Raw genomic sequence first — 61,107 nt, 5'->3', positions numbered from 1 at the left:
AAGTATACAAGTCCGCCATTTTGAAATGTTCTATCATCATGCGCAAACAAAGTTATACGCAGTACGAGAATATGTAAAGTACGTATTGTAATTACATTATCAGACGGCGCAGTGCACGTTGGAGCGTACGACGAGTTACACTAAAAATAATTATAAATCCAATCCATTATCAGCGAGTATCGCTCGCGCCGTATCACAATTCAAACATAAATCCAGCGATAGTAACATTTTGTGAGATGTCATATCAACTTGTCTCCAAAGTGTATTTATTTCTGATTGTGTTATCAAACAGAGATAATTTTTATGGTCACAATATCTAAATTTATGTCCACCATTGCGATTGTACACAGTTTGACAAGCCTAATCATAAAATCTAGAGATGTCCACCACCACTTCACGCCTGTCTTCTATGATCCGCACTGAAGACAGGCAAGTAAAGTTAATTCTGCGTATCGTCTGATGAGTGTGGTGTGGTAGTCTTCTTTTTCTTCCCACCGTTTTTTATGAGGAAAGGATCTGAAGGAAGTAGATTTGACAGAAGAGAATATTTCCCCTTCCTTTGCGTCCCCTCCTCCGTTGTTTAATGTTAGGCATCTACAATTCCATATGTATATAGGTAGCGGTCACTTCGCTATTTTAACGAATCCAGGTGTCCGCTTGCTCGTTTGCCATCTACTAATATAAAATAATGTCGCTGCTAAGTAACCGAGGATACCTAATTTTTTTGTCATACATTCATACTTTCGTAAGTGTACCCAATCTATTTAACTTCAGTCTTAACTATTATTTTGAGTATGGATATTTTTTTTTTTCATAAAATTTATATAAGAAATTTTTAAGCATCTAATAAAAACCAACGTTACCAGATCAATAAAGACGGTATTTTTTTCAAAAATAAGTTCAAAATAAACAATCATTTGCACTGTATTTAGGATAATATTTGTTCATATGTATAGGAAGACAATATTGACTCGTATTTGAAATGTTTTTTGAAGTTGTTACAATGATAAAATAAATAAATTATTAATCTCTGAGGAAATTAATCAGGCGTTTTGGATAAAAACAACCAGATATGAGTAACGCTTATATTAATATGTAATTCATAAAATCTATCATTATTATTATCGCCATTCAAAATTATGATAATTTTTCATTCATTACAATATGATTTACGTGTTTCGAAGTCTTTTTAGTGATGTTTCACTCACCATGGGGTAAGTTCAAAGTATACCTGTTGTATAGAACATCCCCTAGAGAAGTCGTAAATTTCATTAGTGTTGCAATTTAATTACTTTGGTATAGGTGTATTTTTATTCGTAACACATTTTATATTCAAGTACTGAGAACATGCAATGTCATTAATTTTATTTTAAACGTACATATACGTCCATGTGGAATTGTAAGTAATTGTTTAATCAAAGATCCCGATCAATTATGTTGATGTTTGATACCACGTAAATGAACAAAAAGACAATTAATACTAATTATATATGTAGATATTGTGATACAATTTAATCCTAATATGTAAGTGTGAAATGGAAAATAGCGGATAAGTTAGATCTATCCATCGAAACATTCGTATTTATAATATTAGTAAGATAAACAAGTATAACATTAATGAAATGCGCAGCATATTAATACTATGAAGTTTCGCTATCACGCTACTAATACTTAATAATACAGTTTATTAAAACAATTAGTCTTGTGTTTTGTTCAAAAGTAATGTTTGAAGACGTTAATTTGTAAATTTCCATTTTTTATTAGTTTCGACGAGTGACTAAATAAAAACTGGCTTAATTTCGCTAAGATGTTTTTAAAGTTATGTCTCTTATAAGTCATTGTAATTTCGTATGGATAGTAGAAAATCTTCTATCTTTTGTTACCCAGCATTCAAATTAATGAAATATAAATCTTTTGACCTTCTATTTAAGATTCGGATCATGTCATGCAAATATTATGACAGTGATAAGATAAATGGTATCAAATTGCTTTGTCTTTTTACTTTTTTTTAATATCTTAATATGTAGTGTTTTGATGTTTTAAATTAATTTGAACAGATCATCTTAATGGTGAATAAATTACTTATGAAATTTAATAACTAGTTTCTTTATTGTATTGGAATTAAGGTGCGAGTAAAGAATAATAATAATTTATAAAAATGGGTACCTACGTTAACGTCAACATGTAATGGAATGATGGAAATTCTTCTAAGAATTTTTTTCATTTATCAGAATAAGTAGGCAGAATAAGTCTGGTATGTTTTTGTGATTATTTTTTACACATCCTTTAAATTAGGGATGCGGTAGAGTTCATTAAATATTTTAATTTGGTTAACGATATCAGCATCTATTGTATATACATAGACTTACCGTGTCTTTGATTGTTGACGTTGCGTTAATTTTATCTCCAACTCTTGTTATGGTTTAAGGTCATTATTTTGATTCGTTTTTTTATTACCTATTCGTGTAACGAGCTGCTTGAATATTTATAGTAAATTATCAAAATTTTGGCTGAGTACGCGCCATTGTTCCATATCGTTCAGCTCTTTCTGATGCATGGTGCGTATATGGTGTTATCTTGTTCTGGTGGCGTGCTAGCGAGGTCGTGGCAGACGCGTAATGCTGGTCGCGCCGCTGATTCGACATTCCGACGAAGTGCGCGCCGCGGAACACTCGCGTCACCATTCTAGAGTATCACGTGTCGCGCAAATACTCTTAACTTTCGTACTAACTCATAAAGTACCCCTTTCGTTGTCAATTGGATTATTAACAAGAGTGATCAGTTTGCAGCATGTGATTTAAAATAGTATTTAATTGTTTGTCGCTTTATTTGTTTTAAAAATAACGCATTTATCGCATATGGTTTTATGCGAAATGAGTCAGTGTTCAAAAGATTTAAATTGTTTACAACAACAGCCGAGATTGTGGAATGTCTGTTATTGAGGATCGTGAAATCGGATAGAAAAGTTTTAAAATAGAATGCGACATTGAAGTTGTTTGTTATGGAATAGGAGCTTTATAGCGTCATATTGTGTTTGAAAACATCTATTTATGTTATGTAAATAGAGCATACAGTTGTAACCAACATGATTAGCAGCTGGAGTCGGCGACTATTATCAGTGGTGAGCGGATTCGTTGTAATATGCGCGACCGCAACTGCGTATACCACTGCCGCTACAGAAACTCAAACAGGTTTGACTGATTTAATCTATTACGCTATTATTCAAATGATTTCTTTTAATACAAACGTTACCTACTCAGCTAAAATTAACAATCTACCTAAAATTTCTTTAAATTTGTATCTAGCAACACTATTCAAATAACACGATCAGTAAAAACTTGCACCGTGTTCTTGTATCAGTTAAAATTTCAAAGCCATTTCCAAAATAGTTAATAAACCTTTTATGAAAAATTGGCGTGATTATATTCATTATATTATTTACACATTATGTCTGTCGTATGTCCAGAAAAAAGCAAATTTTATGCAAACTTTGTTTCGCATAATTAATGTAAAAAGAAGCAATGAACTATTAACAGACAGATTGATACGCAAGTTTGAGACTAAATTACTTTACGATGTAAAACTTATTATTTAAGTTGTATATATGTAGAATTTCCTTAAATTTTTCCTTTCAATTACTTGGGTAATGCCCGTGATTATGCTTGTTGAATGCGGAAAAAAATATTGGGGTGGCTTTGAAATTATACTGATTTAAGTAGAAAGCCAAAATAAACATAAGAATGAAGTAACTAAAAAGCTTACCTTCATATCTCTCTTTTTGCGGATGAACTGACCATTTCAAACAATTGAATATCCCAACTAATTTGTTAATGCTTGCATTTGGATTTGCTATGAGAAAATTGGTAGTAACTTGTTGGAAATTTAGGTAATGACTATGTAGCTTGGGTTTAAAGTTCAGGGCTTTGTTCGTGCTATACTGAACATTGTGTTAACAGTTTGCGCGCACTTTAATAATAGAAAATTGTAAATTAATATTGAAATGACTAATCAAAGTGTATTGTTATTAATTGAAACCATTCACCCTGTTGATCTGTCTCGTTGTTCTTGGAAAACATTGTCCATTAATAGTTTTGAATATGAGTTTCCTCAGTACCATGAGTATTATATATGTAGGTACCTACTTATTACATTTCAGACTGAAAAATTATAAATGTATAAAATCATTCTTGTTTCCCCTCTAAGATTTTTGTAGAATAAATAATATTTTAGGTCTTCTTTTTTAATGTGACGTCGTCTGTCTATCTGCAGAATCACAGTCGTAATAAGTGAATCCTTTATCTGATTAATTGTTTCAAGCCAACAGAATTAAGATCATAATAACAACAACATAATTCATGGTATCTATTTTGGAGAAGAAAATTTATTGATAATCGGCAATTCGTATAATTTTCTGTGTACTCATATTCCGCACTAAATAATAAGACCCACTTGTTTACATTACAGAAAATTCATCCGGTTACCTTTAATATACGCAATTGTTTATTTTTCTTTTCCTCTTCAATTTGGAAGCCGTCCAAAAATACATTAATAATTCATTCATAATAAATGTATGGCTTTCATAGAAAAGTGTTGATTATAGTACGTTCAAACTCACATCTGTTTTAATGCGTAGAGTAGATTTATTATTTACCATTTATTCCGAAATCAATAACTAATACAAATACGTAATATGCAGTCAATTGACTTCATTCTCTATGAAAAAAAAATGATATTACAATGTATTTTATACCAATGTTTTAGCAATGGAAACTCTGATCTACACAAAAATAAACTGCAACAATAAATTCACACTCACAATACAGAAGAAGTACTAAAATTTATATAGGAATAGTCATAACAGTAGATAAAGTATCTTGTATTAGCGATTAAATGCTTAACGCGTCGAACAATTCCTTGAAACACCTGTCAAGGTAAATAGAAAGTTAATTTTGAAAGATTGCTGAAACATTTTAATTATTCAATAGTAAAAAGAACGGACTTAGAAGGAATATAAAAGACTATTCAAAGAGATCTTTTAAGAAATAACTGACCAGATTATAGCGGGAATAATTTGCAAATGATTTTTTTTACCAGTTAAAAGCGTAAGCTCTGCTAAAAGTTTCAGTTGCAAAAAAAAGCTTTACTTGTGATATTTTCTACCGTTATTCTAACGTCTTTCCAACTCCAGGACTTAGCAACAATAACGAAATGTGATTAGTTAAACTGCTCGACAGTAGATATTTTTGCATCATATATCATTACTAATTTGATAACAATAGCACGGGACTCTCGTTTTGTGCGATCATGAACTAAAATCTTATATCGTTATGTTTTAACAGTGAACTGTTTTAAATTGTATATAAGCATGTGTACATTTTTATTTGAGAAAACTATGGTTTTAATATTAGAAATAGGAAAGATTTGATTACTTAGGCTCCAAAACTACTAAAACGATAAGAAAAATTCTTTCAATTTTGGGAAACTACACTGTTTCCGGTGCTATAGACTATGTTTATTACTACATTTCTTTAAAATTCCGGGCGGATTAAGTCGCTGGCAACAGCTAGTGTACTTATATATCTGGGAATTGTATTTGAAAAGTGAGTTTGTAAGAACGATGAACTTATAAAACCTACAGATTTCATTGTGTAAAATTTATATGAGAGATATATTTATCTTATAGGTACATATAGGTACGTCAGTTACGGTCCGTCTGGTGTAAAAGTGAATGGCGTTCCGATTCAATGAAGGTGAATCAGTGTGGACGAAATTTCCGAGTCCAATGCAATCGTTTGCCGGCAGCTTCCGAGTTGGCGCCTCGGTAGTTGACTCACCGATCGTCTCGGATGAACTAACAATACTTTAGCAAGAACAGTTGTGACTCACTTTACATTACAGAATATGTTTGTTTTAGAAGAAAAACTAGTCTAATTGTGTATCAAAAGTACATTTGAATGAGTTAATATCTTATCAGTTATATTTTAAAATCACGTGTCACGTAATAGACTAATAAAAAATGAACAATTAGATTTTTATAACGTTTTGATTCGATTTTTAGTTTATCTTGTATTTGTTTCATACTACCACGTGCCTATTAAAGTTAGACATGCTTATGTGGCTTGCTGGAGAGACGTTGTTTTTGTGTTTAGTTTTGACAGAATATAGGTATAACTAAATAAGTTTGTCGCACTATATTTCGCAACTTTTCTAAATACGACATTTTATCGATTACAAAATAGTAATTGCCAGTTGCCGCCCGATGTCAACGTACATATTTAGTTGGAGGTCACGCAACGCTTGTAGTTTTAATGATGATATAAATTTTAGAATAGTTATTTTTGCTGTGCGACAGTTTTATGCTTGTACGTTGGATTAAGAAGTTTTTTACGTAAACGTATACTAAGTGACATAACATAAATAATTCTGCCACGTAACTTTCATATCAAGTCTACACATATCAAATAAGTTTGTGTTCAGTTGGAGAATTTGAGATATTTTATGGTTGCGATAAAGTCTCATATATAAAGGTTTAAATATCTCTTGTACAAATTTAGGAATAAAAAAATATTATTTGTATTTTTTAACATTATAAAGTTGGCCAATCGAATAGGAAATGTATGCAGAGAAAAATTATAATTTGTTCATATTGACTTATTAAAACAAATAATTACAACAAAAATAGTTTTACTGTGAATAATGTCAATAATAATAGTGAGTCTGTGTTAAATTCTTTATATCTACATAAAAATTAATTAACTTAAAAACATTAACACTTGGATAAAAATTTGCAGATTTTAATTTTTTATCACTTAAAAAACATCAAATAACTATAAACTCCTACGTTTTAAAACTACGGTGTATGGGATCTGAATAGTCTTATGAGAATTCCATTGTACATTCTTCTATTTATGTGACGTTTAATTCTTTAATAGAAAAAAAGAGGTGTCAATACGTCGATTGTATAAATAAAAAGCATTAAATGAAATTATAGAATAGAGATGTATAATAGTACTAATTCTCTCTAGTCTTATGTTTTGATCACAATCGAGGTTTTCAAGAAAATACTAGACTAGTTTTTTTCAGAAATAGATACAAAACCTTTAATTCTTGTCCGTAAAACCTGTCAATTCTTTTAACTGCTACACTGTGCGTTTTTTATAGTAAATTAAATCAAACTCAAAGCGGTTTCGAATAACGAACTTTGAAAACATAGTATTGTGTAATGCCCGTCTATCTTTGTCATCGTAACTACGCACTGCTATGCCCGAAATTGTATAGATTTGATAAATGGTACGGCGTTGACAGATGGAGAAGATTACTTGATTTAGCGTCCATCACTTTCATTGAAATGTGATAGAAAAGCGACTTCATAGTTTAATTTTTCTGAAATGGTTTTAATTTTTTATTTAAAACGAACTCTTTTCGAACTTATTTAGCTTTCGGCCTCGACATTATCCGCGCTGACTTAAAAATAATATTAAGTAGCCTATGTATTTTTCCAGACTATGGTTTACGTCTATGGTAAGGTTCACCGAGATCCGTTTAGCTGTTCTAAAGATACATAGTAACAACATACGTAAAAATGCATATTAATTTTCAAATCTTATAAAAGAAAGTCGTGTTAGTTACACTATTCATAACTCAAGATCGGTCGAACTGATTTAGATGAAAATTGATGGGGAGGTAGCTTAGAACTGGGAGACGGACATAGGAACTTTTTTGTCTTGTGTGCATTTTTTTTTATTCCGCGCGGACGGAGTCGCGGGTAAAAGCTAGTTTATAATAACAGTAAGAAGTAAGATTATTCATTTCCTTAAACGTAATTATTTACCTAGTTTCTATTTAAATAACTTATGTACTCGTATCATACGCCCGAAAGGTACATAACGTGTTGAGATTTATGAGAGAATTGTTATGGACAAGTTCTTACTACTACCATTACGGAAAACCACAAAAATGTTGATAAGGAAAGCAAGTTTATTAATAAAATAAAATAAATAATAATAACCGTACAATATTAACGTTTGCATTCCATAAGTGAATTAAATATTATATGGGATCATTTTTTTTTTTCATTTTAATATCCAAACCAGATATAGATCTAGATATATATTTTAAGGTTGCAACTGCCTAACTGACATTAAACTGGTTATTAGTTGGAGTGACATCATCAGGATCATAAACAGATGTGCTTGCGCTGGCATCTGTCTGTACGCTACGCATTTCGAGTGAACCTCATGTGTACGGACTAGTCATGAGGTTCACTTGAAACATAATATAAAAAAACATTCGATCATGACGTAAATTGAGTTTAACCGTGTGGCCAATGCAAATACAGATGTACTTATTTGTACTATAAGGAAATCCTCGATAGTCCTATATGTTTTAGTATTTTATTTGCAGTCTTACATTATCCTTATGATAGTACGAGTAAGACTGACAATTTTTCTTGACACATTTTGTAAATAGAGTAGATTTTTTTACGCATGCAGTTTGAATTGAAGTTTTTTTTGATGCATTGGTAAACGTAAAATGATATTTGTAAGGTCACCGATTTAAGGTTTAAATTTTATAATTTATAAAAATGGCTTCGGTCCGAATATGACAGTTATGGTATTTTAAAGTTTAAAAACGAATGCCTTTAAAACTGCGTTGTGCCTGTTATTACTGCGTAATAAATTGATCCGGTATTAGTTATTTATTAATCGTGCAATCATTTAGAAAAGTCAACTGAGCGATGAATCAGTGGTGGTGACGTCATTAACTTCATCTTTACTTTATCGCACCTACTGCAATTTGATCTATTGGTATTTAGAGCCAACAGTTTACCTGTAATACTTCGAATGTAAATCATCAAGCTTTAGATTTATTTGTAGATTGTACCAATCAAAGGATTCATTTTTAAACTTTTATCATTGCAAAATCGTATCAACCCAATTATTCTTTGTATGACGTGAGGAGTTAGGCGTATTGTAGAATATAAAAATGTATTTTTTTACGCCACCTGGACTTAGTTGTAACTAATTAACGTGAAATAATGTTTGAAAATGTTTTTCCTGGAGTAAATCGATGAATAAAAATTAGTGAAGTTAAACGAGACAGAAATAGGTTTTCTTCTATCTTGTTTATCGTTTTATAAATATTTGTTAGAACATCTGCTTTGAAGCATTTCTGGTATCTCGAGTTTGTATTGTAGAAACTGCTTTGCTTCGAACACACACGAGAAGTACGTAACATTGTATTCTTACCCTAAAGATTATAAATGATTTGTTTGTTTTATATTAACCACAGAGACAAAAATGTGGCAATTTATTTTATTCGTTATACATGTTTGTTGTTACTTTCAATATAAAGATAACACGAGACATTGAAACGCCGATTAATGTTTTACAACCATCTTGTAGCTCCTAATCATTTAACGACGCTTGTTTGACATTGACATTGACATTGACAGAACGAACTCGCATTTAGTTTCAATTGAATTACATTTACTTTTGGCTATTTTTTACAAATCAATTATGTAGTTTTTGTCGTAATTAACTAATGTAATGAAAAAACGTGTGTTTGCGTCAGTCAGTTAATTTGCGTTACAATGTTTAAAATCTTAGAACTAAACAGCGTTTGTAAACATACATATTATATATGTAGATGTTATCCTCTGATTAAACAATTAGAGTTGTACTGTAATCACGTTTTGCGATGTATTATTTGCAAGTAAAACAGAACATTAATTAAAAAGTAACATTTAGTGCCTGTCTATATTTTACTTATGTCTGTGATATAACTATGTCAATCATAAATGTTTATAAATATAGGATGCTCATTATTATTATCAAGACTTATTAAACATTTTATCCTTTTAAGATCGTAAAATTGAATGCTTACTTGAATTAGATTATTTTCCCTTGAAGCATCCGATCAGAACTCAGCGTCATAATGTTGTCATATAAATTTATACTACCGTCTCGTCTATCTAAAGTCTAGATTCCAAATCTAAATTTACCGTTTAGTTCTAAGACCGTATGGCAACGAAGTATATGTCATGTATAGAATACTTAAGCCCGCTAGGTTATCATCTTGTCATTGATAGGTTCGTCTGACCAAATGACCTACTGGGCTCCTTTTGCGCAGCGCTTTCTACTCTGTATTGTCGACCGTCATCGAACTAGTTGTGAGTGAAACCAATGATGTAATAAAAACTATTCTAACTTAATTAATATCTTAATTAAAATTTTGCTTACCCACACTTACATAGAAATAGTGGCAGTTGATTCAAAGTAGGAATAGTCTTATCGCAGTCATGGGTTCGAACCCGCCATTTGACTTTGGACGTGAAACATGTTTAAAAGTGGCTGGCATTGTTAAAAAATACTACGGCTGGGATAATGTACGTTAAAATAGTTACAAACTTTATGAATATGCATAGAAAGTTATCGGTATTGTTCAGCTAAATACAGCACCAGTATAATTTATCGAATAAATATTTACGGCCATTCGCTTTATATCTGAGTTTAAAATTCTATTGCTTAGAAACAAGGCTTACGACTATGAATGTGAGCATGGAACATAAATTCTGTTATTGAATTAACAGCGTCATTAAACTTCTACTCAACAATACCTATACCAATCGTTCACGTAATTTTAGCTTTAACAATATGGAGAACAATGTTCACAGATTGCTTAGTTTAAAATTCACAATGCTTTTAAAATAATTTGGAAATGCATGTTTTTAGGATAACATTTTGGAAGAAAATTAATAATAGGTTTCCATGTAGTTTTACTGTTTATTTTATTACCATGTTTATAGGGAAGTATGAGCGTTACGTCATTGTTAATATGCCATAGAATTGCCTCGGAGCTGTTATGATATTACTCCATTAGAGTTAATGACAATAAGTGTTCTGTTAATATATCCAGCATTTATTATTACTACTTAATTTGGCCACCATAATGTTATTTAACGACTTCTTTCTTTATGTCCTTTATTACTTATTAGAAAAGATTATTCTGATTGTAACTTGTTTAGTTGATTTAAAATTGTTACAGTTGTAATTACAGTTCGTATATGTAGAATTATTGTCAAGACTGACTGATTTAAAGGTCTTACACATAACACCTTAAATATTACCAGTTCAATTGGCCACAGATGAATGAGTGATTTTTTTACGGATTTTCGATTTTGGGTAATATTTAATACTATAAATGAGCTCATTACAAGACAGATAGCGAAGTTTATATTTGAAGATTTAGTTAGTTAACAGATCTGCCAGTCCATTTGATAATGGTAAAACAGTGGGTAGTAAAGCAGGTTGAACAAAAGCTTTTGTTTTGTCCTATCTGGTAGCGGTTGACGGATGCTGCTATCGGTCCCAGTGGGGCTTCTGTGAACTCAGATAAACTTCGTTCAGAAAATAATGTACTATAGTTATTCCACACTGTTTGGTGGAAAATCCGGGTCAGATAAGAATAAAATTGTAAAACAAACGTCAGGATTTTAAAGTAAATAATAAAGTAAATAAGTAGCTCATATCCCCTGTGGTAAAAGCAGAAATTACTGATCTCCATTTGTTGTAGTACGTGAATTCAGTTTAGATGCTAACTTAGATTAAACAATAAAAAATGATTCCCGTTGGACCAATCGCCCTATCGATCAATCGGCACAATGGGTTTTTTCCCATTAGGCCGATAGAGAATAGATTAGGAATGGGAACGGGAAACGGGAATTAATAAATTACTGTTGAACTTATAGTTCAAAAACAGCTAATGTCCAAAGTATAAGTTGTGATTCAAAAAATAACCTCCACGCTATCGAAAACAAATTGGTTAGCGATTAAGAATGCATTTGTTTTTGTTGCATATATTCAGTTTACAATCATAAAACCATTTATCGATTTGTTTTTTAAGCGTAACCGTTCTTGGTAAATATATATATATACTATTTTTCAATTTTTATTTTCAGTGTACAGCTTTTTTTTAACAGTTTATAGATAAAAAAATTACGAGAACTTGCAAAAAAGTCAGCGTTATAGTAACGGTAGTTAGTATCGCTAATAAGGTATCTTTTAATAATGCAAGTATGGTGTTCCATTTTAATTCAGAAAAGTGTATCATGAAGGATAAAAATGCAACGGATTACTTTATTTAAAATATTTTTTTTCCTGTTAAAAAAAAAACAGATACTGTAAAATACGCTCTTGATACAATGTTCCAGATGGCCGATACGGACTGGCAAAACTGACGAATATTATCTTAATTGCCTACATTAATGTATGGCATACTAAAAACGTAATAGACCAGGCTCCAAAAGTTGAGTATGCAAAATATAGGATCCGTAGTTATCCTGTAACCGAATTTGAATGTTGAAATCGTAAAATTGTATAAAAACGAAAAGAACATATTTTTTTGGCTAGTAAATCCTCTTTGTTCTAGTTTTAAAACTTCATCGTGAGCGATTAGTGGACGTCACGTCTACAAGGGAAGCGTCTCATTCTATATAATTTTATCAACCGGATGGGTATTCTGATACTTTAACAGGGACATCCTGTACAGCCAACACGAACCGCTCTCATTTATAGTCTGCTTTTGAATAAAGAATTTATCAATGTTATCAAGTAATTTTAAATTAATTATTTTAGAAATTACACGGCTAATTAGTTTTATAATGGAAATATATATTAAAAGTAGGAAAAAAAAATAATTCTAATTAATATTAGTTCATTTTCATTAATAGTAATGCGAAAATTTGGATTGGAAGGTGCAGCGATGTTTCTTATCATGTTACTCCAGAACGGCTGTATGAATTCGTCTGAAATCTCGGCTTATAAATTTAGTTTTTTTTAATCCTACGCAGACTCAGTCGCGAGCAACAGCTAGTTTAATACTAAATATCGTTTTAGATGCATTCATTCATACTACATTACTTATCGTAATTGTATTATCTTTTAACTTGATGGTGGTGTTTAACTTTGTTCCCTTATCGTTTCGCCACCTTTCTAGGAAAAAATATTCAATTAGCTACTGTTGGGGAATTGACATTGTTATTATCTTTCTAACATTATAAATGCGAAAGTTTAGATGGGTGGATGGATGTTTCTTTGAAGGTATCTCCGGAACGCCTAAACGGATGTTGATAAAATTTTGCACAGATGTAGAACATAGTGTGGAATAACACATATGCTACTTGTTAAGTTTTATTTATGTCACGCGGACGGAGTCGCGGGCGACAGGTAGTTGTATATAAATAGAAATTTAAATAATCTTCATAACTTCTAATTTACTAGTTTACTAGCTGTCGCCCGCCACTCCTTCCGCGCGGAATTAAAAAAAAAACTTAATTACCTAAACCTATGTAAAACCTATCTGTTCTTCCAGATTATGCTCAACATCTATACCAAAATTCATTGAGATCCGTTGTGTCGTTCCGTATATACCTTCTAACAAACATCCATCCATCCATCCATCCATCCATCCATCTAAACATTCGCATTTATAATATTAGTAAAACATTTTGTATATAATGTAAAGCATGTGCATACTGTTTCGGCTGGCTTGAACCAATTAATCAGAATTTTTTCGATGTTATGTTCGATTAGTATCAGATTCGTTATTATGTAAGAATGTAATAATCACTGCATCTTATTTTCACTGTCGTCATCTTATTTTAACCTATTATGTTCGTTAGTATTCTAAAGATCCTGGCAGCCTTATTCAGTCCGAGCTCTTAATGTTGGTCAGAATGGCGATCGCAAGTAACAAATACGAGTACATATACATATGTAGTGTTAGTGTCCCTTAAACGATAGACAGACAGATACGTCATCATAGGTTTTCTCTTGATGGATATTAATGTGCTGATAAGTGTAACGACGGGATCCTAATCACTTAATTGGTGACCGTCTCTAGAGTTCGATTCTATCAATCGCTATCAGCGCGTAGGGGTCGCGTTGTCCTCACGGTAGGATTAATTTTCCGAATGTTGGCCACGCCCTGTCACGCCCTAACCGGCCTAATTAATAGAGCCTTCGATAGACTTGCCACGGCTTATGTTACAACTACCATTAACATGATAACCTGATGTTGTCGAAGCCTTTGTCACTTTTCCGCAAAGCCATACTTTCTCCTTTCATAATTATTGATACTTGATACCCAACTCTTGACAAGGACGTAAACATGACAAAAAGCCTCGTGTAAGTCATTTACGTTGATAAATTGGCAATAAGTAATTTTCCATATTGGTATCATGTTGATCATGGATGACTTAATGTAGACACCGAGGTGGTACGCGTGAGCATATGTACATATTTGTTTGCAGTTTCATCTTAATGAATTAACCTATCGATTGAAATTCCTTGACCACTACAAGGAGTTTATTTTTCTGAGGGTAGGGTTATAACTTATGACTACGAAAACCTTTTACATAATAAAACAACGAATAAATAATGAAGCACTGGACAACTCTCATTTTCAGATGCTTACGAAACGGAAGGTCCAATCATCGATCCATCTCTAAAAGAAATAGTTTTAGAAAAAGGTCAAAATTTTACAATAAAATGCAAAGGATTCTCCGAATTGGACTTTAAACAACAAGACATACCCGAAGAAATTGTTGGATCGCTTTTTAACAAAAGTATAACCACGGTAACAAATTCAGACGATAAATATAAATACAAAACTGAACTCAACCTGTACAACGTCGATCAATTCGCAATTGGTTACTATGCTTGTTTCGATAGCACTCTTAAGGCAGACGATTTATTAAACAATTTAATGGAGGAACCAAAAGATACAGAACACGTCACATACATTTATGTCTACGTTAATGGTGAGATTGAACCGTTCCATAACATTCCAGACCAAAGTAATATGCATGATTGGTTTATGTATTGTAATGAGTTCTATATATTTTAGGCACAAATAGCGTGTTCGCACCTATGAGGGAAGTCGTAAAAACGGGAAACGGGTCAAAGGTCGTAATAGAATGTAGACCTACGACACCGGATATAAAAATAACACTAACGGGGGTATGTATGCAAGATTTAGAAACATAGTATATGTGAATCAAGCCAATTAATTTTTCTATTTATAAGTAGTACAGATCAATAAAAATAAAACCTATAAAACAAATTGCTTCGTAAGTAACCATGTGAAATTTTAGCATTTAGTCAGGCCTATAGACTTCTAGAAAATGCATGATTATTTCACCAAACTCTTTACAGTTATTATCCAAGTGAGGTGGAACTATTTTATTAAAATCTTTTGCGTTTAGTTAATAATCGAATGATGCAGCAAGGTTAATTTTGTCTTGTTTATGGCTTGCAGTTAAAAATCTGACTAATGCTTATTGCAAATGAATAATTTTACACTAAAGCATGGACACCAATGTTTTAATGCTTCGATTGGTTCTTAACAACGTTCTTAATATTCAGGACTTTGCAGACTATGAGCATTACGATCCCAAAATTGGTTTCACGGTCGATAGCGATTATATATTAGATCTCCCAATAGTTCTTGTGACCTGTGACGCTAAGAAAGGAGATCTCGAAGACTCAAAAGACGTATTTGTACATAAACGTAGGTGATTAGAAGATGTGTGACTTTTAATAATAGTGTACCCACCACATGCACGAAACATCGGCCTTTTGAAACTCCTTATTGGATCACTAAATCATATCATGGCCATGCATTTATATGGTTCTGTCGTGAATGTGGTTTGCTACATCTACTTCTTTTTCAATTTGTTATAAAATTTGTTCTTGTATTTTAACAATATACCAAAAATTTTATACAATTGTAAAAGGATGGATGTAAATTGGTACATATCCATTTACTCCTACTAACCACTCATTATTTATCTGGTAATACGGCTGCAGAGTAACAAGACACCAGAATTTATAAAGTATTCTCCAAAGATTGGATATGTAGTCAAAGCGAATAGGGTCGCTTCTTACAAATGCGAGGGACTCCGCGGAACGAAATTGTATCAGAAAACTACACGTATGTGTAAGTAGATAGTACTGCTATCTTGATGTCACGTAACGAGGTAGCGTGGTGTGATGGTTTCATTTAGTTTTGGAATTTTTAATCGAATACATGTTTTTTTGACCGCTTTTAGCTTGTGACTTATTTTCCTTCTTTTCTTCTTCTTTGGTGTGTTGATCTTTGTGTGCACTTTTATGTATTTGTTTACTAACTAACTCACTAACACTCGTAATAATGTGTATCGAATGTTGGGTTACGTGTATACAGATATAAATTTACATATATATTTTAAAACTAAACTAAAATATATCAAGTTAGTTTGTCCAAAAATATCAAATCAAAATTTTTAAATTCCACAATGTAATAATTTTAATTTGAAAGAATCTATTTTTCCTTGGACAAAGTTTCTTTTAGTTTTATTCAACATATATATGTTTAGTTTTGGTGTAATGTTGAAATGGGCGATTAATTTTTTTTAAGACAATTACTTTTCATTGATGATTACTCCATATTGTTTTAGTATTAATATTATTGCACGTAAAATTAATATTATTTTTTTTACATATTCAATTATAAACGTGCAATATTTGTTTGCTTTATTTGTTTTTTATACATTGACATCATATGACAGTTCTAATGTTTAATTAAATGTTTTAATTTTCATTTTAATAGATAAGAAATTATATTTTCTTTTGTCTTTTATTTTAAAAGAAATTATTTCTTATAGTGACAAATATTCCACCGCCCCAACCACGTATAATTGGCGGTTTACAACACTTTCTGAGTGGCGAAACTTTTTCTCTAAATTGTACAGTCGAGTATCAAAGTAACTCGGCTTTGGCGTTAAGTTGGAGGACACCAAATGTCGCATCAAAGGTACAAATGAAATATTTTGTTAAATTTGTACATGAGTATTCAAAATATTAAATAAATTTCAATACAAATGTTGTCCATTTTTTGTTTTTAGATTCAACATAAAACGAATGAAAATGAAACTACAGGTGGAATATTGTATAACAATATAACGATATTCAACGCTAATGTTGAAGACGCGGGAAATTACACCTGCATATCAAAAAATAGCTACGGACAGAACATTGCTACGTTCAGAAAGTTATATTTAGGTAAAACATCTTGGTACACATTTTGATCGACCGATATTTTGTAAGAACATGCGTTCTATATTGTCTGTGAATAACCCGTGCTATAAGACAGCATTATTAACTTGCTTTAAAATTATTAATATGTCCCTTTTATTAATTGTTAAATGATTAGTTCACATAAAACATTAGTTAGTATTGACTTGGCTCCTTAACTAGTATACCTGTATTTAAGGTGCCAAGGACTTCCCTCACATGATATGACATTCAATATTTGTGTAAAACTTTAGATTTAATTAAATTTAGAAGAAAAAATCAAAAATATTTTCTCAGTTGTGTCTGTTTTAGTGAAATTTATGTTTTTATATATCATAAGGGTGGCGAACGAGCCAGCGGACACCTGAATCCGCCTAAATAGCGAAGCGACCGCTGCCAATAGACATCCGCAATTGCAGATGCGTTGCCTACCTTTAATCGACAGAGAAGGGGATGCACAAAAAGAGGATATATCTTCTTACTATGCCGGACGATCAAATCCACTTCCCCTTCCCATCCTTTCTTCATAAGAAAAGGGTGGGAAGGGAACGTGAACTAAAATTAGGCCTCCGGCACCACACTCATCAGACGAAACGCGGAATTGCTCCTACTTCACGCCTGTTTTCTGTGTGGTCGTAGTATATCACCGGTCGACCCGGCCCATTCGTGCACCCAACAAATATTGTTGTTGCGGGATCTACCACTGTAAAATTCTGTTCTTCTAGTTTTAAACCGTGGTTACATTGTCTATTTCTATCTTAATATAAAATGGAATAAAGTGTTATTTCTCAAATTTTAGAAACCGGTTTTATTAAATTTGAACTGGGTGGTAGAAAGATTAACCCCACTGTAACGACTCAAAGGTCTATGGCGTTTTTGTTTTTCTTAGAAGATTATCCAGTAGCTCGTATTACTTGGTAAGTATATATTAATCCCGATCATTGGCCTTTTTGTGGATATTTTTCTACTATCAAGATATATAGTGCTCACAGTTTATCTATGTTTCATTAGAAAGGAACATTTTTTTGTATATCATAAAGTAGCAAACGAGCGGTTACCTGAGTCCGCCTAAACAGCGAAGAGACCGCTGCCCATAGACATCCGCAATTGCAGATGCGTTACCTACCTGTAATCGACAGATCGACTTGCCCTTCCTATCCATCCCTTATAAGAAAAGAGTGGGAAGGGAACGTGGACTAAAATTAGGCCTCCCGCACCTCACTCATCAGACGAAACACGGAATTGCTTCCACCTCACGCCTCGTTCTATGTGGTCGTGGTATTGCACCGACCCGGCCCATTCGTGCACCCAACAAATATTGTTGTTGCGGGATCTACCACTATAAGTGTTTTATAAGTTTCTTTTTAATTATCTATGCAAATATTCTGTAATAATTATACCAAAATATCAAAGACAAAAATACATCAGATGTTGATAAACGTCGCCTTCCATGTTTTTCAATGAAACTCCATCTCACTAGTCACTCTATTTTTATGACATTATTATTGTTTCTACATAAAAAATATTGTTATATTTGTTCACTGTTCAACTGCTATTTCGGCAGTATGTACCTTAAGTCATTTTAAAACTGTATCTGATAATCGTAAAAGATAGCAGTGCCTTTATGTTACTTATATAACACCTCTTTGAAGGAAGGGCACTTTCCATCTGTCTGGAAGGAGGCGAAAGTGGTTCCTGTTTTCAAAAAGGGGGATAAAACTGACATTACTAAGTATAGGCCTGTCTCATTACTATCCATATTTTCTAAACTATTCGAAACAGTTGTTTGCCCTTTTATCAATTGGCATTTAAAATCTTTTTTAATGGATAAGCAACACGGTTTTCTGAAGGGAAAGTCGACTGTATCGAACCTTTGTGAGTTTATTGATAAAATAAGCGTATCTATAGACAACAGAGAGCAAGTAGACGCGATCTATACAGACTTTTCCAGGGCGTTTGATATTGTGGACCCATCCATTTTAATTAAAAAACTAGAGCGATATGGTTTCCACGGTAACTTATTAAATTGGCTAACTTCTTACCTAAACAACAGAAAGTTCAGAGTAGTTATAAATGGATTCCAATCTGATGAAGTTAATATTCATTCCGGCGTACCGCAGGGATCGCATTTAGGACCTATTTTATTTAATATATATATATCAATGACATAGTAGATTGTTTTCAAAATAGTGACGTACTTCTTTACGCGGATGATTTAAAAAAATTCAAAGAAATAAAAACCGCTGCTGACGGAGATTTACTTCAAGAGGATATAAATAGATTAGTAGATTGGTGCAACCTTAACAAAATGACTCTAAATAAAGATAAATGCTATCAAATTTCATTTAACAAAAAAATTCATCCCCTTGAGTTAGATTATAAAATTAACCAAAATATTATACAAAAGACAACTTTAATTCGTGATTTAGGCATTTTAATTGACAGTAAATTAAGCTTTGGTACTCATATTGATCATATTATTAAGAAGGGTCTAAAATTTCTTGGGCTTATCAAGCGAGTAACCAAAGATTTTAAAAACACACAAACCAATATAATCCTTTTCAACGCGTTCATTCTTAGTACTATGGAATACTGTTCTGTAGTCTGGAATCCGCATTATAAGACGTACATAAACAGAATAGAGAGGGTTCAGAAAAAATTCATTAGACACATAACTTTTAAAGATAAACTATTAAATAAACTACCTACGTACAAGGAAAGACTGAGTCACTACAAAATGTTGTCTTTAGAGAACCGTAGAACACTACTAGATATAAAATTATTGCATAGCATTGTCAACAATAAAATACGCTCTTCTAATCTTGTTAGTAAAATCTCTTATATAGTTCCGAAACCATATTCTAGACTAAAAAATTATAAATTGTTCAATACTAGACTATCCAAAAGCAATACCGGAGTATCAGCACCACTTAATCGTATATCACACAATCATAACAAAATTTATAAGCAATCCAACATTGACATATTTAAAGATTCAAGTGTAATTATAAAAAATAAAATTAAAGATTATTTTCTCAATTTAGATCAATCACCTTAAGAGTTTTTTTAGGTTATTTATCTTATTTACTCATTTACTATGTTAAAGTTTTCTGTTTTTCTGTCTGTTTTTGTATTATAATTTTGTTAAAATGTTGTGTTAGCCTTTAAGTGTATTACATGACAAAATGTACTTTGATATAAACATTTTTTATTAGATTGTCATCTTTCATGTAATATGTTGGCTTCCTAAAATAAATAAATAAATAAAAAGAACTTACACTACAAATAATTGACTGAGCGTGCAACTGATACCATTCTTATAATGCTCTGTGGCTCTATCAAGAGGCATAGTCTAGGGTTTTTAAATACAAAAGCAGGCGGCAAACAGTTTATCTGATAAATAAATTATGTTAATAATTATTATGAATAGTTATGTAAACGATTTTAGCCTTTTGTTTTAAAAAATAACAGTGGAATAGAAAGGATGAAGCGATGATTTCATGGTATATCACATTTTGCAGCTACTGTAACGACAAAGAAATACATCCGAATACTGTTAAATACGATATAACAAGACCTATTCTGGGCCAGGTCAGACTGTATATACGAAATTTAACAGTAACGGACACAGCAAACTATACCTGTGTGGCAACCAACGAATACGATTCGAAGAATATTACTGTTGATTTAAGAGTCAAAGGTAAATAAATGTACACATTTTATGACTTTCATTAATATGACCTAGTAGAGCATCAATAGTTACTATAACGCCTATTGATGTGGTGCTTCTTTCAGATAAATTAAATAATATAAAAACTGCATTTGAAAATTTTTTGTATTAGCTACTTGAAAATTGTGTTATAATTTATTTTGAATGGAACTCCAAATACATAGCGATCCTATTAAAAGAATAGTTATGATAATTAAGATGCGTTCAGGTGCACAAAACTGAACACAGGGTATACGAACTTCGAGGTCTATATTTTAATGGCAAATTGATTCTTACTTAATCATTAATTTATTTTAATATCTCCAGCTGCTCCTGTAGTAGACTTTGGGACATACGATGATATCAAGTCCGTAGAGGGCACTATTGCCAACTTAAAATGCAAGGCAACAGGTTATCCCACGCCAAACATTGAGTGGATATTTATCAGTGAATCAGGCGATCAACAAATTTTATCGGTATGTACTTTATTCTATTTCCTTGCGATCTTTTCGTTTATCAAAAGTTTGAAATTGATAAAAGCAATTACCCAACACTTATATTATGCAAGATTATTGTACGTAAAACTTATTAATGCAACATTATGATGACACAAATTTGTTTTTAATAACATGTAAACATATTTTTACAGCCAAGTGATACTGTATCAACGTTGATTTCAACCACTTCATATGTTCAAATACCGGTCCGTGTGTCTGGAAACATCACGTGTAAGGCAAAAAATGCTATAAATTCGGCTGCAAAATCGAGAAAATTTTTAGTACAAGAGCTTGTCGGTGGTTTCGGTATCAAAGACATCGATCGAAATTGGTTCTATGAAAGTCAGAATGTTGTTTTGACTTGTGTCGCATCGATATACGATTTTGCTAATTTAACATGGATAGGTATTGACGATATGGAAATTTTAGATTCCGGTAAGTTTGATATTTGGACACATGATCTTTAATACATGGCCTTCTATTTGTATAGAAAACTGTTTAGATATCTGGGTGACGTTTGGATGATTTACGAAAAAGCTCGTTTTAAGGAAAAAAAAAAAACAAAACATTTGACATACTTGCCGTATATATCGATATAGTCGATTCCAAACAGGCAGAACTTTTATAGATCTCCGAGGTCATTGGAAAAATTAATATTCATAAATCACCGTGGTAACTGTAAACTCTTTTTTCCAGTGGAATTTTCAAACAATTCGTTTTCTTACGTTGCAAAGTTAAAATTAAATAACATAGCGCCGCAAAATGCTGGCAACTACACATGTAATGCGGTGAGAAATGATAATACTGAAGAAAGTCAATCGATATATATTACAGTAGCAGGTATGATTTTCTTACATTCATATTCTTTTTATTATCTATAAAAATGGGTAAATTAAGAAGACAAGAAGAATCACATGTGATAAAAATAGTTGTATATAGAGAGGCACGAAGGAGTAGACCTAAAAAAGTTAGATAACTTATTTAATTGCATCAAAACTGTCATTGTTACATGGGAAGTGAAGACTAAAACGACGATTGATGATGTGAAAGGCGAAACCTATTATATCACCCTTGCGTCTAATGATAAAACTATTTTTATCATATTTTTTTAGCGAAACAACCGCCAATTATTACGGAACCTTTAAAGGAGATGAATGAAGAGGTGTACCCATATCAACCTCTGCAACTGACTTGCCAGGCCGAAGCCGTGCCACCACCACGCATCGAATGGTTTAAGGTTAGAACAAAACAACATTTATTTATCAGTATTATTTATATATACCCGTATATACAGAACAACAGAGTGAATGATTTTTTTTCCAGGATGGAAACCCCTTATCGAACGCAACGAATACTGATATAATCACAGAGATGTTGGACCACAGTAAAATAAATTCAAGTGTTGTAATCAAACAAATGCTCGAAGAGAACAAGGGAAAATATGAGTGCGTTGCTATCAGCAAAGACGAAACTACCAGAGAATATTTTAATATTGCTATTAAAGGTTTTTAGTTAGCATTTTTATTTTAACCGTAAATTTCCATTGCTGAATTGTCAATTACATATATCTCAGTTTTACAAAAAGAAGGGATGGATCACATAAGAATCAAAATTCGGCAGTGAAACCACCACGGCAATACTAATGCATGTGATGCTTCGTTTAGTCAACGTTTTTATATTATGTTCTAGAAAAATCTACCAACAAAGCGGCTTACTTGAGCGTAATTGGAGGAATAGTTTTCGTGTTGTTACTCTTGATCGTTTATCTCGTTTGGAAGATACGCAAAGAGAAACAATTCAGGAAGGAACTGGCGGCGGCTGGACTGTTGTACTTCAAAGAAGGAGTAACAAAGTCCTTAAACCCTGATATAGGCATCGACGAGCAAGCTGAGCTTCTTCCCTATGACGACAGATTCGAATTCCCAGCTGAGAAACTCCTTTTAGGTATAAGAATTTCTTTTAAACACTAACATTACATTTTTAGATTAAATTCAGAATTTGATCAATACAACCTTTACTTTACTTTTGTAGAAATTAGAGTTTTAGTTTAGTTTGTCATTTCATAACTAAACTGTTGAAAAAGACCTTGTAATGTACTTGTTACGTTTCTGTCCTCATTTATACCATTTACTAACCTTGTCCTCTTATCACATTTTTTAAATGGTGTATACTTTTTAAGTAAAGATTAACTTTAATTATCAGGTAAGCAGCTAGGTGCGGGCGCTTTCGGCGTCGTGTACAAGGCAGAGGCGCGTGGGATAATAAATGCTGAAGAGACCACAGAAGTAGCGGTGAAAATGGTTAAGAAGACCGCAGACAATATGTACATTAAGGCTCTAGCAACTGAGCTGAAGATAATGGTACATCTAGGAAAACATGTCAATATTGTTAACCTCCTCGGAGCGTGTACCAAGAATGTAGGAAAACGTGAGTGGTTTTCTAATTCATATTATAATTGAGTTCTGTTTAGTACCCATTTTCGTCTCATCGGCGTGTCAATATGCAACTTTAGTATGGTTGCTATCTAATAAGGACTGCTAGGTTTTTGTCTCTGTAATATAATCGTAAATTTTTTAATTAATTATAAATTCTTAAACTTCTTCACCGCAGACACGATGCGTTCGACAAAAATAATTATTGATAATAATTATTTATCAGTTCGCTAATTCAATGAAATTATTATTTACACCTCATCGCTTTATGTATTTTCCTCGAAACGATGCCGTATACGTTTAAATTAGTAGTCATAAGTCTGAGTGCTTTCTTTAATTTGCATGTGTCATGGACATTGTTTACCATGGGTTATGGCACATAATTAATAATACATGGTGCTCACAATTAAATTAAAATTGGATTAATCTATAATAAATTTGAGAACTGTCTCGTCTACTTACTAGTAGGTACATTTCGAGTAATTTCTGGTAGAGTATAAAACATACAAAGAACTGATTAAACATTGCGACTACATTTATCTGTGTGTGTTCACTTTACGTATAAAGCAATTGAGTCAATGAATAAAGGTCACGTTCAAAGTCGATTGAGATTTGTTCTAGAAACAATTTTTGCGGAAATACAAAAAATGTATAGATAGAGACGAAGTTGAATAGAATCGCATAAATAATTTTAATTGTTAATTAGTTCCGATGCAATAATAAATTATGGATTATTTTGTCTTTTAAGTTATTCTTATTACGTCTATGATCTTTACCTATTAAAAATACATTTTCAAAATTTTCAAAGCAATTGTAGTAGATCTTTCATAAACATCTGATAAACCAATAAGAGATTCGAGAGAACGAGAAATGCTGGTCAGAGAATAGAAATATTTATTCCTATAGTCAAGTATTCTTTCATTTGAAAACAAAATTCAGCACATTAGCTAATTGACGTACATTTATACTACATTCTCATGAAAATGTTATCATCATAATCAACCTGGGTTCGTCCACTGCTAAACGTAGGCCTCCCCCATCGATTGCCACAAAAATAAAATGGTATGCTACCAAATAAATATAAGTATATAGTTATAATAGTGTAGTTTAATCTAATCCAATTTTGAATTTTCAAGAATCGCAGTAGATTAAATAATTAATTTATTCAGTCAAATCACTTAAAAACGATATGCTAACATGCGATGTTAGAACAAAATGCGCAGTGGTTGCTGTAATTACATATTTGATATTATATATTTTGAATAGAACTGGTTATAATTTACTTATCGTTGTAAAACACATTATCAAAGTACGGTATTAAATTCATATAATTCAGACCTTTACTGCTGAAAACCTCCAATCAAAAATCTGGATAGAGAGATTGGCTGTTGTGTGATATACACAACGATAAATTAAGTACACACGTTTATTACCCGACAGGCTAAAAATGAGGTCAAAGTTTTTTTGCACGTAGGTGTAGGTGTGTCCTCGTTTGACCTGTATCCCAAACAATTAACAATAGAGACGACTACTATTACATTAATTATAAATAAATAAAATAACCTTAACCGACTTAAAAAGATAAGGTGGTATTTTAATACGTCAGATTTTTTACTTTTACTTGTTAGAAAATATTATTTTATCTACTTGTAGGTGAGTTAATAGTGATAGTGGAATACTGCAAATTCGGCAACATTCACAACTACCTGCAGAAACATCGCGAGGTCTTCATAGACCAGCTAACTGACAACAAGGATAAGAATCTCGGCAAAGTCAACAAAGGTTTCTCTTGCAGCAGCGGAAGTAGTGCGTAAGTGAAAAAATTTATGATCTAAAAATTCTCTAACTATCCAAATACTCTGAATGGAGCTGGCATATTCTTTGTCTATCCATATACTCTGAGTGAAGTTGGCGCATTCACAGTCAATAATCTAATAAAATAATTTCCAGGTTCCATTCAGACTACTTCAGCTCCAATCATACGCAAGAAACCGATAATACATTCCTAAACACTGGAAATACCAACAGATCTGGGAGAAAAGGTACGTCTTTTTAAAAGGTTTGTACAAGACGAAAAATCTAATGAAATTATTTTGGTTTGCTATATTTGCCAACTAGAGACCTCTTTTTTTTCAATGAGTAAATAGCACTTCAACATTTCAAAATTAAACGAAAGTAGAAACAAAGTGAAGAAATGAAATAATGACATGAAAGTAAATTTCCTTTTTATATTTTCCGGCTGAGATATTTGCTTATCGAATTTAGTCCTAACATTAAAGTAACATAAAATTTAACTTCTATGTGTATAATGTTTGATATACCATTTTGCAGTATCAGAGACGGGGTACGTGCAGCCGGAGTGGAGGTCTAACTACGAGAGTGATTACAGCGATGGCCGCGCTCCTCGGCCGCTGTTCTCGCGTGACCTGCTCGCCTGGGCCTTCCAGATCGCGCGAGGTATGGAGTACCTCGCTAGTAGAAAGGTAAGGTTCCCTTACATTCACTAAACATTCATTTTCCGCATTCCTTCATATGGAAACATACAATATGATAACACAATTGTGATCTAGGTCAGAGCCATAATGCGACATTGTTGGTATGGAACATTATATTTATATCTATATATATAAAATTCTCGTGTCACAGTTTTCGTCCCCGTACTCCTCCGAAACGGCTTGACCGATTCTCATGAAATTTTGTGAGCATATTCAGTAGGTCTGAGAATCGGCCAACATCTATTTTTCATTTTTTTTTTAACTGCGCGCGGACGGTGTCGCGGGCGACAGCTAGTAAATTATAAAATTATGCTATCAGTACCTCACGCGACTCATTAGAATGGAACTATTAACCACAAACTCTCACTAATGGCGGAAAAGCAAGCCACAACTCAAACAAAAATTACATTATATTTAATTAATATTTTACTTTGAATGATGGTCATGGTAATGCGCAGGGTTATGGTCACTTATGACAAATAATGAGGATAAACAAGTCAGTATTTGTATGGATGATGATATTTTAATTGATTATTTGAACAACTATCAGGTACTGCACGGTGATCTGGCTGCTCGCAATGTACTCCTGGCTGATGATAACATCGTCAAGATATGTGACTTCGGTCTGGCGCGTAGCATCTACAAAAATGACGAATACCAGAAGAAAGAAAACGTAAGCCATACTTTACATATTTAAGGAACCGTGACATGAAAACAGCTGAAAAACAATAAATACTAAATAATAACAATATATTAATCACGACATTGTACAGTATAAAAGGCTTTCTTTGACCCTGTTAGGTGAGCTCCGATATGTCTGAAGATTATCGATATAAGAAGTTATATTATATTATATTAGAAGTTTTACGAAACTTCTCAAAAATTCAAACTATTGTGTTCGTGTTATATTTATTTCTAGTATATATTTTCAGAGTCCGTTGCCAGTGAAGTGGCTGGCCATCGAGTGTATGACGGACCGCATATTCTCAACGCAGTCCGACGTTTGGTCTTTCGGCGTGGTGTTGTGGGAGCTGTTCTCACTTGCAAAGACGCCTTATCCTAACATCAGCCCTCCAAGTCTGCTGCAGTGGCTCTCTGAAGGGTATGTTCTCTTATTTACTATGTAAAAAGGCAAAAAAAAAAACGAATAATGACGTACTAACAGTTATATTTTTATGGGAAAATAAATACATTTTTTATCAAGTGTGCACATTGAAACTTTCTGTAGTTAAAAAAAATACTTGAAATACATAATATGACAAAAATGTGAGATAAGAAAATTATTGTAATAAAAAATTGCCGCATTATATGAATCGCTTAACAAGGACTTAACGAAATAATAATTGTATTCGTGTCATTAAACTCATCTACTAAATGTATAATATTGTTTGGTTTCCAGACATCGTTTAGAGAAGCCTATGTATGCAGACGATCGTCTGTATGAAGTGATGTTACGATGCTGGGCTCAGAAACCCACCGCGCGGCCCTCCTTTACACAACTACAAGAGATACTTGGTGAATTCCTCGAAGACAATGTTCGAAATGTGAGTAAAAGCGATTTTTTTTATTTTACTTTATTACCAATACAATTTAACAATAAATATATTACAAATAATTAACGCTATATAAACCACACGGGTTTAACACTAGCGCTAAAATGACCGTCTTGCGTACAGAAGTAATGTTTTAGCTTATTTGTAACCATTTAGATAATTGGTGTCGAAAATACATATTTTAGAACAAATAAATTACTTATGCAGTTAAAATTTTCTAAACTTTAAGGGTTCAATCATTATCTCCGACATTGTTAAAAAATAAATGCATTTGAAAAATGTGCCAAATAGTTTGCGTGGTACCAATCCGAAACCAACAAGCCGCGGCAATTCTTTAATAATAACTTTGGTTTCAGCATTATGTGGATCTAAATTCTGCATACATCGACATGAACGTGAAAACGGAGGGACAGGAAGATTATTTGGCAATGGTTTGTGCTCCGGACTACAACAACCTGGTGACTCCGAGTCCGCACCAGTACGTTAATGACAGCAGAAGTTTCTTCCCGCCTACACCCACCCAATTACAGCACGGTAAATATTTTATATATTTTTTTTAGTTATTCTTTTGGTGTAATTTTTGAATGAAACATTAGAAGCATTTTTTCTGTATTTCGTTATAATTTTACTAATAATAACTTTAGTTGAAGACTTATTTTCTTATATTTATATTATCTTGCACAAAACTCAAAATAGAACAGAGATTTGTTTGTATATTAGTTGAATCTCATGTCGCCAAGTTGATTAGTAAAATAAAATATCTATTTATCATTTCTCATAATTAAAGTGACGATAATTCAATGTTTTTATTTCAATTGAATTATTTTCTTTTTGTCAGCCGGAATCAAGGTTACGTCATTTTGATTTCAAGAACAGGTCCATTTTATTGGTACGGTAACAAAATATCTAAGGCATGTAGTTAGAAATGTAACTAACGAGATATAGATCTTCTTAATTACATAAAGTTTATGTTATTTATGAATGGTGTTTTTGTAATGAGGCCTTTTTGATGTTGTGTTGCTTTCTCAGTGTTTCTCAAAGGTGCCGATTTATAATAATTGTTGTGTTAATTGTAGATTAATTTAGTTATTTGTTCACAAGCACACATATAAATGTTGATCATGATTTCATTACTTTCTATTCTTCTAAAATATTTTTCTAAATAAATGCTATGATTATTAAATGTATTCTTCATCTTTTTTATTTTTTCTTTCCTAAATTTATTTAATTTAAATTTTAGAAGTTATTAATATTATTTCTCATTTACAGATGATGAAGGTTACTTACAAATGAGTCCAGCGACACAACAAACAATATTCAGTCCGCGTGCTACGGGTACTAAATTCGATTTCGACGCAAGAAAACTGAACCCACGTACTGAAGCGACAACGCACGGTTCCGAACTCACACCAATGTTGACTCTCAACAACTTGCCAGCCAGAAGTGGTTCAGAGTCCGATCATGATGGTAACTCATCTCCGTACCTTAACATGTGTCCGCGTATTGAAGAAGAGTCTGACGATGTATTCGAAACGAAACAAAACCTTAAGAACATACAAAACAGCGCAGTCAGCAACCCGACATATATAACATTCGATGTTGACCTTGAAAAGAAACCGAAGAATTCAAATAATTATATAAATGTACCTAATGGTCTAGTCAAATAAACTCCGTATTTATTTATCAGTAGATTTTTGGTATACTTTCTAATCTTTTATGATCTCTACCCTTTTCTATACTTTCTTGCTATAATCTCACTCTTAATTTGTCGTAAACTTTAATAATTCTGATAATAACTACTGATATCTAACAATAATATTTTAAATTTTTTTTTACAAGTTACATTTTATTTAAGGTTTGTTTTTGAGAGATTAATTTATTACAGAGATGTGATATTTTGTTGTAAGACAGAACAGAAAAGAATTTCGCTATGTATTAGTTTTTATTTGCTATTTTAGAATTAAATGACCCACCCCTATATTAATTTTATATATGTTATATTATTAAGATTTAAGTAATTTTGAGGAATATGGAAAATAAACATCAATACCAAATGAGTACGAAATATTTTTTACTAAATTGATTTATGTCGATGAAATGATTATTTTTACATTTAAAAATGTAAATCAATATTTTTTATGTTTTAGTTAGTTTTATAACATTGAATTATTTGTCAAAATATCTGTAATACGAACTTGATATTCAAGTTTAAGATTTATTTTTATTGTATTAGACAGATTTTTCTTAAACACATAAATGTTACAGATTATAAAAGATTTCTACTCGTAATTATAATATAAGTTAATTTTAAAAGAACACTTCTATAAATTAGCTTTTATTATCTGTTACCAAACTTATTCAGATATTTAAATAATTATTGTATTTAATGTACACTTATTGTGCTTGTCTTATCAAAATATTCTATATTGTTATTGTTTTGATAAATACATAATATATTTTTGTTGTAAAATTAGTATATATGTAAACGCAATGTGCAAACTCAGTAAATGTAATAAATAAATGTGATATTACACATCTTATATATTTTACATTATTTACTTATATTCCTAACCCGATTTCCGTTTGATTTGGTATTTACATAACTCTATCATTTTTTTACAAACATCATCGAATGTAGGATACTGAGTAGAGTATTTTTACAAGCTTCTTTAACAGAAAGTAGGCTTAGGACGCTTTCTAACATGACTGTTACTTTGCAGCATGAATTACGTTTGTTAATACAACAATAGATGGCGTAGTTTAAGCTCGCAATAGCAAAAGAAAGCTTTAGTAATATTTCTGTTAAGGTGGCAGTGAAATAAAAAGTCGTTACGTTAAAATTGTAGATGGCGTAAAATATTATCTACAACATTTTGATATGCTATAGAATAAGCATTTTACAAAAAATAATGTACCAATTTTTACATTTGATAAAATATTAATAAAGCAAATTATATTTTAAACTACAGTTTTCAGAAGTTTTACATTTCAACATTATAAATAAAATTTTAAATGCATTTTCTGGATTACAAAGTAGGTACGGTAGACGTTCACAATAATTTTGGATTTACAAGACTTTTACAAGTTAACAGTGAAAATCAAGTCTATTAACCATTATTCTTGTCCTTTACTGGTTTTGTTTGTGCTGATTAAAAAAATGTTCTAAGCGAGCCGAGTACAATTTTTTCAATGCCTTCAGCTCCCTGAAATTGAAAACGATCCAAGTTTAATAAATTTTTTAATGTGTCCATTAAATCAGTAATTTATAAAATTAGGACAAACTTACATCTCTAAATGCTTCCACTAGGGCCAACGGTATGTCAACGAGCATTTTAAGAAAACTTGCAATAGCCTGTAAAGTAACATGTTATATGAAGTGATGTTTTTAGGCGAAATATTGATATAACTGTTATTAGCTTTGGTTATCTTATTATAAAAACGTTAGTTATCTTGGTTTTTACTTACACCTGAAGGTCTAACATCAATTGAGGATAAGGGATGTGGCGCCGGTGCTGTAGTACTAACGTTCTCACCACGTACAACTACACTAAAATAAAGCGCTAAAACTAGCAGCATTACCGATTTCCGCACGCTCGACATTTCTAACACTGTGTAGATGGTACGAGACGATTGCTCTTTTAAACTGACTTAACCCATTTAATTGTTTACGTGCTACAGGCTCCTTCATGGGTATTACTTACAAGGTTGGATCGTTTTGTTGAACAAAAAAGTATTTGTACATACGCTTGCTTGTAGTTTTGACACAGTATTATTCGATATTTGAATTTGGAATACATTTAAGATTTTTTTATAAAAGTAGTTGGCCAACGACGCTCATGGACATCTGCAACATCTGAGGAACCGCACAAGTATTATTTCTGCTATACGTTCTATTTGTCGTTACGCAGCTATTGTTTTTTCGTTATTTATATGATAATAGCACGGATATAGATACATACAGTTGTTGGATTTGTTTCGTCACGGAGCTAGTTTCTAGACTTAAGACTTTGCTAGAAATTTTCAGATTTAGGATTCTACGACTGATGTCAGTGAGTGATCTGTAAAGTAGCAGTAGCACATTTATTTGTAGACGAAGAAACGTCGACAAATGTGCAAAGAAAGAAAACCTATTCTACTTTGAAAAAGTTACGAACACTGTTTATTTATACTGTCCTTTTTCAATCAATTCTTTTTGAAAAAACGATCCCAATTAAATTTATAAATGCTATAAAAATAATAATTGTATCTTAAAAATTGGTTTTTCGTTATCTAGTGTACATCTAATGTATAAGATTTCTTCCACATTTATCTTCGTGTTTGAGTTTGTCTTGTCCATATGATTTTTTGGACTATTTTATCTGAGTGATTAAAGAATTTTATTGCTAATCTAATCATTTTTAAAAATAATGGTTTGCTGCTAACTTTAAAATAAAACACAAAAACTTCATAAATTAAGTTTAATTACTTTTTCACATAATGAAATCATTTATAACGGATCTTCTTTTAACCAAATGGATTACCAAATAAACTTCCGAACGCTTCAAAGGTCTGAAAGAGAAAAAATATTACAAACAAAATTTCAACATGTTACTTGAGGTAAAACTGTTTAAAATAAAGTGATCAATCGTAACATCAAGCTTTTATTTATACAAAATATAACCGATATCATTTGTTTATTTGCCTTTTTTTTCAATAGGAAAAATCAAATAAATTGGTACAAAAAATTACATATACTTATGTTTATATAAACAAAAAAGTAATGAGATTGAATGTGGATGGCTATAAAGGTAGAGGAAGACCAAAGAAAGTATGGATGGATTGTGTGAAAGAGGATATGCGTAAGAAGGGGGTAAATTCAGATATGACGGCTGATAGAGATGTATGGAGGAGTAGTACATACTGTGCCGACCCTCCATAGGGATAAGGGCAGGTTGATGATGATGACTTATGTTTATACTCACGTCAACACAAGTGTTTACTATTGCTTTCGGTATTTCTTCAGCTGCTTCTATTAATTTGGTTACAGTCTGGAAACATAAAGAAAACTTATTTCTATGAAATATATCTTTCTATATTTTTTTGGCCTTAAATTATTCATTAAACATATCAATAACAATAATTATAACTGCACGAAAACTGAAAGGCAAAATTTTGTATTCGTCTGTTCATTTTTATTATATTTCCAGTTAGAAATCATAATTGTAAGTTAGACAAACAAAAAGCCAAATCATAAAAGGCCACCATTTTGACCGTAGTTTTAATCTTAATCGATCTAATGGGAAAATAAATAAATAAAGTTACTATAATAAAATTGTTACTAACCGTTGCCCCAGGCACTGAAGGTGGCTTAGCATTTGGCATCTTCGGCGTTGCTGGAGTTGTAGAGGAGTTCGTATCATTACCTCCGCTCACAATCACAAAAGCAATAGAGAGAAGAACAATAAGTAACAAAGTCAGACGAGCCATTTTTTCGTCACTGATGAAACTCTAGAACCACCTGCTCTTTTATATATATCTCTAATCACCGAAACGGAGACATTCATATACCAATGCCCTGATGACGTATTAACAAATACTTTTGTAATTTGTTTTTTGTTTAAAATGCAATGCTAATACGTGTTTGTTTCCAATGGCCGTCAGTTTTGTAGTAAAATGAATATTCATTTACCATGGAATCGGATAATTAGCATTACTAAAATATTTACAAATAAACCGAGGCAATGGGAATTACTTAAAATTTTGAGGTGATAAATGAGATATTTTTAAAAGTTATTTCACGGGTAATAAATCATAATATACCTATATAATCATCGGTAATAATGAAATACGGAATGTGTATTTTCACTTATTGTTTAACAAACTCTCTATATTTTAAAACTTGACAGCGTATTTCAATAAAAAATAAAAAGTAAAAAGTATTTTATTTTCAAAATGTTTTTATTTTTTTAGTTTTTGATACGTTCAACGGTTCCGGTTGTACGAAAGCTCTCATGCAAGTGGGCTTTGACCTTTTTTTATCTTAAGATTTGAATACCTTTTGATTCACTCACAAAACTCTTAGAACGTTATTTCCGTTCTTTTGTCGGCCGTGGGCCGCTTTTAGACGAAATTATACCTTATAATTCTTACAACATACGAGACTTTCTACATTATATATTTACTTGTTAGATAATAAACGTAAATGTAATTGTGAATTAACGTAAATAATGTAATAAAAGTAATTGAAAGCTTCACTAAACAGAGAAAACAGTTCTGTTAATTAATATAAACCTCAGAACATACGTGCCTATGTATATTTCAATTAAATATTCTATTAAACAAACTTATATTCACTTTAACAATAGCATATAAAACAAGTGAAATAAGGTGCATAAAACACGTATCCCGAAGCACCCTCCGTTGTCATATTACCTCTCTACTAACTGTCTACTACTTGTGTTACGCAAGCTGAGTTAATTATGTCACTTCGCTTAAGCTCTCGTTATAAAAGGTGGTCATTTTTTGTTCAAAGTCTGCTACTTAGCAGTCAAGTTTTGTACTTTCTTTATTCCTGAATCAACTCCTTAATTTAAATTTTACACATTAAATAAATTGTTAAATTAATGTTTCATTAAAAATAATAAAAAGTAAGTAAAAGCCGAAATTAGAAGTTTTGGCTGTAATTGAAAAAAGAACCTGTGGCATAGTATAGCAAGTCAATTGTCTCACTTCGCTTCATTTTCATTTAAAATAAAAGTTTATTTAAATTTAACGCATCAACAGAACAGCCGGCGGAATAAAACTACTGTTAAATTACAACTGCCAGCCTGTTCATTTTCAACGTCGACATATCTTGAAATAAAATGAAAATAATGCACAGGCTGTGCTCTATATTGCGACACGGGAACATTCATTGAATTCAAACTTGACTGTCGTTTTATAAATCTAAATTTGTTCGCGCTACCTGCCTTTGTTGTTGATGTTTTTACATTATTATTCAGAAAAAAATGAAAAATCGAGTACAGGTTTTATTGTTTGAATAGTTTTTGCCATTTGCTGCCGAAGCGAAGTTAGGATTGTTATATTAAGATCCCAGACATGTGTATCACTCAAAACAACATTCGAGAGCGTGAGATCTTACCGTACTAAAATACGTTTGTAGCTGGATTAAGTGAGAAGGTGTACGCAATTTAAATGCGGAAGCGAAGCGGGCTTATTCCTGGAGGGCGGCATCCGGACACGGTTCGGAGCGGGCTCGGAACGGCGCTCACTTGCACCGGATTATCTTGTTGCAAGATGCGCTTCACGACTACAATATAATGTAAATATTTTATAAAGAACGCTCTAGTACCTACACTTTTACGGATGCAACGAGATATCTTTTACAAAATACTAAACACACTTTTGTACTGCTCATAAAGCTGCAAGGTTTCACTTTAATATCTGGAGTTAATTCTTTTTGTCGTGAGAGTTTTTATACTTAATACTAGAGCTATTGTCGGCTTGGTTAAATTTACTTACAAAGGAAAAAGGCAATAATTGTATGTTTTATTGCAACATCACTAATTTCGAATCCATTAATAAAATCTAGTTAAAGCAGTTAGACATAGTTTATGCTACATTTCGTACTACGACTTCGTAGTGAATTAGGAGTAGTAAATATTATGATTGAAATTAATGATAATTACGTTTTTTTTTTTTATATTACAAGATGGCAAACGAGCAAGCGACCACATGAATTCGCCGAAATGGCGAAGTGGCCGCTGCTCATAGACATTCAAACTTCGTACTATCTTTGAGCAAATATAAATAGTTGTCATTTGAAATGTAACAATTATTGAAAAAAATAATAAACAAACATGTATATTAGGTGTCTTATAAATGTAGGCAATATAAGAGATAGTCTTAGTTAAAGGTTAGACGGTTAAATTTTTCTCATTTAATTACATGTCAAATTAAATGGATCATCCACTATGTAGGGATGCCATCCTGCCTACCTCTATGGCGGTTCCTATTTAAGGCGCGCCGTAACACAATTTGAGGAGCAGCCGCTTGCAGGATGCTCCGGGAAATTCAGCTCGCCTTATCCTTTCACGTAGAAAATTAAATGTCTCACGGTAATATCCGCGGCGTTGCTTTTGGCAGTTGATCTATTGTACGCCGCGTCCGTGACTAGATGCAAATAAACAAAATGTTAAATTCACCTTAATATTGCATTCTCAACGCGTGATGAATTATATACCTATTCTCTGCAGTTGTATTAATTCAATGGCTTCTTACACGTTCCGGTATATAATAGAATAATTAGTTAATGTTTGAAATATTTTGGTAGCCTTTAAAAAACTCCGTGTATCCTCGAAACATTACTACGGTTGTAAAATCTTGTTCGGCACTCTTTTGATTTATAATAATAAAAGTAAGTTTGATATCTTGCATGTTGTTCTACATTATGAAAATATACCTAATATGTCGGTCTCATAAGCATAAAGATGAATTTGATCAAAAAGCACTTTAGCGTGCAAGCAAGCGAGAAAGTTTCGAACAAATTAAGTAAACATTATACAAAATACTGCACCGCCTAATGTAATGCTTCAAACACATTGCGGTTAAAATTTAGCATAACGAATTTAAATTTAAAAATGCACTTTAAGCTCTAACCTACGCGGCTAGAAATTGTGGATTTTTATCCAATTTGCCTTTTTGCTTACTTTCCCGGAATATGATGCACTGTTCGCTCTGCATTTGCATAAAAGCGTCCATTATCTTCAGCTTGTACCAAATAAAAATCAATAGATCTAGAGCACTTGCTCACAGGTTTAGCGTTAATTCAAAATAAAAGACCATCTCCATTCATGTCACGTATAAGAATTTTCAGGCGTTTATTCAAAAGATTTTTCAGGCGAAGATGAACATATAAGTTCTTGAGCTAAAAAATATGCAATAGTTATCTTGTTTTATACGTAGTAGATATCGATTTTTAATAGTTATAATGTCTTTTAAATTAAAACTCAATTAAAAATTTACGAAGAGAGAGATGGAATTAAAAAAGACCTCTTTGCATTAAAAACTCAACATGAACATGTTTCATCCGTGAAATCTTTTGAAAGTTTGCCGATAAGTATAGACCGCTCCAAACGAAGGTTTGGTCTCAAGTCTGTTTATTGTTAGTTTTTTTAAGCTAAGTTTTCGCTTTTAGTTTTGCTTATAAATTCGCAGAAAGATTTTGTTGCCTACAACTTGGTGTCTACATTATTCCGTAGGTTGGTAAATTTTTACACATTCTTACCCAACTTAAATTTGGCTTCGAGTTTTTAACATTAGAAATAAGTTATAATAAAGTAGTTATAATAGAACATTCACAATGAAAACGAATTAAGTTATCGTATTCGATGGTGTTAAAGCGTTTAAAATGTATTGGTATGTAAAATTAGTGAATTGTAAAATGGAGCAGTGCGCCGGTTTCCGGCGTTCTAGGTCCGGCCGGACGGCACTAACTCAGCGATCCACGACCACGCCATCTCTACGTTTTATTCTAGACGTTGGGCTTCTAAACTAGCGATTATTTTGAATTCTTACAAGTGATTTGTAAAACCAATTGACCGCTATTAGGCATAGTTCCGATCTCTTTTATCGAGTTTGACAAAGGGAAGACGACCACCTTTTAAATAAGTCAACGTCAACGTTTTAATAAGTCAACCCATGTTTCCAAAATAGCCAGTCTCAGTGAAATGTAAATTCAATCCGCCGTCTATTACTATCGCCGGCTGCTTAATTAGCTGCTAAATTAGAAATAGAACGGAGAATTTCCGATATTTGTTTTACATCGCTCTATAAGACGATTAGTAGACTTGTATCTTTTCCTGGCTTAGGTTGCTTTTAAAGTAAAAGTACTATTCTTGTAGTAGTCTAATTTTAATACTTTATGTAAGTTATTGAATCTAACATTAAGTGGTGACATTTAAAGTTATATGAAAATACCAATAAAAAATATTACGTCTGTTTTTCTAAAGTGTTTATTTACTTTTCTATTTCCTTAGGTAATTTTAACACTTGCAGTGAACCTTATTCGATGAAAATCGTAATAGCATTGAATGTGTAAAATAAAGTCTCTCAATTTAAAATAATAAATCAAATTAGTTAATTATAAGACAAAAACAACTAATTTATGTCTTTTTTTTAGTATTTAGGGTGTTCTGTAGATTTTGTTAAGACACAGTCTGCCTTTTAATTGTGTTTAAGAGGAGCAAGTAAATGCACTCGTAGGATTTCATTTATAATAAACGGCTACAGCATAAATGTCATGAACTATTTTATGGCCTCGGCTTAATCCCGGCGCGGTTTCTGCCACCGCCCGCGCTCGCTGCCGGCTATTAACTTAATTTCAGCCCGACATTTTTCTTTAACGCTCTTTGTTAACGATGATAGTTATTAAGAATTCTCTTTTCCACGGTTCAGTTAATTTACCACTAATTATTTGAACTGTCTACGGTTTCATTTCACCAATTAAACTGTATTTTTAATTATGGTTATTTAATTTTTGTTTATTTTTTTCTCATTCTGTCTTAAGGACAAGTATAAAATGAAATTAATTTTTTTTACGTATACCCTGCGTAATCTCTGCACAAAGCACATTGTTATATGTTTTTTTTTTCAAAGAGTTTGAGGGGAATACAATTATACAATATAACAATATTTTATAGATTTAAATACACAATGTTAGATACATTTGAATATAAAAGTGACATATTCCGCTTGTGAATCTAGACATTTTTAAATCAATGACTAAGTACATCGAGACACGGGTTCAGTTCCGCTGAGGCGGTCCAATCCCAACACCGTCGGGGATGTTCGCAGGTGTTCTACAACTTGCCTTTATGTCATACGATTTAAATGAAGTTTTATTCTATTTTCTCAATTCATAGCCCGGCAATTTTATCTGGCACGGTAAAAGTTGTACTATCATGGCTAGTTCTGTTAGGAAATATGTAAAATATAAGTACTGATGCATAGAAATAAGCCACATGACAATACAAAACACCTACAGTCATTTTTAACTACCGTTTCACATTAATTTGTCGCAAAACCAAATACACTACGAAACAAAAGCATGTAAAAATCTTTATTCATGACGTTATTTTTTTAGTTTACTATAAATCGTTAGGTATAAATTTCTTCAAGCTGCCTTTTATGTATCCACCAGGTATCCAATCACATAAAACACCTTTGTTGTATTTTCTTGCTTTTATTTATTTGAAAGCATGTTTAGTACGAACAATAATTATATATTAAGACAAACCTTTAGTACTATATAAAGAGAATCTATTGCACGTTAAGCCGTATGTTAAAAACATAATATATAACTCTAATCGATACCTAGGATTTAGTAACGTTTTAGTACGAGTACATCATGACCTACATAGTAGTCTACATACAATACAGTACAATACAATACAGTCTAAATACATTTAGTATTTGATACTGTATATAAATAGGTAAGACTTAGTTCAGTTAGTTTACCTTTAAAGCCTCGAATACATATGTCATGTACACTTGTAAGCTACTTGCACGTGCCAGCTACATGATAACTGGTATGGCCTTTAGCTGGCATTCAAGCATATGGCACGATCAGTGGTACCAGTGACGCACGTGCCAATGACAGGACAGGACTTACTATTTACGTATACAAGTAAAAACGTTTGGAGAAATCAAACACTGATCTATTTCGCCAAGGTCAATAATATTTTGATACTTGTTAAGTAGGAAAATACATCGATATTTGTGATATTTGTCATTAAAAAAAGAAGGAAAAATATTATGAATCATTTCGTATAAAATGTAGTAAAGCTTGTGACATGCTCTAATAATCTCTCTAGAGAGAAGCTCTGTATTCATCTTACATATACTTTAGTTAAGGAGTAGCAGTGACGATATTTAAGTTTAAGTATTTTAAAAAATACCTCGCAAATGTTTTTCAATTCACCCTTTTCAGATTTTAACAAAATTACACAAACGATATTTTTTTGGTAAAATAATGGTTTTATGATGTAGTCATTTTATTCATCATCGAAGTTATTACAGCTTGCCTTTCTATGTTTTATTTTTTTGGTCGAAAATCGTATACGTCTCTACGGTTGAAACTAATTAATTGGCAATTGTGATCTTCTGAAAATACGGAAAGTAAAATCCAAATAACTTTGTATCTTTTACATATACAAAATTTGGGTTAGTATAATAATAATAATAATTTAGTTAAATATACTTTAATTGGCACCGTAGCGACCAATAACGGCGAGGAAGGGTTGCCATATGCGACTTGTGGTTTACATATATAGTTTCTGTTTGACCACTTAAAGAGAGTAGTTTTTAGTCGCAAATACAGATACGTTGCCTACCTTTAATTGACATAGGAAAGGACACACAAAAAGGGAATATTTCCCCTTCTTATGGGTTCCGTCCTTCGTCAAATATACATTTTCTTTTCATCCTTTCCTTTCAAGAATAGGGTGGGAAGGGAAAGTGGATTAAAATTAGGCCTCCGGCATGCACATGCATCAGACGAAACGCGGAATTACTTCCTCTTCAAGCCTTTCTTCTGTGTGGTCGTGGTATTTCTCCGGTCGAACCGGCCCATTCGTGCTATTATGGTTGCTGGCGTCTACCACTGTTAAAGACTATGATTGACGACACCTATATAAACTGCTTAGGTGACTTAGGGCTTCGCAAACGAAATCTTTAATAAATTATATTAATAATTAAGAGTAACCAATTTAGTTTGTCGATTTATTGTTTTTTATTTTATATTTGGCAATGTCCAGTGTTTAGAATTGGACATGAAAAGCAATGTTAAATTAATTGACCTACTTTGGGTGAATTAAAATGATGAAAGCTTCTTAACATTATCGTAGTTGTATTTGGATTATTAAAACATTTCACAAGTATAGTATGTTAAGTAAAAAAATGATGTGCCAAAATTAGGTAATGTCGAGGTTTAGAGCATCTGGTTAGGCGACAGACGCGCTGTCGTTCGTGTTGCGGTCGTGTCTCTATCGAGCACGCGCTGTCTCCGCCGGCATTAATCAACTTGTTCCCGACACCCCTTACCTTTGACTATGGGAGACACGGACTAGGCAAAAAGCAACCATTGTATTTTAAAAATTCTGCCACGTCATGTGCATATCATGCTTACACTTGCGACTACGAATTGAAGGATTAAAATTAAAAATTAAAAAAAAATCTACACACAAAACGAGCAAACAAGCAAGCAAGTTTAAACCATACTGTTCGTTTTTATTTGATTGAAGGAAATGCATGCGCGTGACAGATTCTGTCTCTCATAGTAGTAGTAAAAGGCCCTACCAGACGGAGAGGGCTGCCATACACGTGCTGCTTTAAGCAATCGGTATTGATTATATTAAGTGATCAGAGTAAGATCCTCTGCATTTTAACGCCGTCTGCCTATCCTGTAGCCTATGAATAAGTAATGTCAACTGCTAATCGCCAAACGATGATTGTTTGAAGAAGTCGTAAATGATCGCTCGAAATAAAGAAAATTCCAAATAAAGCCTTTAACGTTGTTATTTCACAAACAATTAAAGATTCAGGTTGTGTTAGCTGTTAGGTATGTTTTATAAGTATAAATGATTATTATGTTGGTAATGTAGGTAAGTTTCTCGGTTTTTAGTTTCTTTTGGTCTATTTTGGGACTATTGTATAAAATTATATCATTGACAGGGCCTGAACCATTCCATGTAATTTATGACCAAATGTGTATACGTGTAGGTTGCGATAGTTATTTAAACGTATCGTCCAAAATGATGGCGGCAGTTAGAATGATTATCTGGAACATATTGAGCGGACAATTTGTCTACCTGACGGCTGCAATTACCGGAAAATACCGACCTCATTCGTTCATATACGATTAGAAACGATTTATTTTATAGATTCAACGAAAATAAATGCCGAATTTGTTAGTTTTTTTGTATAATATAAAGTATATGTAAATATACTCGTAATAATAATATAAACAAAAATTATTGCTCTTTGTTGATACTACACAACTAAAACTAACAATGTTTTCTGTGAATCCCTAAATAATTTAAACTGTAAGTAATATAGACAAAACCGAAATATCACGTGAAATTCCACGTACTAATTTATTCGTATTAAATTCACCTTCGAACGAGCATTGAAATTATTCAACAATCATTTTCAGCTTATTTATATTTTATAACGACAATATTAACAGTTTTCATAAATGGCTTTAAAATAATAAATTGACTACAGGTTCAGTTTTACCACGATCATAACACTTGATTATGTATTAAGCGCACTATAGTATTTTATACAATAACAATGTTTGTTTTATAATGTTAAAATGTTTATCCATATATTACACCTAAATTAAACCTTTTTCTTCTTGAGGTGCCTCTCCGACTAGCGAAGGTTGGCGGTCAGTTCTACATATTTCTGTTTATTCCTTGCGAGGTTTATTTTTACTCGTAATATTGTACTATGGTCATGTGACTTAATCAATTTGTTAAACTTTACTGTTTTTGATGATTTATGATATAAGTAATATCCTCTATGAGAATTCACGTTCGCACCAGATTCCTTGACGCCTCAATAAAAGACCGGGAATCCAATCTTCACTGACATATGTAAACAAATAAAATAAAACAATCAATTTAAAACATAATATTGTACTCTGAACATTTATGTTGGTTTAGTATCGGCCACAAAATAATAAATTGGGGCCGGTCATTGGGGAATTAGCGTGATTGCTACGAAATTGTCACAATGAAATTTCGAATAAAATAGCTCGAATTAAACGTAATAAAAGCCGTTTAATTAGATTTAGTCTAATGTCAAGTTCTTTGCAACTATTAAATCTGTAATTATTTTCGTTTCACTTTTGTTAATAAGCTTTACATTAAGTATTCACAGAAATAACTGAAGAATGTCGTGTTAATCTTAAAAAAGGCACAAGAAACACATAATCTATTCCGGATTCGAATGAATGGGTCCGGTTATCTCGGTAATTGAAGTAGTCGCATCGACAAATGCTCTGTTCAACGTATGCCGGATAGCCATTCTAATTGCTGGCATTAATTCCACAGATACGTTAAGTTACTGCTGACAAAATCAGCCGTGACCCGATTTGGGATGACCGCTGCGGTAACACCTGATGTGTTTCATTAAAACAATTGCTATTTAAATTAATAATGAAATCCATTACGCAAATATGTACAATATAAAAAAACTTGAGAGGTGTCAAGGGACACCCGGATGGAACGAATTATCCTTTCGATTAATTAGTGAAGGAACCAATGTTTATTCTATGAATAAAAAACTTAAGTCTTCACGAGAAGTACATTTTATTTCTGTGAATTTTCGTTATATATTGTCACGTCGTTGCCATGGTTACTATAGCAAAAAGTGTCGTGACAACTTTTCGTAAGAATTTTTTCCGTCTAGCCCCCTTTCACAACGCGCGATAAGGAACTTCGTTCCAATCGTTCCGATATAGTGAGATGCAAGGTATGATTTTTATAGTTACAATTTGAAAAGATCCATACAACGTCACAACATCCCTGGTATACTTTTACTATATAAAATCATTAATGTACATGACCAATCGATGGTTTCTACGAATAAGGGCCAATGTGCAAATTGAGACCTTTTCAGGAAACTCAAAGTTTCAACCATATAGGAAAAAGTGCCACATTGACCCTATTACTTCAGCCAAAAAACACCTTTCTATCTGTAAATGTGTATTTGTATTTAGTGCATGTTTTTAACTAGACTAAGACGTAGTTTTTAACATAAGAAAGAAAAATCATCAATTTGTTAGTTTGGCCCTTGCGCATAGGACCCATCGCAATGTTCACTAATCGACAAAAAATCTAACGCTTAGGTAATTTTTAATTTAATTACAAATTTAATAAACATTAAATTGTTAATAGTTCTTAATTAATAGCTTACCTTTGAATTACTACAGCTGGTATTTATCGGTAATTGAAGCTGTCCTGTCGACGAATGTGCTGTCGGAAGCTTGCCAGCTAGATATTTAACTGTGGACGTTTACCTCAGCGATACACCTTACTCCACATCGAATTAGTAAAACTGCTCATTCGATGATCTAATTCGAAATAATTAACACAGATTATGGTGGGCGTTGGCCTAACCATAATCTGTGTTAATTATTATTTCAATCATGGTATTTGAACTACATAATAACGACATTTGACATGACATCATATATAATGTATATTTGAAATCTCTATATTAAAAGAAAGTCGTGTTAGTTACACTATTTATAACTCAAGATATCGGCTGAATCGATTTGACTGAAAATTGGTGGGGAGGTAGCTTAGAACCAGGAAACGGACATAGGATAATTTTTACCCCGTTATCTATTTTTTATTCCGCGCGGACGGAGTCGCGGGTAAAAGCTAGTATAACATAAATATAGTTTACCCAAAATGTTTACATCCGAAAAAACTTTAGTTCATAAAATCGTTGAGCTATCATCGGTTTTCAGTTTTAGTTCAAAATAGACCGCAGAAATAATTAAATAATACTAATGTCATTATAACTGAATATATATATATATATATATTAAGTAATTCATGTACTTTTCATGAAAATTTCCCATATTTATAGACATAATTAACATATTGTAGAACGTTAGTTTCGATATTGTTTGCATATTTACATTGGTTTTACCAAACACTAATAAGATTTGCTAGCACTAACGTAACAAAGGTTCCCTAGCGATTTCTAACTACAGAATACCTGAGATTTACATGAGACTTCACAAATTTAGTTAAGTCATTTCTTGTTTGATAACGTCTCAACATTATTCGTATTTAATTTTGGAAGCTTCATATCAAAGAGAATAAGATTAAAGTAGACGGACTTTGAAAAACAAGTCAATCCTAGTATTGTGTTGCTAGATTAAGTTATTATTATTTTTTTCATAAGAGATGTACCTTTTCCGCTTTATCTTCAACATGTATTTGCTGCCTACAAGTATCATAGCCAAGAAAAAAGATTGTCTGTTTAATAAATATTTTGGACATCTTTAAAAAAATTGTTTTAAAAAAATGTTTTAAAAAAAATGTGTTTTAAATTTAAATATATTCATAATATACAGTTTTAATTATATGAAGTTCTATTATCAAAATAATCAAGATTGCATCGCGCTTCCATCTACAGTCAGATTCGTTCACCGTATTCCAGTTTTTGGTTTAAATAATTTTTAATAAGTAAATAATTGATTCAACGGTCACGGTCATTGGTTACACTAGAGTCTAGAGGACTCGCAAATGCGCAAGATGGTATAAGTTAATCTCTTGAAGGGCCCTAAGTTGTCACTGTCTTGAACTCCGAATAAAACAAACTCCAACAGCACTGTATCCCTGACTGTTGTACTGTGTGGAATATTATTGAGTGTGCTCTTGTTTTGTTTATCGACCTTTCGTTTCATGGCGTAAAAGGTGTTTAAGCGATTATTTCTACGGTAGTGGATTTCCACTAGCAAACTACACTGTACATGCAGGGAATAGACCTGTGAATATTAATAGGCAAGGAAGGCTGCGGTTGAAGCACCAGTTAGCACTGGACGTACAACATGTTTGTGGAGATGTTGCGGTTAATGCAAGCCCTTACCTACATGTTCATAGTTAGGTTACAAGGATTAGGTTACTATTTAATTACAGCTACTACACTATAAGCAAATCTGCAGAAAACCTCAGGAATATAATTTATATAACTTTACTTTTAAAAGTAAACCCATAGATGCCGAGTAAATAAAAAATAAACGAAAGAAAATATTATTGTTATGTGCACATAAATACTTAATTTTGCTTTATTCTTTACAAATTAAATAAGTTCAATATGAATAATTGGAAATCTACAAAAATATAGCGTGTTAGTCAAACAAGGCTGTCGTTCGTTCTCACTGCAAACTTTCGGGTCAGGTACGAGTAGGAAGCAGCGTGGAACTATTCGGAATTACCTGTGTTGCAAAATTTTACGTACCTGTGTAACTTCCGCACTTTGTTATATTCTACAGCCAGTTGTTTTGTTCTTTTATAACATTAGCATACTTTTACCTTCTCAAACGTTGTCATCATTATTTAAATTTAGTTTTCATTCCAATTCACATGATTCGGTTTAACAATTCAATAATACAAGGATTGCTCAAAAGTTATTGTGCTGACTTTTTCTGTTCGTTTTATATTTTCTCTACTAAGTATATTTTAAGACAAGTAGATTAGGCCCACAAAGGAAAACAGACTATTGAAATTGTCGTTAAGGAAATACCTAGAGTAAGCTTTTACACAGCATTATTATAATTTTAATTTCAAAATATAATAATGAAATTAGCATATAAGGCGTTTGTTCTTATATTTTCCACCTTGTTTCTTGTTATAAGACAGCTTCAGACTACGGCGCTATCCCGTGGGAAGAGTATTTTTTAAAACTTTTTACATTCTCTAGGAAATTCTTGTTTGTTTTCTTTCTTGTTAAATAAATTATAAAGGTATTATAGACACGAAGTAGGTTCAGAAGGTACGAAGCTAATGTTTCAACTCAGATAAAAAACACTTTAAAAAACACAGTTTTAATTTCAATTTAAGTAATAATCATTTTTAATTTATTTCTGACGAAATTAACTTTTATTAATCTTATGATTTTTTTTTTAATTTTGACTCATTTAAAATTAAAATGAGGAAAGTCTCGTCACATTCATGCCAGTAGGACAAACACTTCAAAAGTTGGATTTTCTTTGGTGACGACACAAAGGTATCATGTGTACGAAATATGTTTTTTTTTTTCGATATTACACAAAATTTTAGTAATTACATACATAATTAGTTTTTTTTATATCCTCATTCTCGTCTTATTTCCTCTGTTAAACATGAACTTTTGACAAGCTGTAATGTATCACAAATTATATAAAATTTTCGTATGATACTGTTTTCATTAAACCTAATTATAAAATCGCTAAAAAACACTTCTTTCGACCTAATTTTTCTCTATAATACTACTTCAATTACACATTTTCAATAGCTTATCATACATTTACTTATTGCAAACACATTTTAATAAAATTTGTTTATGTCGGGTCAATTCGTTTATATTAATTAAAACTGTTAATTTTATACGACACACGACTTGTCTACATAAAAACTGTGTGTCGGGAACAATTTCGGTCCGATTTTCGATCTACAGTAAATCTAAAAGGTATTAACTATAATTGGTCGTAAAACGTTGGGCTCAAAATTGGTTCGGTCTCTCGATTTGACTTAAATACTCCCGGGGCTACCGTACGAGTAAAACGTAACATTTTACTTTTTATTATATAAATTCGACAACACTTAAATAACTGCGATTCACGTTTAAAAATAAAATTAACGTATATTTCGTTTGTCGATGTTATTTCCAGAGAGTTGTAGTGAGGTAATTAACGTTGACGTAAATTGGTTATTAACAACGACGTTTATTTATTAACGAATATTTCGATACAAAGAAAATGAGCAACGTTCATTTTTAAAATTGATATTTTAGTAAACCCAAATACGAACGCTCCATAAGTTTATTTTATGTTGCAATAAAAATAGAGGAGTTTACTTTTGCATATTTTATTTAGATTGATAAAAGTGCTTTATTTTTTTCTGTTGTATTTATCATTAATATTTAAAAATAGCTTTGGAGAAAAGGAAAGGTCAGATTGAACAAAAAAGATTTGTACATTTGAAATTTATCGGAACTAAAACATCTTACTGTTAATTACGTTGCATGAGCCCCGATGCAAAATAGTTCGTCTAGTGTGAAATTATCTCTGTGAGATTTTTTCTAACTTCATTATTTTTGTATATCTGTATAAAATATTACGCTGTTCTACTATATCTGTACACTGTTACGCAAATCCTACCTATTCTACTCTATTCGCAATGTTATCTTTCTAAGAAAATGTAGTAGCGTTGTATCTTTGTATGTACGACCCAATTAATTACCCGCTAGGAGTGTTTATTTGAAATAATGCGCAATTTACGTGAGATACAAAATATCCCCACAAGTTTCTGGGAGATACAAAGTACTTAGTTAATTCAAGAGTAAGCAACAACTCTTTTAATAATCAAAAATTAACTGAAACTATCCTAAATATCAATCTTTAAATTTATGTTTTTTATGATAAATAAATATAAATAAAATTTGACAAAATAATAAAGTCATTGATTCTTGTAATCTATACGTTATTACTAAAATCTAAGTGTTATATATGTATTATCATATTTCGTAGGCATGATATATTTGTGTTACTGATAACGGAAAACCATTTTAAGTTTTGTGTCTGTCTGACCGCATGGCTGCGTTTGGTTCGGGTAATCTCCGGGACGGCTGGACCGATTTTGACGTGACTTTGAAGGGAAGGTAGCTGATGCGTATAGGAATATTATAGACTACTATTTATTTATTCTGCGCTAATGAAGTCGCAGGCGAATTATCATCATTGAATAAGTTCAATGAATAAACCCAGTTATGTTAACACTTTGGCGAAAAGATTTAATTCAAAGCTTTTTTTTAATACATCTTAGTTCAAACTTATGTAACATTGCACATATTTTCTGGGAAGAAAACTGAATTATAATAAAGCAGGTGTTTCAGTGTCAGGCGCAAAGTGCGCAGAGTTCACATAAAAGAATACATTACCCATTCTAGTAGGCTTTATGTTTTCCTTTGTGATAATATGGACGTATCTCAGCTCCACTTCTTGTCTATACAAGTGTTCTACATCTATTCACATTTAGATTTATGTGTATTCCTCAGACTACGTTGATATTATTATGTGTCAAAAGACGGATACAATAGAGGTTTCATCGCAAAAATGGATATTGGACACACCATTATCCGAGTTAATATATTCAGTTACTGACGTCAATTTTTTTTAAACCTTTAATTTATATGCAAATTTTCTTGTGATACCTATATAATATTTTAAATATGTTATCATTGAAGTTATTAATAAATATTTGATTAAGAATAAATCATTGATGACAACTAAAAAAAAATTGTAGAAAAAAACGGTGAGACAGTTTTACAAATGGTGCTGTTTCAGACAGGTGAAAGTAACTTTCATCGAATTAATCATTTTTCACACCAAATGGCTCAATTTGGTCGTAAGTTTCAAGCGAATTGTGTCATAAGCAATACTTCTTATTTTTCTACTTCTATTAACATGTACCTAATCAGAGAATCCAAGCAAATTTCTACATCCCTTAGTAACAGTTATTTAAACCATACAAGTTTCGCGAATTACACAATACGGAGGTAAATATGCAGAGCGTCCATTTTCTACGTGTTCATTGCGATCGAATAATCAGAATCATGTGCCTTTAGCATAATTATCATCAGAATGAAAAGCTTTTATTGACTTTGTATGAACATTTTCAGAGCGGTCAATTAAATAATAATTAATGGATTAAAAATGATTTAAAATGTTAAATGTATTTCAAAAGGCCTTGAGAATGTTGTAATAATCGAACTTCTAACGTAATTCTAACGAAATTCATAAATAATTAATTTTGATAATTAAATGTATTTTTTTTTTTCATTTTTGCAACTAAACATCTTAACCAACTTATTGGCCATTAGAAAAAACAACTTTGACAAATGATGGGTAAATCAATAAATAAGATTAATAGTAAATTTTAGATAAGTTAGTGTAAATTATTTAATAACATAAACCACAGATTATCGTGTATCAAACGCTTTAGATTCCGCTTCATACAATATACAGCGCTACTAAATGTTCCAAAGATCTCACTAAAAGTTCTCGAGAGACGACTACCAATTACCTGTGATTTACATAAAGGTGCACGGAGGATTGCCTGCCAAACTTACTCTTAGTTTGTAAACATCTCCAGATTTCTCGTATTAAATTTCCAAGTTTCCACTTACTAAGACATCATAGCTGCTGTGGTTAATACGTCTAGCACTATTATTAACTATTTACTAGTAGTTTTACTTTAAAATAGGTAAAAGATATCATGTACTCCGCCGATTTCTAGATAAACAGGTGGTAATGCGAATCTTTTATAATTTCACGTTAGTTTTTGATTATCAGGGAATAAGGCAAGTGAGAAGAGCACGTCAACATTGTAGCTTGTAATGCAAAAAATATTAATCCGACGAATTCTATAGTAAAAATCCTATTTAGTAGTTTGTAGTAGGGTTTATGGTTTTTGCATGTCTACGATTGGCGCGTTTTTAGGTGACTCATATTTATTAAGTTTAAGGTTACAAATTTGCAGTAGTTTTTCCCACGTAGTATATTGTGTATATTTTGTTAATTATCACGTTAACGTATATTTAAATTTTGCAGCGATGTTTTTGCCTTGTGCCTCTAGTCACGTAGTCACTTGTCAGTTTACATCATGTACGTTAATACGAACAAAAATGATCTCATTGCTCTGTAATAATAATGATTATGTACCGTCCTTCTTCGCACTTACGAGAGTGTGTACTGTCTTATACTTTTCTGCTCACTCTTTGTAAAAGCCTAAAGAGGCTTAATGTGTAATCCAGCCTAATTAAAAACCAGATTTGTTGCTGTGATATACGGAATATAAATTAAAAGAAGTACTTTGCAATAGATACAAAAATTGTAGCCCGCATTCAAACAAACGCCTTCGTTTAAAACTAAATGATGTTGACACCTTTAACACAGCAACTGTTAAAGGCGTCACCATAACCATTTTTGTATGTTTGCCAAACTGAGAAGATTCAGGGGAAGAATAATAAAATAAATATTATGCTATTTATTGATAGGGTTATATCTCCCTATTCCTCTACCTTTTCAAAATGTATTCCATCGTTATGGAATCTAACAAATTGCATAATAAAATAAGCTATAAGCTCTTTAATATTTGACTGAGGTTAGAACATATTGAACATATAAATTTGAAGTTTGACAGTGAACAGTAAATAACAAAGCAACAATGCAATATTGGTGTAATTTATTCAACTGTGTTTATTAGTGGCGGCGTTGTGACGAACGGCCGCGTAAATCAAAGCGACGCGCTCCGTGACCAACCGGCTGGTCCTTTGGGGGCCGTGCGTGTTAACACTGATTTGCGTGCCTGACAATGCATTGGCCAACATTGTGCCAACAATATCTAAAATCTTAGTTGAACTCAAAAAAGGCTAAACTTATTGTTTTCCATTATTCTAAAATGTTTACTTATGGTAATTTTGTGTAAAGATGCATTCTTAACCTTCTTTACATGTTGATTCTTCCATGATTGAGTAATTCTATAGCGCTGGATCAAGGTTAACAATAATTAGTTGGTGTTTTAAAGAAGTAATCGAGTTACTTAGACCTTTTTTTACTACGACTACTAAGTCCGCAACTCTGAATTCTAAAATTATATGACCCGTATCCCCAATTCTATTACATTTCATAACATTTGGTTTAAAAGATTTGCTAAAAGAAAATAAAACATTTAATATAATAGCATGAAAAAAAAAACATAAAAAAAACTTGCAATAGGATCGCAATTCTGTCTATTTAAATGTTTGCTCTTCATGAATGCAGCAACGTGTGTGAAAACTCCTTTTGTGTGTTATTAAAAACTTTAAAGAGAACATGTAAATTGCTTTTCTTCCGGTCACCAGTTTTTAATTAAATTTTTAAAATAATAAGAAAACCACTAGAACCGTTTATTATTTACCATTTTAAGATTAAAAAAAAGAATTTTATGATGTTTTATTTCTTCGTAGTACAGAGAAGTGATTCATGAACAAACTAAAATGCCTCCTTTTATTTATTTACTCCATATATTTTAAAATTTTGAAGCAATTTTTGTTTACCATCGTTTACAATATATAATAGCGTAATAAGTCGTTATGCATTGAGGAACAGCTAATTGTTTAATATTCGATTTGTGTTGAGGATTTAAAGTGTGACATTGCGGTCTATCAAATGTAACAAGCGCAAACGGTGTGTAACATATATCTGTGGTTAAGTTGTGGTTGCTGACATTGCGTTGGCTACACCTGGTACTAAAAAATAACATAATCATATTAATAGTGTGTGTAGTTACTAAATCTAGTTATCTTTTAGTTGAAGGATGGTTGATGTTTGTTATAATTTTTCGATTTGTACTGCATTTACTTAATTTATAGTTTTACTAGATTTTGGCTGCGACTCTGTCCGTGCGGAAAAAAAACTATTTTAGCCTATTCCGGATTGTGTTATACATCTATGCCAAATTTGATCGAGATCCCTTAAGCAGTTTTGGAGATATCTAGTAGGAAACATCCATCCAAACATTCGCATTTGTAATATGAGTAAGAGTAAGAAGTAAGATGGGTAAATATGGGTAATTATTAGTCAGTCAAATAGAATTTGGTAGAGGAATTTGTCAAGAAAGCAATCTAATGTTTTACAGTTTGATCTATTAAATTTATCTAAAAACCATCCCATCATGGTTTACCTTGACCTATATTTTTGGTTCGTTTCCATTGTTCCGAATTTTATGTGTCGCTAGTTACAAATCGTCGATATGCGAAGTTTGCATATGCAAATTTAAAATTCGAAATTTCCAATATCGATGCAAACGTTTGATCAACACTACATTGTTAATAAGATTTACAAACACAAACACTAATAAAGGGTATCCGGTGACTTTCAACTAACTCTTGAGATTTACATAACGCTACTCAAAGGATGTCCTTGGAAAGTTAGTTTATGTTCGAACTCACAGGATTTTCCATATTAAAGTTATGTCAAAGGTAAAGTTTGGTAGACAATCTGTTTATTCATATTGCCATTAAAGTATCAAGTAAAAGCGATAGTCGTTAAATTTTTTTGTCTCAATTACTACATCTTATCTCATTACAGGCTTAGTTAAAGTATTTGTCAAACGAACACTATTTATCATGTTTAATTTCAAAATTAATTTGTGTTTATTAAAATCGAAGATCCATAAATGTGTGTATTATTAATTGATTCAAAACAGCTTAAAAATGTCTTATCGTAAAACACTCACTATGATACTAAATAATCAGGAGAACTACAAATGAAAATGTCAAATGCTTAATAAATTTGTCATTAATACAAGAAGTCTATTTGTTTTTCATAACCAAAGAAAAGATAGAATACTTGACAGTTTATGTTAGCCGCTAAGCCTTATTTTCTGTTACTGTGGATTAAAGAGATTTCTAATAAATGTACGAATAAACAAAAACCCCTGAGACATACGTCAATCAGTTGCTGTCGTCCAACATTTTAAACCTACATTAAGTTTTTCACCAACACGACCCTTATCTTTGCTATACTATTATAAATTTTAAATATTGCAATGTTAATCAGTTTTATTTCCAGCGCAACGATGTTAAAATGCATACCTAATATGACAAGTTTGAATAAGACTTACGTTATAACTATGCATCTATCTGTAGTGAAAAGTTACGGTCCCAGTTCCGTGATATAATTTACATAAGAGTACAACAGTTAAGAAAAGTTATCAAAGTTAAACTGGTAAATATAGAGTGCCTTCGTGTAACTATAAAAAGACTCCTAAAATTTCATTTTAGGGGAGCCATTAATATTATTATAATTCTAAGTTATTTATTACCATATATTATAAGGTCGTTTTATCATAAAGTTTTTGTCTCTATCATTATAGAATTTCCTTTTTGCGTTTTTATTAATTACAAAATTATGTAACTAAATTGCACTAATAATGTTTTAACGAAGAATGTTTGTTTTCATATTAGTAGTATTCTGTTTATTTCTTACTGAAAACATAAGTTGGTATAAAACATAACATTTATTTAAGAAAGGAATGGGTCTCATTACTTGCAAGTTACAACAAACTTTTGGGTCAGGTAGCGTCTTCGTAAAAACTGTTAGAATTAACGTTACTACAACCAAACTTTAAACGTGATAGCAACTTAATGTCTTGCTAAAGTTACACTTGTAACATAGTTGTACTTATTTATCGAATAAAACTGTAATAATTTCCTCCAATCTAATTTAGAAGTTTTTAATTAATAATTTATATTGTAATTAAATGCCTGATTTTGATTAACCTTTGTTACATTCTCAGTTATTTGAAGAATATCCAAATTGTTATTTGAGTCCTCGAGTAAATCAAATTGTAAGTAAAAGTTAGTGAAATTGTAAAGTTTCGAACAAATTCAAAATTGACTCACTCAAATTTAAGTGTTCCTGCAATTTAGTATAAAAATATAACAATGACTAATAAAATTACTATTTAGAAAACCAGAATGCTAAGCTGAGAATTGTTAGCAAAGTATATTTCAGGAATTTATCGTGAAAATCGGAAATAATTAAATAGCCTCCTCAACTCTACGTTTTCTCTCTGGGATTTAAATTTAGCGAGCTTGCACAACGTCGCGGTCTTGATTTAATTGTAGAACAGAACAATCAAGTATCGACTATAATTGGACTGGAAAAGGTAGATTACTAAAGTGGATTTTATCTTACATTAAATGTTGCAGTATTTGTTATTTTAAAAATATAACATAAAACCGATGTTAGTAAACGAAACCTTTAAACATTTATCTAATGAAGGGGTAGGTATACGATACTCATTAGATAAACATAAGCGAATGGCAGCGTGGCACAATATAGCTCAGTATAAAACTGATTGAGTGACTTTGTGACGTTGTGCGTTGCGTTGCAACATTTTTGAGTCGCATCTCTGTTTAAATATTTCTGAGGGTCTACCACGAATATTTGATATATGGGTTTTCGTAACGCCATCGACAAAATCGCCTGATATAAAATCGCTAGACAAATCTAATACAAATTTTGTCAATGACTTTACGAATACTTAGTTGCAAATTTTCGTGCTAGATCCTCTTGACTCTTTATAGCTCTTAAGACATACAAAAACGAACAAAAAACATGTTATTATCGTAGAATTACACAAATTCACAATGAATATAAATTTCGTCTTTATTCTTAGAGAATTAACTTAGAAAAGATTTAAATTACATGTTATTCCCCCGATATTAATTTAGTAAGATATAATGGAACAGGATAGAACCATAAAATGAAATAGCTTGTTAAAAAACCATGTTCTTAAATGTTAAAGTGAAATATAGCCAACAAAGATTCAACGGCAATTTAATGTACAATGTAATTACCACGACAGAGCTAAAGTCGTCTTTCATTTTGTAGAAATCATTGTTATAAAATCTGTTATGAAGCCTAAATTCTATTGTAATCTAGAAAAATATCGTTCGCTGTTTATCTCTCTCTCTCTTTTAACTTAAATATTTTTTGTAGTAAAATATTTTTATATTTAAAAGTAAGGTTAATTACATAAGCCGAAATATTATATATTTAGTTTATACAGTTTATTATTGAAATAAAAGAAAATATTCATTTGATCGCAAATAAAATAAGAACGTTTAAAACATTCAGCTAAATTTAACGTTTCTTTTTTTTTAAAAGTTTTTTGCAATATACATAATATAGTATATGTATTCCCGTTTGTGATCTATACAAATTGGGTTAAGCTCTTATTAAATTGCAATCTATAATTGATCTTTGCCTAATCTTGGCCACTCATTAGTTTCGGTTTTTCTACCAACCCCAAAATATAAGATCAATCAGATGCCTTAATTAAAGATTAAGATAATTTATTTCATCCCTTTCACTACCATTAATCAAACTACGTATCTATAAAAATCTAAAATAAAAATAAAAATAAAACTACTAGTTAGAAATTTATGTTTACTTGTAATGCTCCCGGTATTTCCCGGTGCCTAGAATTTAGAATAAAAAAATTGACCACTTTTAATTTTTGACAGTTATATCACCAGTACTTATTACGAGTAAGACTTTATTTGTTTGACTTAAACATGACAATGTTTTTTAATTATATTATATGTAGAATCTCTATTTAACATATTTGAAGCTATATAAAATATGTGCTCATAATATGAAAATTATATTTTACTGGCATTTCAAACGTAATAAAGAGAACAACGCAGTCTAATTTGCGAAATGCAAAGTGAGTTAATTTGCCTCCTTTTGAGTATTATGTAAATTTTCAAAAAAATGAATTACACGTGACTAATTACGGAAAGGGACTTAAAATACACCTTTCGTAATTATATTTGTTATATTGTGAAAGTATGATAAGAATGATTACATTTTTGATGTAATGACAATGAAATTATTCAAACTTTCGTGAGACATTATTACTAACTTATATAGAAACGGCTAAAACACTCACGTATATATATCCGGTGTCGTCACCGACTAGTTTCGAGCCCTTCGGGGGCTCTTCATCAGGGTGAGTGGGATTGGTACTATTTCGCGGACGCGGCCCGTCGCTCACTGTGAAGGTGAAGGGCTCGAAACTAGTCGGTGACGACACCGGATATATATACGTGAGTGTTTTAGCCGTTTCTATATAAGTTAGTAATGACAATGATGTATGACAATGAAGACAAGGCGGCAAACAAGCATTGGGAACAACAAAATGATCATTATCGTCTTTGTACGCTTTTTATTAATATTTGACGTCACCGTGAGAGCTTATTAAAAGTAATGTTAATAAAAATAAATTGTACTTGATCGTGCTCACAATTTATTCTAAGTATACAGGTGTCGTAGCGAAAGACGTATTTCATTGCAGAATGTTTAGGCAAGTTAATTTACTAAGACGCCTCTACTGTCCCTCGGGAAATTACGTATTTTGTATAACAGTATTTAGTAAACTTAAGAACGTTTTAAAATTCAAAAGACAACATCAATAACCAAGCTTTGAACCAAACTGAGACCTAGCTTAACTTTAATTACTTGTTTAAAAATACTTAAAAAACAAAAGTTTTTTTCTTTTTACTTCTTAAATTTAATTGATAAATATATTTCAGGAGCAAACTTAATAAAAGAAAAAAAATTGTATTTTAAAATAATTAAATGTCCCCTGCCAATATAATCAAGTAAGTTAATTTCGGTCTCATTGAACAAACAGGAATTTACATCAAAGGACTGTCTGAATCGAGGATTGTTGACATTCCAATAATCTCCATATTATATTAAATGTAAGGTTTGTTTGAAGTTAGCTCGTTATCTTTTACTAATTTAATTTCGACCTTAAAAAGAAATACATAAAAATCATAAAAAATTTAGTAAAATCCTATGATTTTTCCGTTTGGTTTGAATAGTAATACCATTTTCTGACATCTGTATATGATTTTGATGAGCCCAAATTGCTGTTACTTCAAGATTACATAGATTAAAAGATGAATCTAGTAAGAAATTAACAAATCAAACATTATGTTAGAAAAGAAAGCTGGCCGTTGGTTGCTACAGAATGACATGTCAATTTAATTGTACATCAATATCGTAAATTTCGAACGATACGATAAGTTCGAAATTATTGTGTGCTCATTAGATACCATATATTAACAAGAAGATAGAAAACAAAATCCGAGACATTGAGAATTTGTACTAAATATTGAAACGAGCAGCGCCTCGAGCGAGATGAAATATTGACTACACACCGCACTACCGCACCGACGCCTTCCGATTTGTCAAAAAGAACAAATGTGAAACAGTCGGTGACAAATATCTGTGTTCAACAATGAAATGTTCTCTACGAAGTGCTTTAATTAATTTTACGATTCTTTTCATTCCAGTATTGTACTTTATTCAAATTGTTATACAAATAAACATAATTTCCGACGCATAAAATCATTTCACATTTTATCTTTATAAAACTGTGTGAAATTTTACAAACAGTATTTTCTGTTTTAGAAATAAGTAACCGCGAAAATAATATATCTAAATGAAAACATTGTTTTCAAGTTATCATCATCATCAACCTGCCCTTATCCATATGGTGGGTCGGCCCAGTATGTACTACTCCTTCATACATCTCTATCAGCCGTCATATCTGAATTTACCCCCTTCTTACGCATATCCTCTTTCACACAATCCATCCATACTTCAAGTAATAATTATTTTTTAATAATATAATTGTTCTATTTTTAATTATTTATTAGACAAGGACACCCTTTAACCTTACAAGACTTATAAAGTAGCTAGTATTATATACTAAATTAGGTTAGTGACTATATTTTTTGTACGTAACTTCATTCGTCATACTGGGTTTTCCTATTCGCTTACAAAGCGATTCCAAGTAGATAATTATCCTCGTGGGATGGATCTATCGTTAGAATTGCAATGACTAGAAATATTTTAGAGATGTGTGAAATCAAAATAAGTTTATAGGAAGTAAATTTTTTTATAGAACGTGAACGAATAATCAACTGATACATTTAAATCCTTGCTCATTTCAAAACTTAACAAAGAATGTCTTAAAGAAATCAACTTTTAATGACAATATTAAGAAAAAAACTTCACGGTGTGCTAACTATCTTCAAAGTTCGCCAGCATTTAATTAAGCTGCATTGCAGATCGCTACAATGATGACATCTGCGTGATTTATGCCACTATTTTTCACTACTACTATATTAAATTTAACTTTGGTTAATGTAACTGTTATTAATCTGTTATGAAAATTACCATTTAATCTTAATACATGTATTTCTTAGTGAAGTTTTATTTTCGGGATATATTTTATAGGTGAAATTATAAAAAAAAATTGAGAGTATTTTTCGTAAATTAAAGTTTAAACCTTCCATTTACTATTTATCGTTTTCGAGTAAACCTCAATCTATTTATTTTAAGAATATTATGCTCTAATATTACTAGTATTCAGAATTAAAGTTTAAAATCCACTAGATCTGATTTCCATTCAGGTCTTTCATTACAACTTTGTTAATTAACGAGTAGTCTAGTTGTTACTGTAATGAATAATGTAATTTAAATCCTCTTTATTCCTATCTCAAAAGTTTTCAGACACAGATTATTCTTCACTGTTCTATCTACATCTTGATCACTAATGATCTTCTCAATTAAATTACTTTTTCGGAACCATTCAAATAGAATATATATTTTTTCTTGATTGTCAAGTGTGTTTTTCGCTGGTTTGTACTCGTATCTACGCATGTCAATTACACTGTGACTGGATGAGGAATTATTCGATTCGTATTCGTCTTCGGGTCTTAGGTATGATTAATTATCAATTTAACTATTTCATGTTCGTTCTTAATTTTATGGACTTCAAAATTTCATAATATTCATGAAATTTCATTATTTATAATCTACTACCTTTTACCCGCGACTCCGTCCGCGCGGAATAAAAAATAGAATAAAAACGGGGTAAAAATTATCCTATGTCCGTTTCCTGGTTCTAAGCTACCTGCCCACCAATTTTCAGTCAAATCGATTCATCCGTTCTTGAGTTATAAATAGTGTAACTAACACGACTTTCTTTTATATATATAACTAGCTTTTACCCGCGACTCCGTCCGCGCGGAATTAAAAATAGAAAACGGGGTAAAAATTATCCTATGTCCGTTTCCTGGTTCTAAGCTACCTGCCCACCAATTTTCAGTCAAATCGATTCAGCCGTTCTTGAGTTATAAATAGTGTAACTAACACGACTTTCTTTTATATATATAGATGAGGTTGATAGTAATACTTTACTTTGTTAGTTGTTGACAATGTAACATAATAGTTTGTAGCGTGCTCGTGAGACAATGTGATTTTGCCGAAGGTATGTTAGAACAAGAGTGTGCTCCTGTTAAACGATTCACTCGATACGCAAAGTGGAATGCATTGGGTTTTGGATTAGTGCAATGGTGAGATACAGAGGCAAGTTTAACTATGTTTGTACTGCATGTCGTAAAGGATTTCGAACAACTTTAATTGGATTTTCCAACTCAGACGATATCTACAACATAACACATACTACTATTCGTTGAAAGCAAAGAGTAGATTACATACGGGTTGCAAGTCCCAAAAAACATAACAAATTGCATGATTATTTCTCTCGCGTCTATTAATATTGCAATCAAAAAGACTCTTAAAACAATTTTATTTATACATTAAGCAATCGAGAAAATAATGAACAAATGTTTACTTAAAAACTTTACCTTAACATAAATAAAAAGGTGTTCAAAAGAATCCAGTTACTTAATAGTTATTCGCTCATATCACGTTTATAATATATTAGTGTGATGAACTGAGAAAAATACGAGTAGTGCTTGAATTTGCCATCAAATATTGAAAAGCGCTTCGCCTACAGCGAGATGAAACAGTACACCACACTGACGCCGTTCTGTTTGTCATAAAAAGGAACAAATGTGGAACAGTCTTCGGCAAATGCAGCCGAGCTCCACAATGAAATGTTCTTTTCAGTCACTGTAATTAAATGCCTTTTGAATTTTGCAATTTCGATCGAGTTCTTTGTCGTATATATCATTGCTATGGAAAACCAATTTTAGATTGTACTAAAATTAACAAACGATTTTACACCAAAAACACACTCCATATTAAAGCTTCTATTATATGCCCAAAACAATATGTTTTTCGTATTTTAGGTTTTGGTTTTATATAAACTAACGATCCTTTTTTTTGTAAATTATGTTAATTTATCAGTAGGTAAAGGTTACATTTATTACGTTTCGAATTTATAACCAAATAGATTTTAATAACATATGTACAACTAAGTAATAATGGTCTGTCCGCGGTGGTAATTCCAAACCGGCAAGACTTTAGGGACTTTAAGAAGTTGTATGCACGAGCGTATGCACCACGTTTTCGAAGTCTCTTAACACTAAGTGCCCTCTTCTCGTTTACCGCTTTATGATAAAAAAATATGAAGTTCAAGATTTAAATGTCGGACGTTGTCTAAGAATAAAAACATAGGAAACATAAAAAATGTCTTAATACACAATATAAAATAAATGTAACACATTTTGCTACGTATACTGCGAAATATCTACTTAATTTCTTTGTCACGTTTCATATAATTCACGTTCATTTAGATTCCAGCTGCAGAAAACACATTTACAAAAAAAAAATAGTTTCATACTGTAAATTCAAATATAAAAACAACATCTCATAATTTCCACCAACTACAAAAGACGTTCTTACTATAAGAATAAATACAGATTAAATATTTCATTTAAACAGGTTTATTCATGATGTTTTCTTATCAATGGAGAACAAAGAAAATAAATGGGTTAGTACTAAAACAGTATATAAATAACTATTGTAGGCTTTGTGTTATTACTGCAAACTATGAACCCGATAGCTTGTTTAGTTATTGAAATTATGTTCAATCATATCTTCGCTTAGAGCGTCGGTGGCTCAGGGGTTAAGCACTTAACTTGCAATCTGCAGGTCCAGGGTTCGAAT

General features: G+C 31.7%; 1 protein-coding gene and 2 long non-coding RNA genes across 6 annotated transcripts; 1 reads left to right on the top strand and 2 right to left on the bottom strand.

Annotated features, from left to right (window-relative positions):
* Nucleotides 1–2,646: 2,646 nt before the first annotated feature.
* Nucleotides 2,647–29,563, top strand: LOC106708843 (vascular endothelial growth factor receptor 1). 4 transcript variants are annotated; one of them, XM_014500419.2, is made up of 23 exons: nt 2,647–3,191; nt 14,468–14,821; nt 14,908–15,020; nt 15,870–15,999; nt 16,706–16,854; nt 16,946–17,102; nt 17,914–18,031; nt 20,636–20,814; nt 21,151–21,299; nt 21,473–21,755; nt 22,017–22,160; nt 22,433–22,557; nt 22,644–22,824; nt 23,010–23,264; nt 23,523–23,747; nt 25,406–25,562; nt 25,703–25,794; nt 26,084–26,235; nt 26,798–26,920; nt 27,180–27,349; nt 27,647–27,791; nt 28,157–28,334; nt 29,070–29,563. In XM_014500419.2, exons 1-23 carry the CDS (start codon nt 3,086–3,088, stop codon nt 29,465–29,467), a joined length of 4,083 nt encoding a protein of 1,360 aa, XP_014355905.2. In that variant the 5' UTR covers nt 2,647–3,085; the 3' UTR covers nt 29,468–29,563. The 4 variants fall into 4 exon arrangements, with proteins under 4 accessions (XP_014355905.2, XP_014355904.2, XP_014355906.2 ...); XM_014500418.2 differs by lacking the exon at nt 15,870–15,999 and adding an exon at nt 15,426–15,570; XM_014500420.2 differs by lacking the exons at nt 14,908–15,020; nt 15,870–15,999 and having other exon boundaries at nt 29,070–29,562.
* Nucleotides 29,564–30,853: 1,290 nt separating this feature from the next.
* On the bottom strand, nt 30,854–31,343 carry LOC123720991. The gene is made up of 3 exons (XR_006756123.1): nt 31,266–31,343; nt 31,087–31,152; nt 30,854–31,003 (listed from the first exon to the last, which is right to left on the bottom strand). It is a non-coding gene; the product is annotated as an uncharacterized LOC123720991 (long non-coding RNA).
* A 930-nt stretch (nt 31,344–32,273) lies between these two features.
* Nucleotides 32,274–33,264, bottom strand: LOC123721042. The gene is made up of 3 exons (XR_006756130.1): nt 33,123–33,264; nt 32,762–32,827; nt 32,274–32,348 (listed from the first exon to the last, which is right to left on the bottom strand). It is a non-coding gene; the product is annotated as an uncharacterized LOC123721042 (long non-coding RNA).
* Between the last annotated feature and the right edge of the window lie 27,843 nt (nt 33,265–61,107).

Source organism: Papilio machaon, chromosome 5, assembly GCF_912999745.1.
Source record: "Papilio machaon chromosome 5, ilPapMach1.1, whole genome shotgun sequence".
Lineage (NCBI taxonomy): Eukaryota > Metazoa > Arthropoda > Insecta > Lepidoptera > Papilionidae > Papilio > Papilio machaon.
The sequence above is the reverse complement of the archived record's forward strand: the minus strand, read 5'-3'. Positions and strand labels throughout refer to the sequence as shown.

What these genes read in the sequence shown, in the direction of transcription:
- LOC106708843 (XM_014500418.2), top strand. Translation starts at nt 3,086, where the DNA reads ATGATTAGCAGCTGGAGTCGGCGACTATTATCAGTGGTGAGCGGATTC. An exon ending in AGCTGAGAAACTCCTTTTAG is followed by an intron (nt 23,265 to 23,522) that starts GTATAAGAATTT and finishes TTTAATTATCAG; the next exon opens with GTAAGCAGCTAGGTGCGGGC. An exon ending in TGCAGCAGCGGAAGTAGTGC is followed by an intron (nt 25,563 to 25,702) that starts GTAAGTGAAAAA and finishes AATAATTTCCAG; the next exon opens with GTTCCATTCAGACTACTTCA.